At 37.8% G+C, this 72,089-nt stretch overlaps 1 pseudogene; it reads right to left on the reverse strand.

Moving 5' to 3' along the window:
- Window positions 1-44,897: 44,897 nt before the first annotated feature.
- Window positions 44,898-45,915, reverse strand: Phb1-ps15 (prohibitin 1, pseudogene 15; annotated as a pseudogene).
- Window positions 45,916-72,089: the final 26,174 nt, after the last annotated feature.

Consider the following 72,089-nt stretch of genomic DNA (forward strand, 5'->3'; position numbering starts at 1 on the left):
GATCATTTCATTAGATGCTGAGAAAGCATTTGACAAAATTCAACACCCCTTCATGATAAAAGTCCTCGAAAGAATAGGAATTCAAGGCCCATACTTAAACATAGTAAAAGCTGTATACAGCAAACCAGTTGCTAACATTAAACTAAATGGAGAGAAACTTGAAGCAATCCCACTAAAATCAGGGACTAGACAAGGCTGCCCACTCTCTCCCTACTTATTCAATATAGTTCTTGAAGTTCTAGCCAGAGCAATCAGACAACAAAAGGAGGTCAAGGGGATACAGATCGGAAAAGAAGAAGTCAAAATATCACTATTTGCAGATGACATGATAGTAATTTTAAGTGATCCCAAAAGTTCCACCAGAGAACTACTAAAGCTGATAAACAACTTCAGCAAAGTGGCTGGGTATAAAATTAACTCAAATAAATCAATTGCCTTCCTCTACACAAAAGAGAAACAAGCCGAGAAAGAAATTAGGGAAACGACACCCTTCATAATAGACCCAAATAATATAAAGTACCTCGGTGTGACTTTAACCAAGCAAGTAAAAGATCTGTACAATAAGAACTTCAAGACACTGAAGAAAGAAATTGAAGAAAACCTTAGAAGATGGAAAGATCTCCCATGCTCATGGATTGGCAGGATCAATATAGTAAAAATGGCCATTTTACCAAAAGCGATCTACAGATTCAATGCAATCCTCATCAAAATACCAATTCATTTCTTCAAAGAGTTAGACAGAACAATTTGCAAATTCATCTGGAATAACAAAAAAACCCAGGATAGCTAAAACTATCCTCAACAATAAAAGGACTTCCGGGGGAATCACTATCCCTGAACTCAAGCAGTATTACAGAGCAATAGTGATAAAAACTGCATGGTATTGGTACAGAGACAGACAGATAGACCAATGGAATAGAATTGAAGACCCAGAAATGAACCCACACACCTATGGTCATTTGATTTTTGACAAAGGAGCCAAAACCATCCAATGGAAAAAAGATAGCATTTTCAGCAAATAGTGCTGGTTCAACTGGAGGTCAATATGTAGAAGAATCCAGATCGATCCATGCTTATCACCCTGTACAAAGCTTAAGTCCAAGTGGATCAAGGACCTCCACATCAAACCAGACACACTCAAACTAATAGAAGAAAAACTAGGGAAGCATCTGGAACACATGGGCACTGGAAAAAAATTTCCTGAACAAAACCCAATGGCTTATGCTCTAAGATCAAGAATCAACAAATGGGATCTCATAAAACTGCAAAGCTTATGTAAGCCAAAGGACACTGTGGTTAGGACAAAACGGCAACCAACAGATTGGGAAAAGATCTTTACCAATCCTACAACAGATAGAGGCCTTATATCCAAAATATACAAAGAACTCAAGAAGTTAGACCGCAGGGAGACAAATAACCCTATTAAAAAATGGGGTTCAGAGCTAAACAAACAATTCACAGCTTAGGAATGCCGAATGGCTGAGAAACACCTAAAGAAATGTTCAACATCTTTAGTCATAAGGGAAATGCAAATCAAAACAACCCTGAGATTTCACCTCACACCAGTGAGAATGGCTAAGATCAAAAACTCAGGTGACAGCAGATGCTGGTGAGGATGCAGAGAAAGAGGAATACTCCTCCATTGTTGGTGGGATTGCAGACTGGTACAACCATTCTGGAAATCAGTCTGGAGGTTCCTCAGAAAATTGGACATTGAACTGCCTGAGGATCCAGCTATACCTCTTTTGGGCATATACCCAAAAGATACCCCAACATATAAAAAAGACACGTGCTCCACTATGTTCATCGCAGCCTTATTTATAATAGCCAGAACCTGGAAAGAACCCAGATGCCCTTCAACAGAGGAATGGATACAGAAAATGTGTTACATCTACACAATGTTATATTACTCAGCTATCAAAAACAACGGCTTTATGAAATTCGTAGGCAAATGGTTGGAACTTAAAAATATCATTCTGAGTGAGCTAACCCAATCACAGAGAAACACACATGGTATGCACTCATTGATAAGTGGCTATTAGCCCAAATGCTTGAATTACCCTAGATGCCTAGAACAAATGAAACTCAAGACGGATGATCAAAATGTGAATGTTTCACGCCTTCTTTAAAAGGGGAACAAGAATACCCTTGGCAGGGAAGAGAGAGGCAAAGATTAAAACAGAGACTGAAGTAACATCCATTCAGAGCCTGCCCCACATGTGACCCATACATATACAGCCACCCAATTAGACAAGATGGATGAAGCAAAGAAGTGCAGACCGACAGGAGCCGGATGTAGATCGCTCCTGAGAGACACAGCCAGAATACAGCAAATACAGAGGCGAATGCCAGCAGCAAACCACTGAACTGAGAATAGAACCCCCGTTGAAGGAATCAGAGAAAGAACTGGAAGATCTTGAAGGGGCTCGAGACCCCATATGTACAACAATGCCAAGCAACCAGAGCTTCCAGGGACTAAGCCACTACCTAAAGACTATACATGGACTGACCCTGGACTCTGACCACATAGGTAGCAATGAACATCTTAGTAAGAGCACCAGTGGAAGGGGAAGCCCTGGGTCCTGCTAAGACTGAACGTGATTGTTTGAACCCCCAGTGAACTAGACTGTTGGGGGGAGGGCGGCAATGGGGAGAGGGTTGGGAGGGGAATACCCATAAGGAAGGGGAGGGGGAGGGGGATGTTTGCCCGGAAACCGGGAAAGGGAATAACACTCGAAATGTATATTAGAAATACTCAAGTTAATAAAAAAAAAGAGTTGAGTAATATTTAATTGTATAAATGTAGCCCATTTTCTATATCTACTTATCCATTTATCAATATATGGGTCATTTCAAATTTCTGGCTATTTAGGAATAGTAAACATGATTGATCAAGTTTCTGTTTTGTAGAACAAAATGTCATTTTGGTATATGGCCACATGTAGTACAGTTCAATCTTGGGGTAAGTAGATTCCCATCGTTTTATTAACCTTGCCACTGATTTCTATAGTGCCTCTACAAGTTTGCACTCCCACAGCAATGAATATATGTTCTCCTTTCTCCATAGTCTTGTCAGCATGTGCTGTCATTTGTTTTATTGAACTAAGCCATTATAATTTGTTCAAGATGAAATCTCAAAGTACATTTGGTCTGCATGTCCCTGATGACTAAGGATGCTGAACATATCTTTAAGTAATTCTTGTCCATTATTGTTTCTCCTTTTAAGAATTGTCTATTTCGGTCTGTGCCTCCACCTTTTAATTTGTTTGTTTTCTGATATCCATTTTTTGTTTTCTGTTTTAAAAAATGTATTTTAGCTACTAGCAGGCAGAGATAGAGTTAATGTAAGACTAGCTCTGGCATGAGCTTTTTAAACCGCAAAGTCCACACTCAGTGACATACCTACTCCAAAATGTCCACACCCCTAATCCTTCCGGAATAGTCAACCAAGTGGTAAACATTCAAATATATTAGCCTTTAGGGGCTATAAATATTCAAGCACCTCAACAGTGATATAGTGACATCTGGTACCTGAGTTTTCAATTCATCAAAGAGCTTGATAAAAGAGTATCCCAACAGCCTACCACTGCCATGGCCAAGTACCTATACATCTGCTTAATACTAAGTGGCATAGCAGAGTATCTTGTGCTGCAATGTGGAGCTATTCTAAATCTGTCTCTTGTTTTGAATCTTACTCAAATCGACCAGAATTTGTATTAATTCTGGTAGATTTGCCAGCATTTAGTGAGTTTTATCATAGCCAATATGTAACAGCTTTGTACTCAAATTTCATATTCAGCGACTACTGCATGGCCCATAAAACTAAGGAAAGAACATTAGAGTAGCCTATTGAACTGAGATAATTTACACTATCTTTTCCACACCATTTTCCTAGAGGGGTATTATTTTTTCAGATGTTTTAAAATAGGCAATTTTATTTTATGTTAAGTTTTTATGTTAAGTTTTATTTTATTTTATTTGTACATAGGAGAGAAAGAAAATGCAACAAGTATAACTCAAGAAATAGAGGGTGTAGAGGAGAGGTATAGCACTTAGGCACATTTTGAAACTTTGATAGGATTTTATAACATTCTGACCGCAAATAACTTTCTGCTTTATGCGAAGAATAAATAAATATATATTATTCCAAATGTTTCAATCATAAAATGTAAAGCTCACTACTTAACTTAAACACAAGAAGAAAATGAAAAGCCTTTAATTTCTGTTGACTGGTTTCTACTTATTTTTTAACTATCAATTTATCTACCTACCTGTCTGTCTGTCTATCTATGTATTTCTATATATCTATATAGCTCATCTATAATCTTTCTACCATCTCTCTGTCTTTTTTGTGTAGATAATTAATTTGATTGGGGTAAAATTTCAGAAAACAAGTTTTTGAAATTATTTTATGGCAAATGAAACACCTAGTCAAGGGTTTCTGTTACTCTTCTCTAAGATCCTTGCTTGGAAGCAGGGAATAGGGCTGCAAAACACACAGTCTTAGCACACAGGAGGCAGAAGCATCACTTATCTGTATGATTTTGAATCCAACCTGAATTACATAGTAAGTTTTAGGCCAACCAGAGCTACATGAAGACCCTATCTTAACAACAAAAACAACAACCACAACAACAACAACAACAAACTCCTTGAAATAAAATAAAACACATGTACTGAGTTTTCAAATACCTTACATAGAATATTGCTTCGTAGTTGATCTCATATTTTATGTTCTCCTGAGACTTCTTTTGGCATATTATTACAAGTTTCAGGTTTAAAAAAATAGATTGTTTGTAGGGAAAATATATTTTTTTGCAAAATAAAAATATGAGCATATATTTAAAAGAATAAATAAGTATCAATGGATTCAAACATACTATATAATTTTAATTAATTAATTAATTATCTTTACATGTTCCTCTCCCATCTCTCTTCCCAATCTCTATCTCTTCTCATCCATCACCCAGCCACTCCTTTCTTTCTCCTCAGAGAAGAGGAGGCCTCCCATGTATAGCAACCCACCTTGGCTTATCAAGTTGTAGTAGGACTAGGTATATTTTCTTCTATTGAGGCTAGACAATGCAGTTCCTTTAGGCAGAGGAATCTAAAGGCAGAGACAGCTCCTGCTCCTGATATTAAGGGTCCCATATCAAGACCAAGTTGCACATCTGTTACATGTGTACAGAAGGCTTAGGTCCAGGTCCACCCCATGCAGACCCTCTCTGGTTGGTGGTCCTATCTCTTGGGCCTCTATGGGCACCAGTTAGTTGATTCTGTAGGATTTGTTATGGTGTCTTTGACCACTCTGACTCCTTTAATTTTTCCCCACCTCTTCCAAAGAATTCCTGAGCTCCACCTAATATTTTATTATAGGTCTTTGCATCTGTTTCCATTAGTTACTGGGCAAAGCCCTCTCAGATGACAGCTATGCTGGGTTCCTATTTGCAAGTGCAGCAGAATATTTATAGAGTCAACATTGACAGCATGCATGACTCCACACTATATAATTTTAAAGAGCTGCAGTTTGAAATAAAAGTTAGTAAACTAACTTGTTCTTTTTGTTTGTTTTTGCCTTTCAAATATTTTGAGACAAGTTCTTTCCACATAGTTCTGGATATCCTAGAACATACTATATGGTCTGGGCTGGCTTTGAACTTACTGAGCTCCACCTGCCTTTCCCTCTCAAGTGCTAAGATAAATGGCATGTATTGACAAGCCTGGCCATTTTTTTCTGGTTTTATTTTACTGTAAAAGGGCTACTACAGAAAAATCCAAAAGAATTCTGTTTGCAAGCTGAATTTTGGTTCACAATTTACTATAGTTGAGAATTATGTTGGTAGAATTTGGTGGCAGAACTAGGGAAATGTAGTTAGGTTATAAAGGGAGACATTGCATCAGCCTGATGTGTAGCATTCAACTAGTGCTGCCTTAAGTAAGGATTAAGGTTAGAAGTACTGTTAGCCTTGAGAATTTTTTTCAGATTGTATCCAGCATGTACACTGACAAGTATAGTTATTTTTCATATCATTCTAAAAGGAAGCTATATCTTTTAGACTTGTGACTCTTCAAAACAAATAGCTAAAAACAACAATGGAACATTGCAATTTCCTTGCTTTTAGTAACTGGCTAGCCTCTGGTATCCAGAAGAAACTTGGTTGGTCCAAGACTATCTAAAACTCTGTAAAACTCTTGTCAGAGAAGACTGAATAGAGCAAGGCAGTATGTGAGGAGAATGAGAGACGGTTCTCACACAACTTGCATATTAGACTGGAGGCTGAGAACCATTCCCAAAACAATATATTCATCCTTTCATATTCGAAGATTTGAAGCAAGTAATGTTTTCTTGCCTTCTTTCAGAATTTTTGACAGTATTTGTTTCTAATGTATTATGCATGTATGTCATCAATTGGGATGGTTTGTAAAAGTAAACATAATCGGAAACTTTGAACCTTACAATCTAAGACTCTGCAAATTATGTCATACTTGATACTGAAATCATGATCTATAAAAGGAAAGCTGTGGAAATTAGACTTCATACAAATAGTTCTTGTATTATGTGACACATCTCATGTAAAGGGAATGAAAGCACACACGTATAAGGAGAAGATGCTGCCAAACTGAATATCTGACTGAGAGCTAGCAGTTCCTGGAGTATGTTTTGAACAACTTCCCAAAGCCAATAATAAAGAGAAAAAAAGCAGAAAAGTAATCAATACATATATACAGAAATTTTGTTGAAAAAATATATTTGGATTGTGTATAACCATATGAAAAAATTTAACTTATAATGACATTTCTATTAGCATAGTCAAAATAACAAATATTAACAAAACTAAGTGGAAGATGAAAAGAAATTGTAAAAATCATAGAGTGAGGTATTACAAATATGTTTGGAAAGTAATTTGACAACATCACAGTGCCTTCTAAAATTAAATGTGTGTTCCATAAAACCTAGAAATTCTATTAACATGCAAAAAGTTAACCTAGAGAAGCAAAGTTAAAGTAATAACTCATATACATGGTAATAATTCCCATATATATTGGATTATTATAGAACTATCATTTGCAATAATCTGAAAATGACATTTAATGTGTGTGTATGTGTATGTGTGTGTGTGTGTGTGTGTGTATGTGTGTGTGTATGCATGTGTGTGTTTAGAAAGGTATTTAATAAGAAAGGAAACTGAAGGTATTTCAGGTAAGCAGACATTACAAGGTCCAGTTCATATATACATATCCATTCTTAAAACAAGCCAAATAATTTTACAAAAATACAAGCAATGATATGATAAGGCAATGATGAGGCAATAGTGACTGTAGAATTTTTTTAAAAGTTTGACATTATTGACCCTTCTTTGCTTTACATCCTCCTCTTGTAAATCTATGCATTACTCACAGCTGTTGTTGAAGAGGTGACCCTGGTCTTTATCGGCCTGTATCTTTTAATATATACAAGAAATTGTAACATGTCCATATCAGAATAGTATTCATCAACAAAGAAGCAAGTAATATGTACAACTGTGATGTGTATAAAATGATCTGAAGTAGAAAGAAAACCAGTGCCATAAGATACATTATTTGAAATTCCACTTAAAAACTATTTTCATCCTTAAAAATATGGAACCAAGAAAAAAACTTGGTAGTCACTATTCATTTGAGGGAAGTAAGGAAGATATCTAAGACTGTGAAAGTGTTAAGACACGACTGTGATAAAATTGTTAAATATCTCTAATTTTTAGGTGTTTTATAGATCATAAGTATATGTTAGACTATACAACTCAATAGTTTTAGCACATTAACAAGAAAACAGCATAGCAAGAAAACATTCTATCATGTGCTTCAGGGTTTTGTTTTTTTAATTTTAATAGTGTAAAATTGGAAGGTGGATGTATATCTCAGTGTTAAAGTGCACTGACTGATTCTGGAGAGAGCCTGTGTTTGGTTCCTAGCACCCACATGGTGGCTCACATCTACCTGGCTTCACAGACTGTCTGATACCCTCTCTTGGCTTCACCAAGCACCTGAATAGACATGGTGTACAAAAACTCACACAGGCAGTACACATACACACAAATAAAAAGAATCCTTTTAACAATTGGGGAAAAGTTAAAAGAAAATCAGCAAGTCATAAGAGAACTGCATTAAACAAAGGAATGCAGCTCTTAGGGGCCGGGTAAATGAAAAGCATGCCCACTCTGACTTGTCCTCTTCTTTCTCTGTCTTTTGTCTGCCCCTAATAAATGGCTTTGCTCTATATTTTCTCAAATGCACATAAAACATCGGATATGAATGGAATAAGGAATCTTTTATATTGATTTTTATTTCTGCCGGTATTTTTCAATGAAAACATTATTTTACTGGCTTCTGTGTCCCTAGTCAGCATAGTATTCAAACACACAAACAGATGTTAATAACTTTGACCAAAATGTTGCTCCCAACATTACGGTGATGTGATTTATAAGCTTGCTTTCAACACATTGCTAACAGTGAATGATTACAAAGCACACACACACACACACACACACACACACACACACACACACACACACACACACAGAGTATAGAAGGGTTCATGGTTTTACACTAAAACTATTTGTTTAATTTCCATCCTTAGAGCTGATTACAATGCAAATCCAAGGTATAGAGATATTGGGTACATTTTATTTTCTTCAAAGTAGATTAAATTTAGATAAGCCGAGAATACAGTAAGAAAGTAAATTGAGTACACAGTTTTAAATGTTCTCAAGGCATTTAATTAACTTGATGCATGGCTAGGCAAAAGTTCAAGAGGTATTCTATTTGTACATATTAAATAGAGTTTTATGGACATAAAATATTTTAGTGTTGTCTCTTAGTCAATATTTTATTGCTATGAAAAGATGTCATGACCACAGCAACTCTTATAAAGGAAAACATCTAACTTGAGCTATCTTACAGTTCAGAGGGTTTTTTTTTAAGCCCATTATCAGCATGGCCAAAAGAATGACACCATTCAATCAGACATGGTGCTAGATATGTATCTGAGAGTTCTATTTATCTAAATGTACAAGCAGCAAGAAGGGAGAGACACTGGGACAGGTTCGAGCATTTGAAACTCAAAGCCAATACCCCAGTGACACACTTCCTCCAACAAGGTCACACCTATTCCAAGACCATGTCTTTTCATCCCTGTCAAGTATCACAACTCCCTAATGACCAAACATTCAACTATATGAGGTAAGAGGATCATTCCTTTCTAAGCCACCACATTCCATTTACCCACTGGCCCCCACAGACTTGTAGCTATATCATAATGGAGAAGTACATTCATTACAAGTTCTAAAGTCGACGTAGTCTACAACAGTCTATAATGATCTTGAGTCTACAATCCAAAGTCTCTTCTGAGAATCACGGCAATCTCTCAGTTGTAATCCCCTATAAAATCAAAATAATAAAGAAGATCACATACTTCCAACATACAATGGCACAGGATATACATTGTCCTTTCAAAGGGAGGAAAGGGAGATGAGTGAGGAAATGCCAGACTAAAGCAACACCTAAAGCATCTGGGTAAACTCGGTTTCTCCATGTCTAACATCACAGAATACTTCAGAGCTCCAGATTCTTTCAATGTTGTTGACTGCAGCACACTTCTCTCCCTTGTGATGTTTCCATTACCTGTTAGTAGCTTTCCTTGTCAAGTAATCCACAAATCTGGCATTTCCAACATCTTGCATTCTCCAAAGCAGTCTATGCTTTACTTTCACAGCTTGATGCAATGGCCTTTCTGGGCCTCCAAGCAGAGAAACCCTTGACAGATATCTGGTCTCATCAGCTTTTCTGAGTAAGAGAGGGTGATTCCATAACTCTCAACTGAAAGCCAGAATCATGTGGAAAACATTGCCTTTCAAATTCTTCTGCCTGCTGGAACTGGAACTGGAACATGGCCTTCTTGGTCAAACACGTTTTTCTCAGCCCTCTCATTTTGTTTTCCTTCACTGTCTAAGCTTGACTCTCCTGAACTAGGATATCTGTCTACCTGTTTCCTAAGTGGTAGATTAAAGTCATATGACACCATGTCTGACCCTAAAGTCTTCTTTAACTCATTTTCACAAATTGGAAGATAACTGGGTAAGTCCTTGCCCTGAAGTCAGCACTCTTCTTTTTCCCAATTAGGATTAGATTTTTTTTGTTTAAATTTTTTATCTCCTCAGCCTTGAATTTAGCTCTGTTTCACTTCCTGGTGGCCCGTTTTTGTCTAAACTCTGCATTTTGTATTTTCTTCTACTCAACTTACTCTTTTTCATTATAGATCTGCATGGTACTGGTCACTAATATAGTCCATACAAGACTATTTCAAAACCCCTCTATCAAGACCATTAATACAAATACTTCAACGTACCCTGAGGCAGATAAATATCACCAGAATTGTCTCTAGGCTACTTACTAATAGTCTTCTCAGTGAAAACCTCTGGAACGAGGACTTTAGAATTCACATTCTCTATATACCACTGTATTTTCTGCTTCTACTTCTATGACCCATTAAGCTCCCATTTAAAGCATTCAACTACTTTCTTGGTTCAAAGTCCAAAAATCCACAATCCACTGATAAGAAGCATGGTCAGGTCTGTCAGAGCAATACCTCACTCTCGTTATCAGCTTCCCTCTTATTCAGTGTACTATTGGTGTGAAGAGAAACCACGAGCACAGGAACTTTCTTTGTGTGTGTGTGTGTGTGTGTGTGTGTGTGTGTGTCTGTGTGTGTGTGTGTGTGTGTGTCACTCCTTTATTAATTTCAGATAAAACAAATTCATATGGAATTTATTCACTTCATAAAAAATACTGAAGCATGCAAGATACAGAACAAAGAATGAAGTGACTGTGGTCGGGTAGACTGACAAATATTTTTCTTTTTTTTATACAATTTATTTTATTTTATTTTTTTTAACTTGAGTATTTCTTAGTTACATTTCGAGTGTTATTCCCTTTACCAGTTTACGGGCCAACATCCCCCTAATCCCTCCCCCTCCCCTTCTCTATGGCTGTTCCCCTCCCCATCCTCCTCCCATTACCGCCCTCCCCCAAACAATCACGTTCAGTCTTAGCAGGACCCAGGGCTTCCCCTTACACTGATGATCTTACTAGGATATTCAATGCTACCTATGAGGTCAGAGTCCAGGGTCAGTCCATGTATAGTCTTTGGGTAGTGGCTTAGTACCTGGAAGCTCTGGTTGCTTGGCACTGTTGTTCATATGGGGTCTCAAGCCCCTTCAAGTTCTTCCAGTCCTTTCTCTGATTCCTTCAATGGGGGTCCTGTTCTCAGTTCAGTGGTTTGCTGCTGGCATTCGCCTCTGTATTTGCTGTATTCTGGCTGAGTCTCTCAGGAGAGATATACATCCGGCTCCTGTCGGCATGCACTTCTTTGCTTCATCCATCTTGTCTAATTGGATGGCTGTATATGCATGGGACACATGTGGGGCAGGCTTGTGAATGGATGTTCTTTCTGCCTCTGTTCTAAACTTTGCCTCCCTATTCCCTGCCAAGGGTATTCTTGTTCCCCTTTTAAAGAAGGAGTGAAGCATTCACATTTTGATCATCCGTCTTGAGTTTCATGTGTTCCGTGCATCTAGGGTAATTCGAGCATTTGGGCTAATAGCCACTTATCAATGAGTGCATACCATGTGTGTTTCTCTGTGATTGGGTTACCTCACTCAGGATGATATTTTCCAGTTCCAACCATTTGCCTACGAATTTCATAAAGTCATTGTTTTTGATAGCTGAGTAATATTCCTTTGTGTAGATGTACCACATTTTCTGTATCCATTCCTCTGTTGAAGGGCATCTGGGTTCTTTCCAGTTTCTGGCTATTATAAATAAGGCTGCTATGAACATAGTGGAGCACGTGTCTTTTTTATATGTTGGGGCATCTTTTGGGTATATGCCCAAGAGAGGTATAGCTGGATCCTCAGGCAGTTCAATGTCCAATTTTCTGAGGTACCTCCAGACTGATTTCCAGAATGGTTGTACCAGTCTGCAATTCCACCAACAATGGAGGAGTGTTCCTCTTTCTCTACATCCTCACCAGCATTTGCTGTCACCTGAGTTTTTGATCTTAGCCATTCTCAATGGTGTGAGGTGAAATCTCAGGGTTGTTTTGATTGGCATTTCCCTTATGACTAAAGATGTTGAACATTTCTTTAGGTGTTTCTCAGCCATTCTGTATTCCTCAGCTGTGCATTCTTTGTTTAGCTCTGAACCACATTTTTTAATAGGGTTATTTGTCTCCCTGCGGTATAACTTCTTGAGTTCTTCGTATATTTTGGATATAAGGCCTCTATCCGTTGTAGGATTGGTAAAGATCTTGTCCCAATCTGTTGGTTGCCGTTTTGTCCTAACCACAGTGACCTTAGCCTTACAGAAGCTTTGCAGTTTTATGAGATCCCATTTGTTGATTCTTGATCTAAGAGCATAAGCCAATGGTGTTTTGTTCAGGAAATTTTTTCCAGTGCCCATGTGTTTGAGATGCTGCCCTAGTTTTTCTTCTATTAGTTTGAGTGTGTCTGGTTTGATGTGGAGGTCCTTGATCCACTTGGACTTAAGCTTTGTACAGGGTGATAAGCATGGATCAATCTGCATTCTTCTACATGTTGCCCTCCAGTTGAACCAGCACAATTTGCTGAAAATGCTATCTTTTTTCCATTGGATGGTTTTGGCTCCTTTGTCAAATCAAGTGACCATAGGTGTGTGGGTTCATTTCTGGGTCTTCAATTCTGTTCCATTTTTCTATCTGTCTGTCTCTGTACCAATACCATGCAGTTTTTATCACTATTGCTCTGTAATACTGCTTGAGTTCAGGGATAGTGATTCCCCCTAAAGCCCTTTTATTGTTGAGGATAGTTTTAGAAATCCGCGGTTTTTTGTTATTCCAGATGAATTTGCAAATTGTTCTGTCTAACTCTTTGAAGAAATGGATTGGTATTTTGATGGGGATTGCATTGAATCTGTAGATCGCTTTTGGTAAAATGGCCATTTTTACTATATTAATCCTGCCAATCCATGAGCATGGGAGATCTTTCCATCTTCTGAGGTCTTCTTCAATTTCTTTCTTCAGAGTCTTGAAGTTCTTATTGTACAGATCTTTTACTTGCTTGGTTGAAGTCACACCGAGGTACTTTATATTATTTGGGTCTATTATGAAGGGTGTTGTTTCCCTAATTTCTTTCTCGTCTTGTTTCTCTTTTGTGTAGAGGAAGGCTACTGATTTATTTGAGTTAATTTTATACCCATCCCCTTTGCTGAAGTTGTCTATCAGCTTTAGTAGTTCTCTGGTGGAACTTTTGGGATCACTTAAATATACTATCATATCATCTGCAAATAGTGATATTGTGACTTCTTCTTTTCCGATCTGTGTCCCCTTGACCTCCTTTTGTTGTCTGATTGCTCTGGCTAGAACTTCAAGAACTATAATGAATAAGTAGGGAGAAAGTGCGTATCCGTGTCTAGTCCCTGATTTTAGTGGGATTGCTTCAAGTTTCTCTCTATTTAGTTTAATGTTAGCAACTGGTTTGCTGTATATGATTTTTATTATGTTTAGGTATGGGCCTTGAACTCCTATTCTTTCCAGGACTTTTATCATGAAGGGGTGTTGAATTTTGTCATATGCTTTCTCAGCATCTAATGAAATGATCATGTGGTTTTGTTCTTTCAGTTTGTTTATATAATGGATTATGTCGACTGTTTTCCCTATATTAAACCATCCCTGCATGCCTGGGATGAAGCCTTCTTGATCATGGTGGATGATTGTTTTGTTGTGCTCTTGGATTCAGTTTGCCAGAATTTTATTGAGTATTTTTGCATCGATATTCATAAGGGAAATTGGTCTGAAGTTCTCTTACTTTGTTGGGTTTTTGTGTGGTTTAGGTATAAGCGTAATTGTGGCTTCATAGAGGGAATTCGGTAGTGCTCCATCCGTTGCAATTTTGTGGAATAGTTTGGATAATATTGGTATGAGGTCTTCTATGAAGGTCTGATAGAATTCTGCACTAAACATGTCTGAACCTGGGCTCTTTTTGGTTGGGAGACCTTTAATGACTGCTTCTACTTCCTTAGGAGTTATGGGGTTGTTTAACTGGTTTATCTGTTCCTGATTTAACTTCGGTACCTGATATCTGTCTAGGAAATTGTCCATTTCCTGCAGATTTTCAAGTTTTGTTGAATATAGACTTTTATAGTAAGATCTGATGATTTTTTGAATTTCCTCTGAATCTGTAGTTATGTCTCCCTTTTCATTTCTGATTTTGTTAATTTGGACGCACTCTCTGTGTCCTCTCGTTAGTCTGGCTAAGGGTTTATCTATCTTGTTGATTTTCTCAAAGAACCAACTTTTGGTTCTGTTGATTCTTCCTATGGTCCTTTTTGTTTCTACTTGGTTGATTTCAGCTCTGAGTTTGATTATTTCCTGCCTTCTACTCCTCCTGGGTGTATTTGCTTCTTTTTGTTCTAGAGCTTTTAGGTGTGCTGTCAAGCTGCTGACATATGCTCTTTCCTGTTTCTTTCTGCAGGCACTCAGCGCTATGAGTTTTCCTCTTAGCACAGCTTTCATTGTGTCCCATAAGTTTGGGTATGTTGTACCTTCATTTTCATTAAATTCTAAAAAGTCTTTAATTTCTTTCTTTATTTCTTCCTTGACCAGGTTATCATTGAGTAGAGCATTGTTCAATTTCCACGTATATGTGGGCATTCTTCCCTTATTATTATTGAAGACCAGTTTTAGGCCATGGTGGTCCGATAGCACGCATGGGATTATTTCTATCTTTCTGTACCTGTTGAGGCCCGTTTTTTGACCAATTATATGGTCAATTTTGGAGAAAGTACCATGAGGAGCTGAGAAGAAGGTATATCCTTTTCCTTTAGGATAGAATGTTCTATAAATATCCGTTAAGTCCATTTGGCTCATGACTTCTCTTAGTCTGTCTACGTCTCTGTTTAATTTCTGATTCCATGATCTGTCCATTGATGGGAGTGGGGTGTTGAAATCTCGCACTATTATTGTATGAGGTGCAATGTGTGTTTTGAGCTTTAGTAAGGTTTCTTTTACGTATGTAGGTGCCCTTGTATTTGGGGCATAGATATTTAGGATTGAGAGTTCATCTTGGTGGATTTTTCCTTTGATGAATATGAAGTGTCCTTCCTTATCTTTTTTGATGACTTTTAGTTGAAAATTGATTTTATCTGATATTAGAATGGCAACTCCAGCTTGCTTCTTCCCACCATTTGCTTGGAAAGTCTTTTTCCAGCCTTTCACTCTGAGGTAGTGTCTGTCTTTGTCTCTGAGGTGTGTTTCCTGTAGGCAGCAGAATGCAGGGTCCTCGTTGCATGTCCAGTTTGTTAATCTATGTCTCTTTATTGGGGAGTTGAGGCCATTGATGTTGAGAGATATTAAGGAATAGTGATTATTGCTTCCTGTTGTATTCGTATTTGGATATGAGGTTATGTTTGTGTGCTTTTCTTCTCTTTGTTTTGTTGCGAAAAAGATTAGTTTCTTGCTTCTTCTAGGGTGTAGCTTGCCTCCTTATGTTGGGCTTTACCATTTATTATCCTTTGAAGTGCTGGATTTGTAGAAAGATATTGTGTAAATTTGGTTTTGTCATGGAATATCTTGGTTTCTCCATCTATGTTAATTGAGAGTTTTGCAGGATACAGTAACCTGGGCTGGCATTTGTGTTCTCTTAGGGTCTGTATGACATCTGTCCAGGATCTTTTGGCTTTCATAGTGTCTGGCGAAAAGTCTGGTGTGATTCTGATAGGTGTGCCTGTATATGTTACTTGACCTTTTTCCCTTACTGCTTTTAATATTCTTTCTTTATTTTGTGCATTTGGTATTTTGACTATTATGTGACGGGAGGAGTTTCTTTTCTGGTCCAATCGATTTGGAGTTCTGTAGGCATCTTGTCTGCTTATGCGTATCTCTTTCTTCAGGGAAGGTTTTTCTATGATTTTGTTGAAGATATTTACTAGTCCTTTGAGCTGGGAGTCCTCACTCTCTTCTATACCTATTATCCTTAGGTTTGATCTCCTCATTGAGTCCTGGATTTCCTGTATGTTTTGGACCAGTAGCTTTTTCCGCTTTACATTATCTTTGACAGTTGAGTCGATGATTTCTATGGAATCTTCTGCTCCAGCGATTCTCTCTTCTATCTCTTGAATTCTGTTCGTGAAGCTTGTATCTATGGCTCCTTGTCTCTTCTTTTGGTTTTCTATATCCAGGGTTGTTTCCATGTGTTTTTTCTTGATTGCTTCTATTTCCATTTTTAATTCCTTCAACTGTTTGCTTGTGTTTTCCTGGAATTCTTTCAGGGATTTTTGTGACTCCTCTCTGTAGGCTTCTACTTGTTTATTTCTTTTTTCCTGTGTTTCTCTAAGGGGGTTTTTCAAGTCTTTCTTGAAGTCCTCCAGCATCATGATCAAATATGATTTTGAAACTAGATCTTGCTTTTCTGGTATGTTTGGATATTCAGTGTTTGCTTTGGTGGAAGAATTGGGCTCTGATGATGCCATGTAGTCTTGGTTTCTTTTGCTTGGATTCCTGTGTTTGCCTCTCACCATCAGATTATCTCTAGTGTTACTTCGTTCTTCTATTTCTGACAGAGGCTAGACTGTCCTATAAGCCTGTGTGTCAGGGGTGCTGTAGACCTGTTTTCCTGTTTTCTTTCAGCCAGTTATGGGAACAGAGTATTCTGCTTTCAGGCGTGTAGTTTTCCCTCTCTACAGGTCTTCAGCTGTTCCTGTGAGCCTGTGTACTGAGTTCACTAGGCAGGTCGCTTGGAGTAGGAAGGTTTGTCTTACCTATGGTCCCGAGGCTCAAGTTTGCTCGTGGGTTGTTGCTTACAAGCTCTCCGTGGGGGCAGTAACCAGGAAGATCTGCGCAGCCCTTTCTGGCAGCTTCCATGTACCAGGTTTCCAGATGGCGTTTGGTGTTTTCCTCTGGAATCAGTAATGTGTGCAGAGTGCAGTCTCTTCTGGTTTCCCAGGTGTGTCTGCCTCTCTGAAGGTTTAGCTCTCCCTCCCACGGGATTTGGGTGCAGAGAACTGTTTATCCGGTCGGTCCCTTCAGGTGCCCGAGGTATCTCAGATGCAGCAGGTCCGTGGACCTGCTGCTCCTGGGCCCTCCTCTGTGGGAACCCAGAGGCCGTATACAGTTTCCTCTTGGGCCAGGGATGTGGGCAGGGGTGGGCAGTGTTGGTGGTCTCTTCTGCTCTACAGTCTCGGGAGTGCCCACCTGTCCAGGCGGTGAGGTCTCTCTCCCACAGTGTTTGGGAACAGCGAGTTGCTGCGGGCAGGGATCCGAGGGTTTGGGACTCCGGCTACAAACCTCGCACAGGAACTTTCTTATAGAGGAAAGTATTTAATTGGGGCTTCCTTACAGTTCAGAAGTTTAGTCCATTATCATCATATCAGGAAGCACGACTGCACGCAGGCAGACATGGTGCTAGAGAATTATCTAAGAATTATACATATAAATATATAGGCAGCAGAAATAATGAGAGCCACTGGCCCTGGCTTGAGCTTCTAAAAGCTCAAAGCCCACTCCTAGTGGTATATTTTCTACAAGTCCACATCTGCTACTGTAGGCTACATTTCCTTATCTCTGTCATGTAGCATCATTCTCTAATTACCACGTTTTCAATATATGATCCTATTGTACCATTCTATTCAAAGTACCACATCCTTCAAAATCCAGTCTCCATGAGTTGTCTTTCTCACTGCAATGTGGAATTTGCAGTAACTTATGTTTACGTTTCAGGGCCATGGTCACTCATATTTGACTCCAATATTGACTAGCTCATATCACTTTACAAGGGAGAGGTTTTCTTTTGTTAAATAAAAACATGTACAGCTATACATGTTTCTAGTCATAGATGAATAAGGCAGTAAGTATACTAAAATCAATTTAAAATAGTTGCTTACAAAGTGGTCATTTAAAAGACTTCAACACAAAGTAAATCTTGAATGCACTTTGACTTGTTTAATACAGCTTCTCAAGCACCCAAAAGTCTGAAACATAAACACCAGAAAACCTAAAACATTTTGAAACACAACTTAAAAACTACTCTTAATTTTGTTTTGCTTCTTGAGATAAACTAATCTTAAATCTCTCTAAAAGTATGCTATTTTAGATATAGAAGCAGGTTATTATTTTGCATTGTTAACCTTGTAAAAGAACATTAATAACTTTGAAGTAAATGAATCTTACTTGTTGTTAAACTGTGGATTTTTATTATTGTGATAATGTATAAATTTTTCTCTTATATATTTCTTAACCTTGGTTAAGACAGATTTGTGATAAAGACAGACTAGTTTTTAAAAACAAAAATAAAGAAAAATCCAATCATATAAATTAAATAATTTGTTTTAAGTTTGAAATAGCCAAGGGATGACAGGGAGCCATTTATTGGGTGTCCATATATATTTATATTCATTTCCAACAGATATATGCTCTGGAAAGCACACAGACCATTTTTAAACAAACACCCAGATCCATACACTATACATTTCAAAAATTAAGCAAGTATGTTAAAAAGTAATGGATGAATGCTCTTCTTTCCTCACATCCTCATCAGCATGTACTTTTATTTTGTGTTAGTATTCTGGTTCATTATGGTGAATCTCAAGGTAGTTTTATTTTCATTACATAATGACTAAGGATGTTGAACCTTTCTCTAAATGTCTATCAACCATTTTTATCTAATCTTTAGAGCACACTTTGATTAATGCTGTACTCCAGTTTTAATTGGGCTATTTTTCTTGAGATTGAGTTTTCTTAAGTTTACATAGTCTAATATTAATCGTTTATCAGATATACAGTTGGTAGGGATTTTATACCATTCTTTATACTGTCTCTTTGTTCAAAAATTGTGTTCTTTGACCAACAAAAAAATTCATGAAGTCCCATTTGGTTTTTGGTCATAATACCTGTGCCTTTGGAGTCTTGTACAAAAAGCACTTTTCTGTGCCAATTAATTTGCACTTGAACAAAATTCAACTCTAAATTAATTTAAGATATAAACATAAAATCAAGTACACTAAGTTTGATGGAAAAGAAATTAGTAATAACTTTGAACTTGAAAGGAAAAGACAGTCTAAATAGAACACTGTTAGAACAGGTACTAAGGTAAGCAATTAAGAAATATAACCTTAGGACACACAAACCTAGGAGCAGTCTAGGACAGGACACTACTGGTTTCTGCCTATTCCTAGAGCAGAACCACAGCTCTCTGTACCCAAATACCATGGCTTAGAGAGCTGGACTATCAGAAGTGCTGACATTCCTGAGAACTCAGGGGAGACTGAGTTCTGGCCCAATATTACTGGCCCAAGAGGAACCTGTCTACTGCCCTCTGGACACAGAAAGCTAGGAACAGTCAGGGGCAGGACCGTTCCTGTATGTGTCTGTGCCCATAGCTGAAAGCCAGTCACCAGGAGCTCTGACACACCTAAGAGCAGAGGTAAGACCAATTCTTCTGCTCCGAATGACCCCCTGCAGGCCTCAGGACAGACAAACCCAGGAGTAGTCTGGGACAGGACCCTTTCAGTTTCTGCCTGCACTGATAGCTGAACTGGTCCCACAGATCTCTGTTTCCAGATCCAGCTGAAAGAAAACAGGTCTATAGGAGGGCTGACACACAGGCTTACATGAAGGTCAAGACACTGTCAGAGACAGCAAGATAAGATAACACCAGAGACAACCTGATGGACAAAGGCAAGCACAGTAACCTGAGCATCAGAAACCAAGACAACTTGGCATCATCAGAGTCCAGTTCTACTATCAAAGAAAATACTGTATATCCAAACACAGTGGAAAAGCAAAATTTGGATTTAAAATCACATCTCATGATGATGATAGAGGACGTTAAGAAGGACATAAATAAGTCCCTTAAAGAAATACGGCATAAAACAGGTAAACAAGAAGAAGCCCTTAAAGAGGAAACACAAAAATCCCTTAAAGCATGACAGGAAAACACAACCAAACATGTGAAGAATTTGAAAAAAATCCAGTATTGAAAAACGGAATTAGAAACAATAAAGAAACTACAAAGGGAGACAATCCTGGAGATAGAAAACCTAGTAAAGAGATCAGGAGTCATAGACACAGACATCACCAACAGAATACAAGAGGTAGACTTGAGAATCTCAGAAGATATCATGGAAAACACTGACACAATAGTAAAAGAAAACGCAAAATGCAAAAAGCTTCTAACTCATAACTTCTAGGAAATATAGGATACAACGAAAAGATCGAACCTAAGGAAAATAGGTATGGAAGAGTGTGAAGATTTTCAACTTAAAGGGCCAGTAAATATCTTCAACGAAATTATAGAAGAAAACTTCCCTAGCTTAGAGAAAGAGATGCCCATAAACTTACAAGAAGCCTAAAGAACTCCAAATAGATTGGACCAGAAAAGAAATTCCTCCCATCACATAATAGTCAAAACACCAAATGCACAAAACAAAGAAAGAATACTAAAAGCACTAAGGGAAAGAGGTCAAGTAACATATAAAGGCAGATCTATTGGAATTATATCAGACTTCTCAACATAGAATCTCCAAAAGATCATGGAGAGATGTCATAAAGACCCTAAGAGAAAAAAAATGCCAGTCCAGGCTAATACACCCAGCAAAACTCACAATTACCATAGATGAAGAAACTAAGGTATTCCAAGACAAAATCACATTTAAAAAGTATATTTCCACAAATCCAGCCCTGCAGAGGATAATCTAACACAAGGAGGGAAACTACACCCAAGAAAAAGTAAGACATTAATCTTTTCACAAACTCAAAAGAAGAGAACCGCACAAACATAATTACAAAAATAACAGGAAGTAGCAATCCTTGGTCCCTAATATCTCTCAATATCAATGGACTCAATTCCCTAATAAAAAAGGCATAGGCTAACATACTGGATATGTAAACAGAACCCAGAATTTTGCTGCACACAGGAAACACACCTCAGTGAAAAAGACAGACATTACCTCAAAGTAAAAGGATAGGAAAAAATTTTTCAAGCAAATGGTCACAACAAACAAGCTGGAGTAGCAATACTAATACCCAAAAAATAAACTTTCAACCATAGATTGGGAAGGACACTACATACTCATCAAAGGAAAAAATCCGCCAAGATGAGCTCTCAATTATGCCCCTAATGAAAGAACACACCCAATGGTAAAAGAAACATAAAACCCAAAGCACACATGGCATCTAGATCTGGAGTAGATATGAAAGAGGAACAGAGGGTCAGGAAATTGAACAAAAATATGTAGCAGGGAGGATGAAGAACTGGGGTTAGCTACCAGAGGGTCCCAGATGCCAGGGAAAGGTGAGGCTTCCAGGACCCTATGGGGATGAATTTAGCTGAAATGTGCAGAGAAAGGTGGTGATAGATCCTGTAGAGACCTCCTCCAGCAGATAGGCACTTCCCCCCAGTTGAGGATGGGGCACACACCCATCTCGAAGTTTTCAACCCAGAAATGATCCTGTCCAAAGGAAGAACAGGGACAAAAAGTGGAACAAAGACTGAAGGAAGGGCCAACCAGGGACTGCCCCACCTGAGGATCCATCATGTCTGCAGACAGCAAACCCAACACTTGTGGTTAAGAGATACTGGCTGACAGGAACCTAGTGTGGTGGTTCCTGAGGAGGCCCAGACAGCAACTGATCAATGCAGATGTGGATGCTTGGAGCTGACTCTCAGACTGAGCCTAGGAAACCTGGTGGGGGAGCTTGTGGAAGGACAGGTGGAGGGGAGGATTTCAACCCTATTGGAAGAGCAACATAGGCTGGCCTGACTACTCAGTTCTCCCAAAGTTTAGACCACCAACCAAGGAGTGTACCTGGAGGGATTCATGGCTCCAGATACATACATACCAGAGGATGGCCTTGCCTGACAGCAATGGGAGGGGAGGCCCTTGGTCCTGGGGAGGTTCTATGCCCCAGTGCTGGAACAGTGTGAGTGGGTGAGGGAGTACTCTCATGCAGTCAAAATGGAGAGATGAAGGCAGATGTGGAATTGGGCTCTGGTGGAGAGATAGCCAGGAAGTGGGATATCATATAAGATGTAAACAAATGGAATGACTAGTAAAAAATATATAATAAAATTCAAATAAAATATGAAAAGCAGAAAAGCCAAGAAGCTAAAACTGCAGCTACATTGTGGATAACAGAGATCCAGCAAACACTATAAGTACCTCTTTCTAAATACACGAATGCATGCATACAGACAGATAACATGCACACATAATTATATCTATATATCTATCTATATCTATATATATACATATATATATAGAGAGAGAATATATTTATAAACAATATGTTTTATGTGTATCATAGGGTATATGAATCACTGCAGTATAGGCACCTGCAAAATATAAAACTCAATCTTAGTGACTGCTCAAAAACTAAAAATTTTAAGACATAACACTTACAGATGGTAAATTGTAATACTCTGTAAATGTCCCCAGAGTTAAAGTTGCTTTAAGAGAAAAATGAAAGTCTAGAAGATATGAGTGTGTCATTGTAATTGGATCAACAAACTCTAAAAGCTTCGGGCTACTTTCCCTTCATTTCTTCTCTTCTAGATTTCCTTTGAAATTCTTCAAACCCAACATACAAAGTTTGATTACAATATGTGAAGCATTTGACCATCAGATCTTTGACAGGCAGTGTGCTGCAGGGGAGACTTGAGAACTTGTCAAATTTCAAGCAGCTATCCTAATAAAAAAACCAGTACAAAAGCATACAAGTGCTTGAATAGGCCTATAGATCTTACAAAAAGAAAAGAGAATCACTGTCAAAATAATGTGTAACATACATTAGCATATTCAAAATAATATGGATCCTGTTGGATCCCATTGAACTGGAGTTACAGGCTGCTATGAACAGCCTGACATTGGTGCTAGAAATAAAACTCAGATCTCCTGACAGAATAGTACATGGTTTTAACTTCTGAGCCATCTTTCCAGCCCCTGTTACTGCCATTTTATATTCATTGTTATGTCACTGGGTTCAGATAGGGATGAATATTATTGGAGGAATATTTCAATAATTTATTTTAGCCAGTATCCATCATTCTGTATATTTGTTCTTGGGCATTTAGCATGTAATCAAGGTATGTTACATAATAGTGTTTCCTTTCCTTTCCTGGCTCCTTATTAAAAATCAACCAAAAAGAATAAGCAAAAGTCTAAATGCTCTCATTTATGAAGTGAGGATAACTCCAGCTTATTGCCTTTCAGAGTTTCTTGTAAAAAAACATTTACAAAAAACCAGTAAAAATCTAAAGTATCACACGAAAGACAAGAACAAAAAATAATGGTAAGCAATTATACGAATTTATCTAAATATGAAACTGTTACTATAGTTAAGGACTATTACTATGATTATTAGACGGACTAGAAAAGGAAAACAATGTTGTCATTAGTAATTGAGTCTTTCTTTGAATCTCCCATCTCTCGTTTTCATGCCCAGACTTTACCTAGAACCCTTGGATCCATCATCAAATTCCAAATTTACAATTTACTCAAACACAGCTTTCACTACTGTCCTAGCCACTGTCATTTCTAATAACCCTGGAGTCCTATAGATAGTCAATGGGAACACATACCAATTAGCTAGTACTACAGGAATCTTCCATTACTCTGTTAGTCTGTAAGTTGAAGAAGTCACCTAGAAGGTATGGGCAAAAAATGGTGTCTAGTGAATCTTTGAAACTGAAAGTCTAATTGCATTTTCCCATAAGAGGCAGAGAATTCATTAAAAATATTTTAATTGAAGAAACAATTTATCTAATGTTTTTCTAACCACATGTCTCAAAATTTTGAGTTCTTTTGCTGCTATGAGAAGTTTTAGATTTACAAAAATCCAGTTGTATATTTTTATTTTTAGTCATGTTTCCTATTCCTACACAAAATATCATGACAAAGAAGCAAGTTGGGGAGGAAAGGGTTCATTCAGTTTACATTTCCACACTGTTGTTCATCACCAAAGGAAGTCAGGACAGGAGCTCACACTGGGTAGAAACCTGGAGGCAGCAGTGGATGTAGAAGCCATGGAAGAATCATGCTCCCTGGCTTACTTCTGGCTGCTCCTCTTGCTTTCTTATAGAAGCCAAAACTACCAGTCCAGGGATGCCACCACTCACAATGGGCTATAATCTCCCCAATTGGTAACTAATTGCTGGATCTGATGTAGGCATTTCTTCAAGGGAGGCTCCTTTTTGACACACAAAACCAGCCAGTACAACTGAACCCTTGTCAATTTGACAAAAACATCACCATTAAGCCTCAGCCCCTACTTTCTTATTCATCCCCAAGATCGAAATAACTTTAAAAATCCCATAGTCTTTATACATTCTTACACATTAACATTTCAATCTCTTTAAAAATCCAATCTCTTTTAAAATTCAAAATATTTTATAGTTCAAAGTCTCTTAACTGTGGGACCCACTAAAATACTTTCTTCCTTCAAGAGGGAAACATATCAGGGCACAGTCACAATCAAAAGCAGTTATGTGAGGAGAGACTGTGGTATTTGGATAGGGGTTGCGCTGAATCTGCAGATCATTTGAATAGCATATGTATTTCAAGAATAGTGATTCTTGTAATCATGAATATTTGAAATATTTCACTTTTGCTGTGCCCTCTTCATATTTTGTATTTTATTATTTCACTCTATAGTTATTGCATTAATTATACTTGATCATAGGAGGGTTTTTTTTGCAATCAGGATTAGGCTGCTTTATTGATTTCTGTTTCAGGAAATTTCCTTTAGATTTATAGAACAAGGCTCACTTATATTTTCTTAGGCTTTTAATATACTTTTTTGGTGGAGCCATTAAATTTTTTGTATGTATTATGTGCATGTGTGTGTTCATCTGTGCATGTGATTGTGTAAGGCAGATGTTGGCACCCAATATCTTTCTGTATTATTCTCCACCTAATATTCTGATACATTCACTAAACCTAAATAAAGCATATTTTGACTAAGTTGGTTAGTAAAGCAAACTCCTGAGTTTTACTTGTTTCTTTCCCCTTTCCTAGGTATCATGGTTTCAGATTCATGATTCTGCCTATATATATATATATTTTTTAGATGTGTTGGGTGTATAAATTCAGGACCTTATGGCTGTTAGAATTTTCTACATATAAGATCATGCCATCACCCCACATAAACTATCAAGATCATTTATTTGAATTTCTTATTTCTAATTTGAATGACCTCCTTTTTCTCATGTTTGGTTGTTCTAGGTAACTCCTCCAGTACTAAAGTGAATAAGCACAATGAGAGTGAGTATCTTTGTCTTATAACAGATCATAGAAAATTTTCAACTTTTTCTTTTTTTTTTATCTTTATTAACTTGAGTATTTCTTATTTACATTTCGATTGTTATTCCCCTTCCCAGTTTCCAGGCCAACATCCCCCTAACCCCTCCCCCTCCTCTTCTACATGGGCTTCCCCTCCCCATCTTCCCCCCATTACCGCCCTCCCCTCAACAATCACGTTCACTGGGGGTTCAGTCTTGGCAGGGCCAAGGGCTTCCCCTTCCACTGGTGATCTTACTAGGCTATTCATTGCTACCTATGAGGTCAGAGTCCAGGGTCAGTCCATGTATAGTCTTTAGGTAGTGGCTTAGTCCCAGGAAGCTCTGGTTGGTTGGCTCAACTTTTTCTTTTTAAACGTTATTTTTAACCATTTTCTTACTGTGTATTATATTTATTATGTGAAAATACATTGTTTCAAATCAAAACTTTTTGGTATTTTCATCATGACACAATGTCAAATTTAATGCAATGCTTTTACTGAACCTGCTGAGAAATGAGCATATGATTTTTGTTCTTCATTTTGTTGATGTGGAACATTATACTTATTGAAGAATATATTAAACAATTCTTCTGGCTCTAGTACTGAATAAATTTTATAATGTGCAAACCGAAATTTGGGCTTTTTAGTATTTGTGTTGAGAAATTTTGCACTTGTTATTTGAGAATATTTGCTTTCACTTTCATTTTTTTTTTTATTAACTTGAGTATTTCTTATATACATTTCAAGTGTTATTCCCTTTCCCGGTTTCCGGGCAAACATCCCCCTCCCCCCTCCCCTTCCTTATGGGTGTTCCCCTCCCAACCCTCCCCCCATTGCCGCCCTCCCCCCATAGTCTAGTTCACTGGGGGTTCAGTCTTAGCAGGACCCAGGGCTTCCCCTTCCACTGGTGCTCTTACTAGGATATTCATTGCTACCTATGGGGTCGCTTTCATTTTTAGCCCTTTATTGTCTTTTCCTTTATCAGTATAATATTGGCATTGTACAATAAAATGAATTGTTAGAATTTAGTACTATTCAATTTTTATAAGAATTTGAAGAGATTATTGTTAATTCTTCATATCTTTGAAGAAAATTCAGTGATAAAGTCAACTTCTATTGGATCTCTCTGTTTTATTGGTTTTCTGAGGCAGAGTCTCTACATAATTCTAGCTGTCCTCGAACTCTCTGTGTTTATGAGGCTGGCATTGAACATACAGAGATCTTCCTGCTGCTGTCATATGAGTGCTGGGATTAAAGGTATGCATCCCTGTCCTGGACCTGTCCTTGCTATCCTTTAATGATACATTTTTAATACTGGCATAATCTGGTCTTGTGATTGGTGTGTTAAGTTTTTCCACTTCTTTAGCATTATTTTTGCATAAGGTAAGTATATCCAAAGCAAATCATCAGGGCTTGTTATATTGTCATACAATAGTCTCTAAGGACACTTTACGTGCTGTGTTATCTGTGGCGGAAAGCCTCCACTTTTATTTCTGCTCTGTACATTTGAATATTCTTTTCATAGTTTAATGTGGCTATGAATCTATTTATTTTGTTTATATTTTTGAAATAAAGCTCACCTTTTCCTTTCAGGATTTTCCTATTTCGTATAACCTTTTCCCTAAAATTTTCATTTCCCATTCTGTTTTGTATATTTGGCTTATCCTTATTTTCTACTTTTGTTAAGTGCAAAAATAGGTTGCTCATTTTAGACCTTTCTGCTTTTGTGACACAGTCATTTCTGGCTATCAAAGTCTCTTTTATTAGAGCTTTTGCTGTGCCTTGCAAGTTTTAGACTGTTCTTTTACTATTTTCATTTGTGTTATTTAAAATATTTTCAATATCATTATATAAATTTAATAATATAATAACACAATAATATCCGCAATTTAAACAGTAATTTTAAAATTTTTTTCAATAGTATTTGCTCTTATTTCATGACTATGGAAGATTTCCAGTAAAGTTACCAATTTTTTTAAGATACAATGACTGGCTTTTCGATGTACCAAAGTTTCTATGCTGAAGAATGGATCATGTGCTATTTTGAAGAATACATATTCTGAAGATATTATACATTTATTTTGCCCTGTACTATTTGAGAAGACTTCAAGAATGCCTATGGTCTCCTATCTTCATTGAGCAGAATTTCCACAGTTCTTAAATATCAGCACTATCTCTGAATATCCTATCATATTTAGAGGTTTAACATCTTATAGAACACGCAGACATTTTAGCCTGTGGTCTAGAATCAATAGCTCTTCCACACTGATTGCTGCATCTGACTATGGCAACCAACTAGACAAATTGTTAGCAGTCTGGATATATTTTGTTCTCAAATAGATAGACCACAGTCCCTCTGAGATTTTGAAAAACAAAATAACATACTGGGCCATAAAAATGCCTTTCTTTGGGTCTTGTAGGACTCAGATGAAATATTCCCAATTAATAGTCTATAGATTTGCTTCTGCATTGAATTGAAGGTCTATATGTTAATTGACATGTGAAAAATCTTTGGCCAAAGAAAGTAAATAACATTTTGAAATATAGCATTATTCTGTTAAAAGTATATAAAACCTTTACAATTTACTCTCTGAAAACAGTAACTACTTCATCATTATAAACATCTCATTACAAGCAAACTGCAGAATGACTGGCTAAAATGTAATGATTACCTTGACAGTCAGATTAATACGTGTTTAATAAAGGAATGGACTTGTCCTAGCAGTGAAAACTGTCTTTCAGTGATAGCCTAAAGCACTAGGTAGAATTAAAGCCATTATGTGGATAATTCAGATAGCAGTAATTGAGTTTTGAGGCTAGAGGATGAAGATAATTGCCTCAGTTCTCCACTTGGCTTTGGTCATGAAATGACTACTAAATACCGTCCCACAGAATAAAGGGCCACTTAATTAATGTCCATCATTTGTCTTCTAGGGAAAATAATTGTATCATGTATCTATAAAGCAAAGTAGCATTACTTTTTCTAATAATGTAATAGAAAAAGCATGAAGCAGAAACATCATACTACCTCCCATTTTAAATAAAAACCAAAATAAAACCACAGCAATTAAAATAAACCCTATTCTTACCACAAAGAACGAACAAATAAAAAGAAAAATAGTTATGCTTTTAGTATGGTTAATTTTTATTAGAAAGTTATTTACTGAAACTCTATTTCTCTTATTAAAAAGATTAAAATAACAGTACTTTTGCACCATATCTAGCCCAAATAGAAATACAAGGAAAAGGACAGGTAAGTCTATTCTTATGAAAGACATAATCGTGGGTCCCTTTTAAATAAAATTAAATAATCTGCTGTAGCATTCTTGGAGTGATATAGTCAGATGTGATTTTAGTTTGGAGTTTAAGTTGAATGTTTGCACTATGATGTGATTTGGTAACTAATGGCCTACCATAAGTGAGTTATGCACCATAAACATATCTTCATTTAAAATGGAAAATATATGATAGATTCTATGAAGAAGACATTGTACTCAAAATGCATGAGAATTAATACTGTATATTTACTTTAAAACAGAGAAGTATGTGAAACATTAAAAAAGATGTGTACCTGTGATTACTTTAATTCAACCTGAAAGTGTATGTGAGGAAGGAATGCTGAGACTGGAAGTTATTAGATTAGGTTTGCCTCTTACACAATTTGTCAAATCACTTGCCGCTGCCTCTTCCTTCCTTCCTTTCCTTCCTTCCTTCCTTCCTTCCTTCCTTCCTTCCTTCCTTCCTTTCTTTCTTTCTTTCTCTCCTCCTCCTCTTCCTCCTTCTTCTTATTCTTCGACATACCAACTATTTCTTACCACTTTTGAGTTAGTGTCACAATAAATCATAAAGTCTCTTAAAAGTCTAACAGAATTGCTGCGTGTTTCTGTTTCAGTTTGTACTAGTATGTAAACTCTCACCTGCCTATCATTTTGTCACTTACAGATTTTCAAAAGGAAAGCATCATAAGCAAGTCTGTTTTTTATCCAGAGGGTTATGCAAGAGCTAAAAATACATGAAGAGTTTAAAACAGTACAACAGAAACTATGACACCTGCCTCTGTCAGTCAGGAAGACAGTTGCAAAAGGGACTAGAAGTGCTTATTCAAGTGGGGATAGTTCAAACAGAGCATGTATCTAACTGGGGACTGACTCATGAATAAATTAGGAGGAATTCAAATTAATGTTAATGTGCCCAAGTTCTGTAATTGTTGTCTGCGATGGTTGAGAATATTTGTCTCTCCTATTCAGAATCTTCTTCCAAGTCATTGCACTGCTTGCTGCCAGATTCAAGGATGCAGACCTTCTGAGATATTGTGGGTGTTTTGGTTGATTGTTTTTTAACTTACACAATGTTTTCAATAGATTTAATAAAATAACAACATATACTGGCTATTTTTATGTCAAGTTGATACAAGCTAGAGTCATTTGGAAGATGGAACCTCAATTGAGGGAATATCCTCACCAGATGGGCCTTTGGTGCATTTTCCTGATTGATGATTGGTGTGAGAAGGCCCAGTTCCCTGAGAGGTCCTACTCCTGAGATGGTATTCCTGGGTACTACAAGAAAGCAGGTGAGCAAGTTATGATGTGCAAACATTTTAGAAACTCTGCTTCATGGGTGCTGTGTCAGTTCCTTCTTCCAGGTTCCCGCTCTGACTTCCTGGATGGTAGACTATATATACTATAAGATGAAATAAACACTTTGCTCCCCAATTTGCTTTTAGCTGTTTTACTTATTACAGTAATAAAATGTACTAAAATAACATTAATAAACTCTCAAAAATAATTTATGACATGACAATACAATCCTTGAATGTTTTCAAAATGGGGAATTCAGAGAATGTTTCATAGACCACAATGATTATTATTTAACTAAATCTACTTTATCTACATTTTTTTACGCCTTTGTGGCTGTGAATGAAAAAGAAACATACCAAAAGATTCTTTGTGTGGGGTTCCCAATGGAAGAGTTAGTGAAAGGATTAAAGAAGCTGAAGGGGTTTGCAACCCCATAAGAACAACAATACCAACCAACCAGAGCTCCCAGGAACTAAACCACCATCCAAAGAGCCATGGCTCTAGCTGCATATGTAGCAGAGGATGGCCTTGTTGGACATGAATGGGAGAAGAAGCCTTTGGTCCTAGCAACACTCAATGCACCAGTGTAGGGGAATGTCAGGGCAGTGAGGCGGATATGGGTAGGTGGGTGGGTGAACGCCCTCATAGAAGCCGAGGGAGGGGAGAAGGGATGGGGGCTTATGGACAGGAAACCAGAAAAAGGAATAACATTTGAAATGTAAATAAAATATTCAATAAAAAAGATTCTTTGTGTAATTTTAACTCAAGAAAATGTGAATTTTTTTTAGGAAAGCTTATTGGTTCAAAAATTGTTTCTTCCTGAACTCCAAGTAAAATATAATTGTAGAAGACCAGTTTACTTTAGATTTATTACCTTATAATAGTTAAATTCTGAGGATGTGTTAGACTATACTGAAAGCAATACTTAAAATCCTGACAAATTCAGTTTATTTTGGTTTGTTTATATATATCCAGGGAGTTTGTCATTAACAGAGCATTTTCTGGTCTTATTAAGATAGTCATTAAGAAAGTATGTTTTGGTCTTATTAATCACAGCTGTGTAATCAACATTTAAAATGCATTTAATTCACCCTAATTTTCCAGCTTGTGTCCATGCTCTTGATATAATAACTGTTTCTCACTTTACTGATGTTGCAGTCTGGATGTCTTGATCAGGTTTGCTAAAGAATTCAAAGACAGGAATTATCTAGAGCATACTAGGTAGAAACAGAGAAATCTTAAACACTGCAGACAAAACTAGCAAATGAAAAAAGACATTTATTGGGGGTGAGGAAACACACACATGCAGCAGTTTCCCAGAGAAAAAGACCCTCTGCAAAGCTGTGGTATCCAGCCTTTTCCTAGGCCCAAGGATTTTAAAACCTTTGAAGACTTTTCCTCCCCTAACTTATGATTGGTCAGTTTGAAGATAGAGTGATTGATTGTTCCCTGACTGTTGTGAAACTGGTCCTGATGAAGCATTGAATTTGATGAGCCAGGCTATCAGCAGGGGATCTACTGGTGGGGGCCTTTGTTTTTCTCCTTTTTCCTCCATTAATTTATTTACTTATTCATTCATTCATTCATTCATTCATTCATTCACTCACTCACTCACTTTACATCCAGATTGCAACTGCCTTTCTTCCAGTCCCCTCTTCACATAGCCATGCCTTCTCCCCCCTCCATTTAGTTCTGAGAAAGGGAGGTCCTTCTTGGGTAAACTTTGTTTTAAGCTTCCAGAATGGTGAGAAAAAAGTTGACTATCTTAGAAAGTTATCATTTTTATTACCTAGTCTTGTGGCCCCTCTCCAGGTCTATCTACCAGCGTGCCTGTCTAAATCCTCGTCCCTCACTAATAAGCCAAACTAATAAATGAAGTCTGTCTTATGTCCATTGTTTCTCAATTTGTGCTTGTCTTTATTTTCATTCCTTGACAAAACTTATAGACACTGGTAATTTTCTACCAAGCAAATATCATATTAAAATCTGTAAATATGTGTATCATGGTAGATTTCTTGCTTTGATTCCTCAAAATTGGTGCATTTGGAAATAAAACTTGCAAAAGGATACATCACCTTTAGATTTTAATTTCTTTAAATGAATGGAATTAATTAAAATAATAAATGTTGATCAAAATGTGAAAAATCAATCAATAAAGAGGTAGGATTGGCATATTAACTTATTTTGCAACTGTTAAAAACATGGTCATTACATTTAATCTTGCTATCATGTAGAAAACTCACAAAAATGACGTTGTTACAATTATATTTTTGTAAGTGGCTTCCATCTTTACCAGTCAGGTGTAATTCAGCATTTGTTAACCAGCTTTTAAATACTGTTTTAAATATGCAGGGAAAACAATTTAAGGGGGAGTTATTTGGCCTAACATTTTTAGCCATTTTCCTTCATAATTGGTTTGCACCATTGCTATGTGTCCATGTTGCTGCACAGCATCATGTGTATCCAAAGGAAGAAAATGACAGAATTGAGAAGGCTAGGATGCTATATTCTTCAAGGGCGTACCCTAATGACCTGGTCTCTCACCTCAGGTTCCAGTGTCTCACAAAATAGCAACACCTGCTGGTGTGCAGTCCTTTAGCAGAAAATTTTATATTTAAACCACCAAGAATCACTCTGGAGATTTTACTATGATTTTTCTCTTTGATTATGTAAGTTAGTCTACATGTCCTTAGTTTCTTATAATACTACTCAACTTTAAGGATCTAATCTCCCACCTTGAATATTTCTCTGCTGGGTGACGTGCACCATTCTTTATTAGTGAGATATCCTTTCATTGTTCATTTTTCTAATTATGGTCATTCAAGAGAAACCTATGATCACAATGTAATAAGTACTAACAATCTGACCTTCTTTTTCTAGCAGGTATGTCTGTTCTTAAGACACTATTTCCAAGATTTTTTGAATAAATGACTTTTTAAGATCAGAAATTAGTTATATATAAGTAAAAATAAGTGGACTGAACTATTTATATAACAAAGAAATGACATTATGGACTCAAGAAGAGCAAAGGAAGAGAGATGGGAGAGGTTGGAAGAAGTGAAGGGAAGGTTTGAGAGTAATGTTCATATTTAAAGCATTAGAAATAACCTTTGAGTACCCAAAATATGCTAGTGTTGCTTAAAATAATGAGGAAAAAGAGGGGGGAGGAGGAGGAAAAAGAAAGAAGGAGAAAGAAGGAGAAGGAGGAGAAGAAACACTTCCCCTTGGACTAGTACTGATGACTACAACTACGACTATGACAACACTCCAAGACAAAGAAGACCAGGAGGAGGAGGAGGAGGAAAAAGAAGAAGGAGGAGAAGGAGAAGGAGAAAGAGGAAAAGGAGAAGGAGAAGGGGAAGGAGAAAAACTTCCCCTTTGGAGTAATTTTTCCAAGACTGAGCCTAGACTTGAAGTCTTTACTTTTCAATCTTTGTGTCTTCCATTATCTTCTTTCTGCATTTGACTGTTGTATGAATCCAAATTTGTGCCTACTTGCAAGGTGTCAAATGGATTTATCTGTCCCTGTCCCTGTGTCCCTAATAAGAAGCCTTCGTTCTGTATTTATTGAAAGTCATAGAAAATATCCCAGGGTGAAGGAAAACTTTATAGAAATCTTTAACAAGGTTTTAAAAGAATGAAACTTTATTGACTCCAACTGACCCTAACTGACAAGTAACATTATGGTGCTTCTAATATTTCTGTTAATATTTGTTTTGTAAATTTGTTTTTAAACCTTATTTTTACTTTTAATAAATGACCACAATACATGTATCCAAACACACATACATTGGTATCTGGATCAGGAGCATGAAAAAGTTCATAATTTAATATTAAATCTGTGGATTAACTTAGGTGTAAAAGCTGATTACATAATATGTTAAAAGCAAGTAAGGTTGTCTGTTAAACTATTTTCTCTTAAAAATAAAATAACAGTCTGAGTATATATTAATTCTTAGTTATTAAGCGATATCATGTTGTAATATTTACTTTAGATGTAAGATCCAATAAGAGTTCAAGTCTCTTTGAGTGTAAAAGGCATTTTTCATGATGATATATAGCACAGGGAAAATGTAATATTTATATTATTGTTCATTAATATTTTGTAGTCATTTCATGTTGAAAAATATATTGAAGATATTTAATTAACATAAAAGTTAATTGACTGCTTCTTTAATTTTTTAATGTAGAAAGTTAATTTAGTTTACATTTCTCTTTGACAGATCTAAGCTGGACACTGCCATTTGCCACAAACTCTACCGTGCTCACAGCTTGATTCCAAGTGTCTCACTTTTTTTGGCAAACTAATGGCATCTAAATGTGCACTCTGCTGCACTTAATCAATGAGTACACTTTTACAACTAGTGTGTATATTAATTCTACTAAACTGTAATTGTTTAAAACTCCGCTCATAATCGTCTTCACTCCTTAGAAAATGAATTTCATTATTTTTTGTTGTTGTTTGTTTATTTAAAAGTTAACTTTAACCTCTTCCTTGCTTTTATCTTACTATGAAATCCTTGAAAACCTCTTATACCTAAACATATTGGTATGGCTGAAATAATTACATACTGAATATGTTCCTTGTAATCTATGCTTACAACATTCTTTTATATTTCAGCTTAGAGTTTACATAAGGTCTAGGTTACTGATCCTTTAATGCTCACATTTGATCATCTCTTTAGTTTATCTCTGAAATTTTCAATAATAAACTGTGTATGCTCACTCTAATTCAATATTTTAGCTCTTACTTTTTTAATAAATTTACGTAGTCAGAAGAAACGCTTCACAAATTATATATACATAACATACATATAATAATACATATAAAATAATATATGTAACTTTCTGTACTCAAACATAAATCTTTCCTTTATTCTTTCAAATTATGTTTTACATTCAGTTTCTTGCAATTTACATTATGACATAAGTTTACAAAGTGTTACTTTTCTTTCTACAGTATCACATATGTCTTAGGAAATTCCCACTGAGCCTGTAGAGATATTTGCTACGATGAAATATGGGGCATCGTTGAAGGTTTGAAAGAAAATAATTCATAAAGAAGAACAATATACATTTAGGCCTTTAGCAAAATATTACAGTACATGTAAAACATTAAGCACATATGAAAAATCAACATAATGTCTACACACTAGAGGCATGCCGCATTTATAAATGATTGTAGGTGATAGATTGCAATCATTTGAGGGCTGTGCTGCCTCATATGAGTATATATCTGAAGTATAATCTGAAAGTTACAAAACAGCTGAAATCCAGAAACACTGATATTTAGAATAATACAAAATAGGTATATTTTATGTTGGAGCATCTTTTGGATATATGCCCAGGAATGGTATAGCTGGGTCCTCAGGGGAATGCCAGGGGGTGGAGGCGGGAGTGTGTGGTAGAGTGGGGGGATCACCTTTATAGAAGCAAGGGGAGGGGGAATGGAATAAGGGGTTTCCGGAGGGGAAACAGGAAAGAGGAAAACATTTGGAAGGTAAATAAAGGGAATGTCCAATAAAAAAAGAAATAGATCTGTTGATATTATTTAGTGATTGAAGACGCTTAACACCAAGCCTGACAATTTGTGTTATATCCTTGGGACCAACACTGGAAGAACAGAAATGACTCCTGCAAGTTATGCCCTAATGCTAACATATGCTATGTGACTCATTTAAGAAGCACTCTTATACACATAATACACATACATACATACATACATACATACATACATACATACATTCATACACACATACACACACACACACTCAAAAGTAACTGTAATTGAATAAATGAATTGAAAGTGTTAGAATAATAGGAAATATTGAAAGCATGCACTAGCACCCACTATGCAGTACTTTAGTGGGGAAAGGGAAGCCCTTACCCAGAGGGCAGATAGAATTCCAGCATATTCTATCAAGGTTGACAGAATCTGCTAGCCAAGAAAAATCCATTCTGAGTAGATAGTAGAGACGCCTTATTTGTATACTACATTATAAAAGTTTTGAACACATTCAATTAAAAGAAAAAGTCTTGATGTGGAGATACCTTGACAAGTAGTTAGTTCTCTGGGTGAGCTACTGAAGATACCAGAAGTATCTGGATATCTTTGTTTCTTCATGGTGAAATTGCCTCTTATCCACGGTGCTTTAGAGGCCACTCATGATGAACTTCCTACATTCCATCTAATGACAAAATGTATATACTTCTCGGTAGATGATGAAACTTTTTAAAAATAGAACGCATTTTAGTTTGTAATAAGTGTGAAAATCTTAAGTGGTTTCTTGGATCTTATCAACTCAGAATAGAATAAAGCTAGAAATTAACAGCAAGAGGAACTACAGGTCCCACACCCACGGATCCCGGCCCACAGCAGCTCTCTGCTCCCAGATCCCGTGGGAGAGAGACCTCACCGCCTGGTCAGGTGGGCACTCCTGAGGCTGCAGAGCAGAAGAGGCCACCAACACTGCCCACCCCTACCCACATCCCTGGCACAAGAGGAAACTGTATACCGCCTCTGGGTTCCCGTGGGGGAGGGCCCAGGAGTGGCAGGACCCCTGCGCCTGAGACACCGACAGAACATGAAGGGACAGACCGGATAAATAGTCCTCTGCACCCAAATCCCATGGGAGGGGGAGCTAAACCTACAGAGAGGAAGACACGCCTGGGAAACCAGAAGAGACTGCACTCTGCACACATTTCTGACACCAGAGGAAAACACCAAACACCATCTGGAACCCTGGTGCACAGAAGCTCCCGGAAACGGCGGCACAGATCTTCCTGGTTGCAGCCGCTGCGCAGAGCTTGTAGGCAGCCCCCCACGAGCAAACTTGGGCCTCAGGACAACAGGTAAGACCAATTTTCTGCTGCAAGTAACCTGCCTGGTGAACACCAGACACAGGCCCACAGGAATAGCTGAAGACCTGTAGAGAGGAAAAACTACACGCCCAAAAGCAGAACACTCTGTCCACATAACTGGCTGAAAGAAAACAGGAAAACAGGTCTACAGCACTCCTGACACACAGGCTTATAGGACAGTCTAGCCACTGTCAGAAATAGCAGAACAAAGTAACACTAGAGATAATCTGATGGCGAGAGGCAAGCCCAGGAACCCAAGCAACAGAAACCAAGACTACATGGCATCATCGGAGCCCAATTCTCCCACCAAAACAAACATGGAATATCCAAACACACCAGAAAAGCAAGATCTAGTTTCAAAATCATATTTGATCATGATGCTGGAGGACTTCAAGAAAGACGTGAAGAACTCCCTTAGAGAACAAGTAGAAGCCTACAGAGAGGAATCGCAAAAATCCCTGAAAGAATTCCAGGAAATCATAAATAAACAAGTAGAAGCCCATAGAGAGGAGTCACAAAAATCCCTGAAAGAATTCCAGGAAAACACAATCAAACAGTTGAAGGAATTAAAAATGGAAATAGAAGCAATCAAGAAAGAACACATGGAAACAACCTTGGATATAGAAAACTAAAAGAAGAGACAAGGAGCTGTAGATACAAGTTTCACCAACAGAATACAAGAGATGGGAGAGAGAATCTCAGGAGCAGAAGATCCCATAGAAATCATTGACTCAACTGTCAAAGATAATGTAAAGCGGAAAAAGCTACTGGTCCAAAACATACAGGAAATCCAGGACACAATGAGAAGATCAAACCTAAGGATAATAGGTATAAAAGAAAGTGAAGACTCCCAGCTCAAAGGACCAGTAAATATCTTCAACAAAATCATAGAAGAAAACTTCCCTAACCTAAAAAAAGAGATACCTATAGGCATAAAAGAAGCCTACAGAACTCCAAATATATTGGACCAGAAAAAAAACACCTCCTGTCACATAATAGTCAAAACACCAAACACACAAAATAAAGAAAGAATATTAAAAGCAGTAAGGGAAAAAGGTCAAGTAACATATAAAGGCACACCTATCAGAATCACACCAGACTTTTCGCCAGACACTATGAAAGCCAGAAGATCCTGGACAGATGTCATACAGACCCTAAGAGAACACAAATGCCAGCCCAGGTTACTGTATCCTGCAAAACTCTCAATTAACATAGATGGAGAAACCAAGATATTCCATGACAAAACCAAATTTACACAATATCTTTCTACAAATCCAGCACTAAAAGGGTAATAAATGGTAAAGCCCAACAGAAGGATGCAAGCTATACCCTAGAAGAAGCAAGAAACTAATCTTCTTGGCAACAAAACAAAGAGAAGAAAAGCACACAAACATAACCTCACATCCAAATATGAATATAACAGGAAGCAATAATCACTATTCCTTAATATTTCTCAACATCAAGAGCCTCAACTCCCCAATAAAAAGACATAGATTAACAAACTGGATACTCAACGAGGACCCTGCACTCTGCAGCTTACAAGAGACACACCTCAGAGACAAAGACAGACACTATCTCAGACGGAAAGGCTGGAAAACAACTTTCCAAGCAAATGGTCAGAAGAAGCAAGCTGGAGTGGCCATTCTAATATCAAATAAAATCAATTTTCAACTAAAATTCATCAGAAAAGATAAGGAAGGACACTTCATGTTCATCAAAGGAAAAATCCACCAAGATGAACTCTCAATCCTAAATATCTATGCCCCAAATACAAGGGCACCTACATACGTAAAAGAAACCTTACTAAAGCTCAAAACACACATTGCACCTCACACAATAATAATAGGAGACTTCAACATCCCACTCTCATCAATGGACAGATCATGGAAACAGAAATTAAACAGAGACATAGACAGAACAGACTAAGAGAAGTCATGAGCCAAATGGACTTAACAGATATTTATAGAACATTCTACCCTAAAGGAAAAGGATATACCTTCTTCTCAGCTCCTCATGATACTTTCTCCAAAATTGACCATATAATTGGTCAAAAAAACGGGCCTCAACAGGTATAGAAATATAGAAATAATCCCATGTGTGCTATCGGACCACCACGGCCTAAAACTGGTCTTCAATAACAATAAGGGAAGAATGCCCACATATACGTGGAAATTGAACAATGCTCTACTCAATGATAACCTGGTCAAGGAAGAAATAAAGAAAGAAATTAAAGACTTTTTAGAATTTAATAAAAATGCAGGTACAACATACCCAAACTTATGGGACACAATGAAAGCTGTGCTAAGAGGAAAACTCATAGCTCTGAGTGCCTACAGAAAGAAACAGGAAAGAGCATAAGTCAGCAGCTTGACAGCACACCTAAAAGCTCTAGAACAAAAAGAAGCAAACATACCCAGGAGGAGTAGAAGGCAGGAAATAATCAAACTCAGAGCTAAAATCAACCAAGTAGAAACAAAAAGGACCATAGAAAGAATCAACAGAACCAAAAGTTGGTTCCTTGAGAAAATCAACAAGATAGATAAACCCTTAGCCAGACTAATGAGAGGACACAGAGAGTGCGTCCAAATTAACAAAATCAGAAATGAAAAGGGAGACATAACTACAGATTCAGAGGAAATTCAAAAAATCATCAGATCTTACTATAAAAACCTATATTCAACAAAACTTGAAAATCTGCAGGAAATGGACAATTTCCTAGAGAGATACCAGGTACCGAAGTTAAATCAGGAACAGATAAACCAGTTAAACAACCCCATAACTCCTAAGGAAATAGAAGCAGTCATTAAAGGTCTCCCAACCAAAAAGAGCCCAGGTCCAGAAGGGTTTAGTGCAGAATTCTATCAGACCTTCATAGAAGACCTCATACCAATATTATCCAAACTATTCCACAAAATTGAAACAGATGGAGCACTACCGAATTCCTTCTATGAAGCCACAATTACACTTATACCAAAACCACACAGAGACCCAACAAAGAAAGAGAACTTCAGACCAATTTCCCTTATGAATATCGACGCAAAAATACTCAATAAAATTCTGGCAAACCGAATCCAAGAGCACATCAAAACAATCATCCACCATGATCAAGTAGGCTTCATCCCAGGCATGCAGGGATGGTTTAATATACAGAAAACCATCAACATGATCCATTATATAAACAAACTGAAAGAACAAAACCACATGATCATGTCATTAGGTGCTGAGAAAGCATTTGACAAAATTCAACACCCCTTCATGTTAAAAGTCCTGGAAACAATAGGAATACAAGGCCCATACCTAAACATAGTAAAAGCCATATACAGCAAACCAGTTGCTAACATTAAACTAAATGGAGAGAAACTTGAAGCAATCCCACTAAAATCAGGGACTAGACAAGGCTGCCCACTCTCTCCCTACCTATTCAATATCGTTCTTGAAGTTCTAGCCAGAGCAATCAGACAACAAAAAGAGGTCAAGTGGATAAAGATTGGAAAAGAAGAAGTCAAAATATCACTATTTGCAGATGATATGATAGTATATTTAAGTGATCCCAAAAGTTCCACAAGAGAACTACTAAAGCTGATAAACAACTTCAGCAAAGTGGCTGGGTATAAAATTACCTCAAATAAATCAGTAGCCTTCCTCTACACAAAAGAGAAACAAGCCGAGAAAGAAATTAGGGATATGACACCCTTCATAATAGACCCAAATAATATAAAGTACCTCGGTGTGACTTTAACCAAGCAAGTAAAAAATTTGTGCAATAAGAACTTCAAGACTCTGAAGAAAGAAATTGAAGAAGTCCTCATTAGATGGAAAGATCTCCCATGGTCATGGATTGGCAGGATTAATGTAGTAAAAATGGCCATTGGACCAAAAGCAATCTACAGATTCAATCCAATCCCCATCAAAATACCAATCCAATTCTTCAAAGAGTTAGACAGAACAATTTGCAAACTCATCTGGAATAACAAAAAACGCAGGATAGCTAAAACTATCCTCAACAATAATAGGACTTCAGGGGGAATCACTATCCCTGAACTCAAGCAGTATTACAGAGCAATAGTGATAAAAACTGCATGGTATTGGTACAGAGACAGACAGATAGATGAATGGAACAGAATTGAAAACCCAGAAATGAACCCACACACCTATGGGCACTTGATTTTTGACAAAGGAGCCAAAACCATCCAATGGAAAAAAGATAGCATTTTCAGCAAATGGTGCTGGTTCAACTGGAGGGCAACATGTAGAAGAATGCAGATCGATCCATCCTTATCACCCTGTACAAAGCTTAAGTCCAAGTGGATCAAGGACCTCCACATCAAACCAGATACACTCAAACTAATAGAAGAAAAATTAGGGCAGCATCTGAAACACATGGGCACTGGAAAAAATTTCCTGAACAAAACACCAATGGCTTACGCTCTAAGATCAAGAATCGACAAATGGGATCTCATAAAACTGCAAAGCTTCCGTAAGGCAAAGGACACTGTGGTTAGGACAAAATGGCAACCAAGAGATTGGGAAAAGATCTTTACCAATCCTACAACAGATAGAGGGCTTATATCCAAAATATACAAAGAACTCAAGAAGTTATACCGCAGGGAGACAAATAACCCTATTAAAAAATGGGGTTCAGAGCTAAACAGAGAATTCACAGCTGAGGAATGCCGAATGGCTGAGAAACACCTAAAGAAATGTTCAACATCTTTAGTCATAAGGGAAATGCAAATCAAAACAACCCTGAGATTTCACCTCACACCAGTGAGAATGGCTAAGATCCAATACTCAGGTGACAGCAGATGCTGGCGAGAATGTGGAGAAAGAGGAACACTCCTCCATTGTTGGTGGGATTGCAGACTGGTACAACCATTCTGGAAATCAGTCTGGAGGTTCCTCAGAAAATTGGACACTGAACTGCTTGAGGATCCAGCTATACCTCTCTTGGGCATATACCCAAAAGATACCCCAACATATAAAAAAGACACGTGCTCCACTATGTTCATTGCAGCCTTATTTATAATAGCCAGAAGCTGGAAAGAACCCAGATGCCCTTCAACAGAGGAATGGATACAGAAAATGTGGTACATCTACACAATGGAATATTACTCAGCTATCAAAAACAATGACTTTATGAAATTCGTAGGCAAATTGTTGGAACTGGAAAATATCATCCTGAGTGAGGTAACACAATCACAGAAAAACACACATGGTATGCACTCACTGATAAGTGGCTATTAGCCCAAATGCTTGAATTACCCTAGATGCCTAGAACAAATGAAACTCAAGACGGATGATCAAAATGTGAATGCTTCACTCCTTCTTTAAAAGGGGAACAAGAATACCCTTGGCAGGGAATAGAGGCAAAGATTAAAACAGACACAGAAGGAACACCCATTCAGAGCCTGCCTCACATGTGGCCCATGCATATACAGTCATCCAATTAGACAAGATGGATGAAGCAAAGTAGTGTAGGCCGACAGGAGCCGGATGTAGATCTCTCCCGAGAGACACAACCAGAATACAGCAAACACAGAGGCATATGCCAGCAGCAAACCACTGAATTGAGAACAGGACCCCCATTGAAGGAATCAGAGAAAGAACTGGAAGATCTTGAAGGGACTCCAGACCCCATAGGTACAACAATGCCAAGCAACCAGAGCTTCCAGGGACTAAGCCACTACCTAAAGACTAAACATGGACTGACCCTGGACTCTGACCTCATAGGTAGCAATAAATATCCTAGTAAGAGCACCAGTGGAAGGGGAAGCCATAGGTCTTGCTAAGACTGAACCCCCAGTGAACTAGATTGTTGGGGGGAGGGCGGCAAGAGGGGGAGGAGGGAAGGGGAACGCCCATAAAGAAGGGGAGGGGGGAGCGGGATGTTTGTCCGGAAACCGGTAACAGAAATACACTCGAAATGTATATAAGAAATACTGAAGTTAATAAAAAAAAAAAAGGAGGAACTACAGAAAAGTACATGACACATGGGTATTAAGAGACACTCAAGTTTTTTGAGTTTTGAACATGTCAATGAAGAATCCAATGGAAATTTGAGAATATTCTGAAACGTAATGAAAATGAAAACACAACATAACAGCAAAGGAAGTATTTAAATACAAAGTTAAAGCAACAGTGAAATCTCAAATAAAAAAAAACCTTTATGATGCAGTCCAAGGTCTTAGGAAAATAACAAAAACAAACTCCAAATTATGAGATGGAAATAAGTAATAATGAACAACAAGGTGAAGTATAATGGAAGAAAGCTTAAGGAACAATAAAGAATCTCATTGCAATGTGATGATTCTTTACAAAGACAAGGAGGATTGACAGCCCCTTAGCCAAATAAACTAGACAAAAGGAAAGCAAAAACTAATAAAAATCAACAGGAGAGTGGAGATACTGAAACATATACTTATTAAATTCTCTGGATAACCAGGGAGCATTTTGAAATACATTGAAATAAATACATGGGAAATCTAGAAGAAATGGATATTTCATGACTCATAATGCCACATTATCATAATAGCAATTGAAATTGAGCAAAGAATGTATGTGTGTGTGTGTGTGTGTGTGTGTGTGTGTGTGTGTGTGTGTGTGTGTACCATATGAAAGCAGACACAAACAGAATAGAATGTTCTTAGGTTTTAGTAGAGAAGCGTCCTTGTGTAGTGGGCAGTAGTTGATGCAGAGACCCACAATTAATCAATGTTGAGAAAATATGTGAATGTATTGATCTTCCCTAAACCAGACCACTGTCATATCCACCTCTCGAGAGCTCAGGAAACATTACAGAAAACAAACAACAAAAACCAAAGAAATCTAATAGCCAGAAGTTGGTAAGGAGTGCTATGAAACTCTGTATTCTGGACAGGACATTTTTTTTCTCCATCTTTATTCATTGGGTATTTCTTATTTACATTTCTTTTTTATCTTTATTAACTTGAGTATTTCTTATTTACATTTCGATTGTTATTCCCCTTCCCGGTTTCCATGCCAACATCCCCTAACCCCTCCCCCTCCCCTTCTCTTTGGGTGTTCCCCTCCCCACCCTCCCCCCATTACCGCCCTCCTCCCAACAATCACGTTCACTGGGGGTTCAGTCTTGGCAGGACCAAGGGCTTCCCCTTCCACTGGTGCTCTTACTAGGCTATTCATTGCTACCTATGAGGTCAGAGTCCAGGGTCAGTCCATGTATAGTCTTTGGGTAGTGGCTTAGTCCCTGGAAGCTGTGGTTGATTGGCATTGTTGTTCATATGGGGTCTCAAGCCCCTTCAAGCTCTTTCAGTCCTTTCTCTGATTCCTTCAACAGGGGTCCCGTTCTCAGTTCAGTAGTTTGCTGCTGGCATTCGCCTATATATTTGCCATATTCTGGCTGTATCTCTCAGGAGAGATCTATATCCGGTTCCTGTCAGCCTGTACTTCTTTGCTTCATCCATCTCATCTAGTTTGGTGGCTGTATATGTATGGGTCACATGTGGGGCAGGGTCTGAATGGGCGTTCCTTCTGCCTCTGTTCTAAACTTTGTGTCCTTGGCAGGTGTGCTCAGCCCCGGAAGGCAGGATGCAATTCTTCAAGCTGGAATCCCATTGGGTATTTGAGAGGACCGATGTGGGGGGCGGGGGGGCGGACAGGAAGTCTTCCACAGAACTCACATCTCAGTCCAGGCCTCTTGTCCTATCCAAGTCTATCCAAGGTTTAGGTCTCTGGTGGGGGCAGCAAAATTAGGCCCACCCACCTTGATGGGCAGATTCTTCACTCCATGCCCTAGTTGCACACACACACCTGCTTCCGCTGGTCACGGTTAAGAGGGAATGGCCTTACAGTTAAGGCAGACCACTTTCTCCGGCCCTCCTTAGCTGCCTCTGTCCGGGTTCGTATGGCTGGGAAAATTGAGGGCTTGCCTTTTGGTTCACGTGTGTGTGCCACTGTCTGTAAATCTTCAATATATGACAGAATGGAGGCTCTAGGTCTACTCAGGCTGCCAGGTGGCTCCCGGTCCACCACACACACTGCCCTGCCTTTCTTCTGCCAACTGCCAGCACCCAGGGTGGAAGGCCAGTCTGCATAGGCACTTGGCAATTTTGTTTATGAAAGAGGGTAAAAAATTGTAACAATAAAAGCTTCATTTGATAATTAGAGATCTGAAGTGATTTTACCTTTATTTCCTTCATGTTAAGCCAATCATTAAATTTCACAGTGATTTCTGGGGTGGGGCACAAGGAAGGCGTCATTCAGAGCGATGGAGGGCGTGGCCTGGTTGGCCTTACTGGGGGAGCTGGAGGAGCACGGACTGCCCTGCTGGCAGGTAGGTGATGTTCCGAGATGGGAGAGCTGGTAAGCAATGTCCTCAGCAGCTTCCAGCTTTCACAGCCCAATCAGGCCATCCCCGGCGGTGGCCAGCGAGTTGGCGATCAGCTCGGCTGCCTTGAAGTTCCCCTCAGCAGAGATGATGGCCGCCTTCTTCTGCTGCTCAGCCTTTTCCACTACAAATCTGGCTCTCTCAGCTTCCTGCTGAGCCACCTGTTTGGCTTCCACCGCCTCTGTGAACTCCTTCCTGAAGGTCAGATGTGTCAGGGACACTTCATCCAGGATGAGCCCGAACGTTGTTGCTCGCTCTGTGAGGTCATCGCTCACCTGCCTGGAGAGCAGCTCTGGCTGGGCAATCAATTCTCCAGCATCGAATCGAGCCATCACCGACTTGAGGATCTCTGTGGTGCTAGATGGCAGCACCTGCTCATCATAGTCCTCGCCAATGCTGGTGTAGATACAAGGAAGCTGGCTGGCCACCGGCCGGAAGAGGATACATAGTGTGATGTTGACATTCTGCAAGTCTTTGCTGCCCGTGATGACCGGCACATTCCGAGGTCGAGAGTGGCAGTCAAAGCTTCTGTACCCAGGGGATGAGGAAGTGAGTCCCTTCCCCTACCACGATGTACGCCATGGAATCGGTCGAAGATGACAGCTCTGTTTCTGGCATCCACGTTATATAAAGCAGAGTTCACCATGCCTCCTGCAACTGCTAACCCCAGGCCAAACTTTCCAATGGACTCAAACACTTTGGCAGCCATGACTCCTTCTGTTGCTTCAACTCACACCTGTTTCCACTCTGACCTTCACATGAATTCCCCTAATCATTTCTTTAATAAACATTGAGATTGAAAGAGTAATACTATCTCAACAAGGGTAACATTAGATCAGTGGATGAATATTTAACCATACATATCATTAAACTAACAAGTATCCTCAAACTGTTTCATGAAATAGAAAAGGAAGGAAAACTTACCCTTCAAAAACAAATGGGAGTGACCTTATTTGCCAGCATTCTAAAATAATGTAAAATAACAAACTGGATTTTCCTAATATTTAAAACTTTTCCTTATATAATAAATGGAAGACATTAATGCATTTCAAAAGATGCTACAACTTAGCTAAGATTGTGGTACGTGACTGTAATGTTAGCACTTGAGAGGTTGAGGGAGGAGGATCATGAGTTCAAGGTCATCTTGGATTACTGTTATTAGTGTTTCCTAGAGGTTGGATGTATCAGCAGTCCTAATCTGATAGTAAAGGATTGAGGATATCTGGAGAGCTGTTGGGAATTCAAAGCAATTGATTTTCACTGCAGCAATAGGGAAGATGAATTTACCAGCATAACTCCAAGCAAGCAATCAAAAAATAAAGTTTTTTTTCCAATGTTCTTTTATATGGGATGCACCAGAAGGTTCACATTTTGGGTACATCTTCCTGCTTCAAATAATCTAATTAAGAAAAATCTCTCACAAGAATTTCCAATGGTTTGCATTTTAGTTGATTCTGTATTTAGTCAAAGTGACAACCAAGATTAGCCATCGCAATTACTTTGTGCAAACCTGCTTCAAGGAAACAAAACAACAAAACAAAGAAAAATAATGGTATTATAAAAAGAAATGCATGTAATGAAAACCACTTTGTAAACAAATTAATTGTAGTTAACAAAAATTAACTATTGAACATTTTTCATTTAAGTAGTAGATTTTCAGTGTGTGATTATCCACATAAAAATGATATTTTAGTAACTATGGAATCCTTTGTAATAATAGACTATTTTTCATCTACTCTCCTTTATGATTTAAAAAACATTTACCACATAATTTGTTCAGGTTTAGATATGAATTATCTGCTTCTCACAGAGAGTCTTCTCTTAAAAGCATAGTGCTCAGTGTAGTAGACTTAAAGTTGAAGTTAAAGTTGGAGATATGATCAGAACATAAAGACTTTACCATTGGGTTAATGTATTGATGAGTTCATAGCTTACTAGACAATTATGTGGTTGGTAATATTAATACTATTTGACAATCTGATACAATCTGAAGTCATAGGAGAGAAGCTGCTGAGCATGTTTGTGAGGGATTATCTTGATTAGATTAGCTTAATAACAAGTCTGTTGGAGGCTTTTCTGATTGGATTAATTGAGGTAGGAAGACCCACTCTAATTGTCAGTAGCACTATTCCATGAGCTGGGATCTTTAAATGAATAAAAAGCCAAAAGCAAACTTCTTCAGTTCTCTCTGCTTTGGAGTGGCTGGGATGTGACCAACCGAAGGTGCTGCTATGATGATCTTCCACAAACTCATGATACTGATAAACTGCAAACTAAAATAACTCCTTTATACCTTAAGTCACTTTTCTCAGGGTATTCTATCACAGCAGTATAAAAGTTAATATTAAAATTATCACGGTGGTTACAGAATGTAAGCATTGATGGTACGCCTTTACAGTGTTTATCTTGTCTCTTGTTCCTCATGTTTAACCCACAGTTTGCTTCTTGGCTGCTACAAAATGAATAACTACCATTGCCAGAAGTTCCCACTCCCATACTACTCTGTCTCATTTTAGGGAATGGCAGCATATCTACTTACCCTTGCACTAAAAGTTCTGAAATACTGAGCCAAAATAAAACTTTACTCCTTTTAATTGTCTCTCAGACATTTTTGCATGCTGCAAGAAGACTAACATCTTACCTCATTTGATAGTTATGATAAGCTACAACATTGCTTAATAAAGTTTATGTCATAAACATGTTGTGGTCATCAAATTAACTTGTAGGAAATCCTTTAAATTGAGGATATATAAGAATATGGAGGCAGAGTTTGGAGCAGTGACTGAAGGAATGGCCATTCAGAGCCTTCCCCACATGTCTCATATATATATATATATATATATATATATATATATATATATATATATATATATATATATATATATATACACACACACACACACACATACATCCTCACCAAGACTAGATAAGATTGATCAAGTTAAGAAGGGCATACCAGATGTAGATGTCTACTGAGAGGCATAGCCAGAGCATGTCAAATACAGAGCAGAATGCTAGCAGCAAACTACTGAACTAAGAACCGGACCACTGTTGGAGGAATTAGAGAAAGGACTGAAAGAGCTGAAGGGGCTTGTAACCCCATAAGAACAACAATGCCAACCAGGCAGAGCTCCCAGGGACTAAACCACTACCCAAACACTATAGATAGACCGACCCATGGTTCCAACTGCATATGTAGAAGTGGAAGGCCTTGTTGGTCACCAGTGGAAGGAGAAGCCCTTGGTTGGACCCCCAGTGTAAGGGAATGTTGGGGGGTGGATGGGGAGGGGAAGACCCTTATAGAAGAAGGGGAGGAGGACGGGATAGGGGACTTATGTCCAGGAAACTGGGAAAGGGAATAACATTTGAAATGTAAATTTTAAAAAATCCAATAAAAAATAAAATTAAAAAGTAAAAAAGCATATAGTTATCAAATTTATGTATTTCATTTTAATCGCAATCTGTTATTACTATTAATAGCACCATCACTTTTCCTTTTATCTATATCATTTACATTATTAAGAAGATATAGAGATAATTCTTATGGGCTAAGTGATTGGAATGATATATCACAACAAATTATTTAAAATCAACATAATATATTTAATTTCCAAATGAGATATTAGAAGATACAGTCGATCAATTAAAAAACATTAGTAATAACTTTGAAAGATTTTAGTTTTATATATTAAATTTAATTTTGGTTTAACTTTCAGCATTATTCACTATATTCACGCAAGCATGGATGATTCATTATATATATATATATTATATGTGTGTTTATATATAGATATATACAACGAATTTTGTGTTCAAAAAATTAATATCATTTTCTTCCCACTTGACAAATAATTGCAAGAAAATATGATAATAATATTTTGTATTTTCTCTGTCAGTGATTTCATTGTAGTTAAAACACCTATTTTCCAACTATACATACTAATCCATATTGAACTAAATTAAAGCATTTTGCTTTCATATGTGGGCATTTATATCTAAAAATGTCTCACACTGTGCACATTCTATTTTTATGCATTCACTCAATAGTATTCTGTTGTTACTCGAAGCTTTTGTTTAATATTCCTTAGTTCATCTAAGTAATCTACAATGTTGATTGGTTCTGGAAAGTAGCATGTGTTAAAAGCTCATTTTTCAAGTTGGTATTCTTTAAGGATATGTTAAGTTGTTGAACATGGAGCATAATTGGAGTTCTCTGGTCTTTGTGATTATGTCCTTTCACAAGTAAAGAGAGTCCTTTCCTGTCTGGTTTTTGTTTGTTTGTTTGTTTGTTTGTTTGTTTCCCCTACACCAAGAGGATGAGAACTTCACTCCATAACATACTTACAATATGATATTATGCTTCATCCCAACCTCAGAAATAATGACCGAAAATCAATAGTAGGCCAGATCCTCTAAAACTGTGATTTAAAATATAATTCTTTTTTCTTTAGCATTTCTTATCTACAACATCTGTTGTATTGATGGAAAGTTGAGTAAGCCAGAAAATTGGCACTAAAAGGTGGCAGTCCTGCCTCTTAGTATCCATCTAATAAGATGGAAAGACCCCCTGCAATGTTGACTTTCAGGAGATGTTCCAAAGATTATTTAGAAGAGGAACTTAGAGAAAGGGTAGAAAATTGTCAGCAAATCATACTGGGTCATCTTTGTTTCACTATGGCAAATAGTTGGATGCGTTTTGCCCATATCTTAAAACTTGTCACAGGTTGAACTTAAAGGTAAAGACTAGACTACCCAATAGAACACTAGACTACACAACAGAGTGGTAACATAGGACTCAGGTAGCGTTATGCTTATTTCTGGTTGCTCTCAGCTAAGTTTACATTGAGATTGGGAAGCAGACAAAGTTAGTGAACAGTTTTGAAATTTTTCTTTTGTTTGGAAAGAAAAGAGCAAGTGTTAAACTATAGCTTAAGAAGGCTTGCAGCTGCTAAAATGATGATGATTGTTGAAAAGGTTCCGTGATTCAGCAGAATAGAAACTTATGAAGAAATCATAATTTCCAAATTTCAAATAAAGTCAAGATAGAGAAGAAGTGGTTAGCTTGCTCAAATGATTCCTACATTTCTCAGTGGGTATTGCATGGAGCTGTAACAGTAAATCTTCATTAGGTGCACTTGTAAAGAAGCTGGGGGTGTGAGTGATGAGAACAAGTGGTAAAAAATGATTAGTACACTTAGGGTAAAATAATTCCAAAGAAAAGTGATTAATTTCCTTCTTAGCTAAAAGTCAGGAGTATTTTTGGAAATGTCCATTTCTTAACCTTTCCCAGAAGCCAGAGATGCTAGAATTGCCTAAGCCAAGACTATCTCTGGTTTTGCACTAGGTTTTTGCAGACTTGAAATGCCATGAAGTGGTTCTGCTTTCCTTTTATCTCTTTTTCCTAAAGTCATACCCTTTCCTAGCAAGCATACTGAGGGTATTGGAAAAAACCATAGGAACCATGGCTTGTGGAATCAAAAATGATCAGAACATCTCATTCTCCTCTTGTCCACCACCCAGTAAAGCCTTACTAAGTCCACAACGGTGATATTTAATGGCGTTCTACTACTGTGGAGTCCACATGATATACAATAGTTCTGCCTTCTTTCTCTCCCTTAAGCCTCCTATAATAAAAAATGTTTTCAGAAATGTACCATTTTCTATTTTTATTTTCCTATTTCATGAGACAAGAACTGGAATGCATTTGGCTTGGAATGGCTTTAGTGCCCATCGAGTTTCTGGGACCTTAGCGTCTTAGATCAAAACAAAACAAAACAAAGCAAGCAAGCAAACAAACAAAAAAAAAACAGGTCTAAGAAACTGTCAATATTCCAGGATTATAATATTCCCAATGAAGTAAGCTGTAGCCAGCTGCAAAACCAGGCTGAAAGAACAAGATACAACCAGAAAAAAAATAGGGTAGGAACTGGTCATGTCTTTGGGGATTTTCTTCTACAATATTTCTCACCTGCCAAGTGTGAAGCTGTTTGATAAATTAGAATTTACCCACAAAAGTTTGTGTATCTCCTTGGTGCAATCCCTTATTGCCATTTTTCTGCTCTTCTCATTTAGAAGAGGCATGTTTACCCCATGGAACTTTTACCACTATATAGTTAAAAGACAGCAAGAAAGGGTTAAAGGGAAGGATTTGCAGGAGAAAAATGAGAAGTGATCTAAATATATTATAATCAAATAAAAAATAAAAGAATAAAACTAAAAATAATAGAATATATCTAAAATATAAATTATATATAAATAAAAGAAGACAATATATGTATGTATGTATGTATGTATGTATGTATGTATGTATAGACTCCCTTCCATATTCTACTTCTTGTGCTCTTTTAAATTCATGGCCTCTTTTTTCAATGAATTATTGTTACATACAGATATGAGCGTGTATATACATATTTATTCATAAATAAAATCTGCTCAGTCTGTTTAATATTACTTGTGGGCGTGTTTTCAGGGCTGACCATTTGTCAATGTACAACCAATTTAGGTTCTCTTCCACCAAGAAGACTATTTCTTGCCTATCAGCATTCCTTATTTCTTTTCTTTTTTTAATTAACTTGAGTATTTCTTATATACATTTCAAGTGTTATTCCCTTTCCCGGTTTCCGGGCAAACATCCCCCTCCCCGATCCCCTTCCTTATGGGTGTTCCCCTTCCAACCCTCCCCCCATTGCCGCCCTCCCCCCATAGTCTAGTTCGCTGGGGGTTCAGTCTTAGCAGGACCCAGGGCTTCCCCTTCCACTGGTGCTCTTACTAGGATATTCATTGCTACCTATGGGGTCAGAGTCCAGGGTCAGTCCATGTATAGTCTTTAGGTAGTGGCTTAGTCCCTGGAAGCTCTGGTTGCTTGGCATTGTTGTACATATGGGGTCTCGAGCCCCTTCAAGCTCTTCCAGTTCTTTCTCTGATTCCTTCAACGGGAGTCCTATTCTCAGTTCAGTGGTTTGCTGCTGGCATTCGCCTCTGTATTTGCTGTATTCTGGCTGTGTCTCTCAGGAGCAATGTACATCCGGCTCCTGTCGGTCTGCACTTCTTTGCTTCATCCATCTTGTCTAATTGGGTGGCTGTATTTGTATGGGCCACATGTGGGGCAGGCTCTGAATGGGTGTTCCTTCAGTCTCTGTTTTAATCTTTGCCTCTCCCTTCCCTGCCAAGGGTATTCTTTTTCCTCATTTAAAGAAGGAGTGAAGCACTCACATTTTGATCATCCGTCTTGAGTTTCGTTTGTCCTAGGGATCTAGGGTAATTCAAGCATTTGGGCTAATAGCCAATTATCAATGAGTGCATACCATGAATGTCTTTCTGTGATTGGGTTAGCTCACTCAGGATGATATTTTCCAGTTCCAACCATTTGCCTACGAATTTCATAAACTCGTTGTTTTTGATAGCTGAGTAATATTCCATTGTGTAGATGTACCACATTTTCTGTATCCATTCCTCTGTTGAAGGGCATCTGGGTTCTTTCCAGTTTCTGGCTATTATAAATAAGGCTGCGATGAACATAGTGGAGCACGTGTCTCTTTTATATGTTGAGGCATCTTTTGGGTATATGCCCAAGAGAGGTATAGCTGGATCCTCAGGCAGTTCAATGTCCAATTTTCTGAGGGACCTCCAGACTGATTTCCAGAATGGTTTTACCAGTCTGCAATCCCACCAACAATGGAGGAGTGTTCCTATTTCTCCACATCCTCGCTAGCATCTGCTGTCACCTGAGTTTTTGATCTTAGCCATTCCCACTGGTGTGAGGTGAAATCTCAGGGTTGTTTTGATTTGCATTTCCCTTATGACTAAAGATGTTGAACATTTCTTTAGGTGTTTCTCAGCCATTCGGCATTCCTCAGCTGTGAATTCTTTGTTTAGCTCTGAACCCCATTTTTTAATAGGGTTATTTGTTTCCCTGCGGTCTACCTTCTTGAGTTCTTTGTATATTTTGGAAATAAGGCCTCTATCTGTTGTAGGATTGGTAAAGATCTTTTCCCAATCTGTTGGTTGCCGTTTTGTCCTAACCACAGTGTCCTATGCCTTACAGAAGCTTTGCAGTTTTATGAGATCCCATTTGTCGATTCTTGATCTTAGAGCATAAGCCATTGGTGTTTTGTTCAGGAAATTTTTTCCAGTGCCCATGTGTTCCAGATGCTTCCCTAGTTTTTCTTCTATTAGTTTGAGTGTGTCTGGTTTGATGTGGAGGTCCTTGATCCACTTGGACTTAAGCTTTGTACAGGGTGATAAGCATGGATCGATCTGCATTCATCTACATGTTGTCCTCCAGTTGAACCAGCACCATTTGCTGAAAATGCTATCTTTTTTCCATTGGTGGTTTTGGCTCCTTTGTCAAAAATCAAGTGACCATAGGTTTGTGGGTTCATTTCTGGGTCTTCAATTCTATTCCATTGGTCTATCTGTCTGTCTCTGTACCAATACCATGCAGTTTTTATCACTATTGCTCTGTAATACTGCTTGAGTTCAGGGATAGTGATTCCCCCTGAAGTCCTTTTATTGTTGAGGATAGCTTTAGCTATCCTGGGTTTTTTTGTTATTCCAGATGAATTTGCAAATTGTTCTGTCTAACTCTTTGAAGAATTGGATTGGTATTTTGATGGGGATTGCATTGAATCTGTAGATTGCTTTTGGTAAAATGGCCATTTTTACTATATTAATCCTGCCAATCCATGAGCATGGGAGATCTTTCCATCTTCTGAGGTCTTCTTCAATTTCTTTCCTCAGTGTCTTGAAGTTCTTATTGTACAGATCTTTTACTTGTTTGGTTAAAGTCACACCGAGGTACTTTATATTTTTTGAGTCTATTATGAAGGGTGTCGTTTCCCTAATTTCTTTCTCGGCTTGTTTCTCTTTTGTATAGAGGAAGGCAACTGATTTATTTGAGTTAATTTTATACCCAGCCACTTTGCTGAAGTTGTTTATCAGCTTTAGTAGTTCTCTGGTGGAACTTTTGGGATCACTTAAATATACTATCATGTCATCTGCAAATAGTGATATTTTGACCTCTTCTTTTCCGATCTGTATCCCCTTGATCTCCTTTTGTAGTCTGATTGCTCTGGCTCGAACTTCAAGAACAATATTGAATAAGTAGGGAGAGAGTGGGCAGCCTTGTCTAGTCCCTGATTTTAGTGGGATTGCTTCAAGTTTCTCTCCATTTAGTTTAATGTTAGCAACTGGTTTGCTGTATATGGCTTTTACTATGTTTAGGTATGGGCCTTGAATTCCTATTCTTTCCAGGACTTTTATCATGAAGGGGTGTTGAATTTTGTCAAATGCTTTCTCAGCATCTAATGAAATGATCATGTGGTTCTGTTCTTTCAGTTTGTTTATATAATGGATCACGTTGATGGTTTTCCATATATTAAACCATCCCTGCATGCCTGGGATGAAGCCTACTTGATCATGGTGGATGATTGTTTTGATGTGCTCTTGAATTCGGTTTGCCAGAATTTTATTGAGTATTTTTGCGTCGATATTCATAAGGGAAATTGGTCTGAAGTTCTCTTTCTTTGTTGTGTCTTTGTGTGGTTTAGGTATAAGAGTAATTGTGGCTTCGTAGAAGGAATTCGGTAGTGCTCCATCTGTTTCAATTTTGTGGAATAGTTTGGATAATATTGGTATGAGGTCTTCTATGAAGGTTTGATAGAATTCTGCAGTAAACCCGTGTGGACCTGGGCTCTTTTTGGTTGGGAGACCTTTAATGACTGCTTCTATTTCCTTAGGAGTTATGGGGTTGTTTAACTGATTTATCTGTTCCTGATTTAACTTCGATACCTGGTATCTCTTTAGGAAATTGTCCATTACCTGCAGATTTTCAAGTTTTGTTGAATATAGGTTTTTATAGTAAGATCTGATGATTTTTTGAATTTCCTCTGAATCTGTAGTTATGTCTCCCTTTTCATTTCTGATTTTGTTAATTTGGACGCACTCTCTGTGTCCTCTCGTTAGTCTGGCTAAGGTTTTATCTATCCTGTTGATTTTCTCAAAGAACCAACTTTTGGTTCTGTTGATTCTTTCTATGGTCCTTTTTGTTTCTACTTGGTTGATTTCAGCTCTGAGTTTGATTATTTCCTGCCTTCTACTCCTCCTGGGTGTATTTGTTTCTTTTTGTTCTAGAGCTTTTAGGTGTGCTGTCAAGCTGCTGACTTATGCTCTTTCCTGTTTCTTTCTGTAGGCACTCAGAGCTATGAGTTTTCCTCTTAGCACAGCTTTCATTGTGTCCCATAATTTTGGGTATGTTGTACCTTCATTTCCATTAGATTCTAAAAAGTTTTTAATTTCTTTCTTTATTTCTTCCTTGACCAGGTTATCATTGAGTAGAGCATTGTTCAATTTCCACGTATATGTGGGCATTCTTCCCTTATTGTTATTGAAGACCAGTTTTAGGTCATGGTGGTCCGATAGCACGCATGGGATTATTTCTATCTTTCTGTACCTGTTGAGGCCCGTTTTTTTGACCAATTATATGGTCAATTTTGGAGAAAGTACCATGAGGAGCTGAGAAGAAGGTTTATCCTTTTGCTTTAGGATACAATGTTCTATAAATATCCGTTAAGTCCATTTGGCTCATGATTTCTCTTAGTCTGTCGACATCACTGTTTAATTTCTGTTTCCATGATCTGTCCATTGGTGAGAGTGGGGTGTTGAAATCTCCCACTATTATTGTGTGAGGTGCAATGTGTGTTTTGAGCTTTAGTAAGGTTTCTTTTACGTATGTAGGTGCCCTTGTATTTGGGGCATAGATATTTAGGATTGAGAGTTCATCTTGGTGGATTTTTCCTTTGATGAATATGAAGTGACCTTCCTTATCTTTTTTGATTACTTTTAGTTGGAAATTGATTTTATTTGATATTAGAATGGCTACTCCAGCTTTCTTCTTCTGACCATTTGCTTGGAAAGTTGTTTTCCAGCCTTTCACTCTGAGGTAGTGTCTGTCTTTGTCTCTGAGGTGTGTTTCCTGTAGGCAGCAGAATGCAGGGTCCTCGTTGCGTATCCAGTTTGTTAATCTATGTCTTTTTATTGGGGAGTTGAGGCCATTGATATTGAGAGATATTAAGGAATAGTGATTATTGCTTCCCGTTATATTCATATTTGGATGTGAGGTTATGTTTGTGTGCTTTCATTCTCTTTGTTTTGTTGCCAAGACGATTAGTTTCTTGCTTCTTCTAGGGTATAGCTTGCCTCCTTATGTTGGGCTTTACCATTTATTATCCTTTGTAGTGCTGGATTTGTAGAAAGATATTGTGTAAATTTGGTTTTGTCATGGAATATCTTGGTTTCTCCATCAATGTTAATTGAGAGTTTTGCTGGATACAGTAACCTGGGCTGGCATTTGTGTTCTCTTAGGGTCTGTATGACTTCAGTCCAGGATCTTCTGGCCTTCATAGTTTCTGGCGAGAAGTCTGGTGTGATTCTGATAGGTCTGCCTTTATATGTTACTTGACCTTTTTCCCTTACTGCTTTTAATATTCTTTCTTTATTTTGTGCGTTTGGTGTTTTGACAATTATGTGACGGGAGGTGTTTCTTTTCTGGTCCAATCTATTTGGAGTTCTGTAGGCTTCTTGTATGTCTATGGGTATCTCTTTTTTTTAGGTTAGGGAAGTTTTCTTCTATGATTTTGTTGAAGATATTTACTGGTCCTTTGAGCTGGGAGTCTTCACTCTCTTCTATACCTATTATCCTTAGGTTTGATCTTCTCATGGAGTCCTGGATTTCCTGTATGTTTTGGACCAGTAGCTTTTTCCGCTTTACATTATCTTTGACAGTTGAGTCAATGATTTCTATGGAATCTTCTGCTCCTGAGATTCTCTCTTCCATCTCTTGTATTCTGTTGGTGAAGCTTGTATCTACAGCTCCTTGTCTCTTCTTTTGGTTTTCTATATCCAGGGTTGTTTCCCTGTGTTCTTTCTTGATTGCTTCTATTTCCATTTTTAATTCCTTCAACTGTTTGATTGTGTTTTCCTGGAATTCTTTCAGGGATTTTTGTGTCTCCTCTCTATGGGCTTCTGCTTGTTTATTTATGTTTTCCTGGAATTCTTTCAGGCATTTTTGGGATTCCTCTCCGTAGGCTTCTACTTGTTCTCTAAGGGAGTTCTTCACGTCTTTCTTGAAGTCCTCCAGCATCATGATCAAATAAGATTTTGAAACTAGATCTTGCTTTTCTGGTGTGTTTGGATATTCCATGTTTGTTTTGATGGGAGAATTGGGCTCCGATGGTGCCATGTAGTCTTGGTTTCTTTTGCTTGGGTTCCTGTGCTTGCCTCTCGCCATCAGATTATCTCTAGTGTTACTTTGTTCTGCTATTTCTGACAGTGGCTAGACTGTCCTATAAGCCTGTGTGTTAGGAGTGCTGTAGACCTGTTTTCCTCTCTTTCAGTCAGTTATGGGGACAGAGTGTTCTGCTTTCGGGAGTGTAGTTTTTCCTCTCTACAGGTCTTCAGCTGTTCCTGTGGGCCTGTGTCTTGAGTTCACCAGGCAGCTTTCTTGCAGCAGAAAATTTGGTCTTACCTGTGGTCCCGAGGCTCAAGTTCGCTCGTGGGGTGCTGCCCACGGGCTCTCTGCAGCGGCAGCAACCAGGAAGACCTGTGCTGCCCCTTCCGGGAGCTTCAGTGCACCAGGGTTGCAGATGGTCTTTGGCTTTTTCCTCTGGCGTCCGAGATGTGTGTGCAGGGAGCAGTCTCTTCTGGTTTCCCAGGCTTGTCTGCCTCTCTGAAGGTTTAGCTCTCCCTCCCACGGGATTTGGGTGCAGAGAACTGTTTATCCGGTCTGTTTCCTTCAGGTTCCGGCGGTGTCCCAGGCAGGGGTCCTGCCGCTCCTGGGCCCTCCCCCACGGGAGCCCAGAGGCCTTATACAGTTTCCTCTTGGGCCAGGGCTGTGGGCAGGGGTGAGCAGTGTTGGTGGTCTCTTCTGCCCTGCAGCCTCAGGAGTGCCCACCTGACCAGGCGCTGAGGTCTCTCTCTCTCATGGGGTCTGGGAGCAGAGAGCTGCTGTGGGCCGGGATCAGCATTCCTTATTTCTTAGTAGTTCTTTGTCTTGGGTTGAGGCCTGTGGGCTTTCTCACTTTCACTTTAGTATGTCTATTGTTGCTCTTCAGCTCATGTTTAGGATGCCATGTAGGAGAAACTTTCTGAGTGAAGCTTCTAACAATATTAGGATACATAATCTCACAGCCAAGTCCCTGATATTCTGGCTCTCACAATCCCTCCTTCCACTATTCTGTATTCTATCTTGAACTATAGATTGAAGAGATGTTTCCCATAGATGTATGCACTGGGACTGTGCTCCAGAATCATTGCAATTTGTTTAGTTGTGTGTTTTTTAATGATTTCCATCTGTTGCAAAAGGAAGTTTCCTTGATAAGGAGTAAAGACTTCATTTATTATTGGATATAAGAACAGATATTTGCAACATAGGGATTCTGATGGTTTAGTCAAGTAGTTAGTTATGGTTACATGTCTCATCCATGATAAACAATTTCACTAGCTCTGGGTTGTTGGCGGTTTCTAGTACTAGGCATGATTTCCCTCCTCTTCACCTCCTCTTAAATCCAATGTGTGAGCTGTTGGCTCCAGCCAAGGTGTGAATGGAAGTACTGTATCCTAAGGGTTATTGTGCTTTGCTGGTTATTTCTGGGATTCATAGGCATCATAGCTTGGTAGCACTCTTGGTTGTCTTTCTTTTCTTGAAGCTTACATGGCACATTCTGATACTATCAAAGCTAATCGTCAGAAAAGGGACATTTGGGACATTTCCAGCTCAAGTGTCTCTGGGCCCTGTGTCTGAAGTATGATACCTTTAAGCAACAGGAATTTACATTCCATCTCTCACTGGAACCTAGGGAATAACAACAGGCTGAATGTTTAGTGAGTTTTTTGGACAACTCTGGCCAGTAGCTTGAAAAGGGACTTCTCATAATTGGTGTTGGGTTGTTTTGAAGGGGGTCTGTGGCTTTTGGAAGCATTGTCAGCCCAGATGAGAAAATCTCGTTTAAACTATGTTTATTTTTACAGGCTGTATTATGTTATACAAGATATTATAAAACTTTACATATATTATCAGCTGTTAGTTTTAGCTAAATAGTTAATAGTATGATTCTTCATGAAATTTCCAGATATTCTTTTTTAATTTTTAAAAAATTGGTTATTTTATTTACTTACATTTCATATGTTGTCCCCCTTCTCAGTTTTCCCTCTGCAAACCCACCATCCCATCCCCCATCCCCTTTGCCTCATGAGGGAGTTTCCCACCCCTCACCCCACCCCCTGCATTTCCACTTCACCTCTCCTGCACCCCCTTATGCTGGGGTATCTCCTGCTCTGACGCTAGAGAGTACCATCCTCTGTTACATATGTAGCTGGAGCCATGGGTCCCTCCATGTGTACTCTTTTGTTTATGGTTTAAACTGGGTCGTCAGATTTAGTTGATATTGTTGTTCTTATGTGGTGGCAATCCAATTTAGCTCCTTCAGTCCTTCTGTTTATTCTTCCACTGGGGTCCCTGGGCTCAGTCCAGTGGTTGGCTATGAGTATCTGCATCTGCATTGGTCAGATGCTGTCAGAGCCTTTCAGTGGACAGCTATACTAGACTCCTATCAGCAAGCATTTCTTGGCTTTAGCAATAGTGACTGGGTTTGGTGTCTGCAAGTGGTAGGTGGGGTGGTCTCTGGATGGCCTTTCCTTCAGTCTCTGCTCCATTTTTTGTCTCTGCATTTCCTTTAGATAGTAACAATTCTGGTTTAAATTTTTGAGATGGGTGGGTGGCTCATCCCTTAACTAGAGGCATGTCTATCTACTGGAGCTGGTCTATATAGATGTTATCTCCCTTTTGTTTTGTGTTTTGGCTAATGTAATTTGGCTACCCTTTGGGTTCTGGTAGCCTCTTGCTTCCCTGACATCTGGGACTTTCTACTGGCTATCTTCAGTTCCCCATTCTCCACTGCTACATATTTCTGTTCAATTTCCTGACTGTCTATACTTCTCTCCTGTTTCTTCTCATACCTGATCCTACTCCCTTCTCCCTCCCTTTTCTCTCCCTCCCAGGCTCCTCCCTAGCTCTACATCCTGTGATTATTTTGTTGCCCCTTCTACGTAGGATTGAAGCACCCACACTCTGGTCTTCCTTCTTATTATCTTCATGTTGTTTGTGAGTTGTATTGTTGGTATTCTGAACTTTTGGGCTAATAACCACTTATCAGTGAGCACATATAACATGTGCTCTTTTGTGTCTGGGTCCCCTTACTCAGGATGATATATTCTAGTTCCATCCATTGGCCTGTGAATTTCCTGATGTCATTGTTTTTTTAATAATACATAGTGTAAATGTACCACATTTACTTTATCCATTTTTTAGTTGACAGACATCTGGGTTGTTTCCAGCTTCTAGCTTTTATAAATAAGGCTGCTATGAACATATTGGAGCATTCATCCTTGTTATATATCAGAACGCTTTTGGGTATATAACAAGGAGTGGTTTAGCTGGGTCTTCAGATAGACTTATTTCCAATTTTCTGAGAAACTTCCAGATTGATTTCTCAGTGCTTTTGCCAGCTTGCAATCTCGGCAGCAATACAGGAGTGTTCCTCTTTCTCCACACCTTTACCAGCATCTGCTATCACCTGAGATTTTGATCTTAGCCATTCTGACTGGTATGAAGTGGAATTTCACAGTTGTTTGATTTGCATTTCCATGGTATTTTACTCCACCTTCACTGTATTTATTCCTTCCAGTGACAATATCCTTTCTCCAATTTCCCAGATCAGATCACATTGGACCCTACTATTACCCTCTTTAGAACACCTCAACCCCCTTTCCCAGCAACAGTCCCTTTTTAATTTCCTGGCATGTGTTGTTACTCCAGGATATATACTTACATCTGAAGATTTGGAGCGAGAATCGTCTAGTAAAAGAGAACATGTAAATTTTTACCTTCCTGGTCTTCGGTACTCCATATGATCTTTTCAATTCCCACCCACTTGCCTGCAAAGTTCATGATTTCATATTTCTTTACAGCTAAATACCATTCCACTGTGTGTGTGTGTAATATATATATATATGTATATATATATATCTGCAATATACATTATATATCTGATACATATAATATATATATATATATATATATATATATATACTACATTTTCATTCTTCATTCATTGGGCACTTAGGATATTTTCATTTTCTTGTTATTCTCACTATAGCATCAATGAACATGCTTGAACAAGTATCTATAGAGTATAATATCATGTTCTTTGGGCATACTCCAAGAAGTGGTACAGCCGAGTCATATGGTAGATAGATGTTTAGCTTTCAGAGAATTCTAATAGTGAGTTCCCAGCCCCATAAAGTTTTTTTAACAACTCTCAGAGAATATTATGGAAGTAAGAGAAGAAAGTATGTAAGAGCTAGACACTGAGATGATTGTTATTAAATGCTGTCTTCTGAATGTGGCATGACTGTTAAATTCACAAACTAACATCATCTGCAGTTGCCTAGACAAGAAGCCAGTCAAAATGCAGTATGGATGGGGTAGGAGGTCATGAGTCCCACACCCATTTGAGGAGTTATTAGCAATTAATGGTTGTTTGGGAAAAATAACCAATATCTGGCCATAAGTAGATTGCCCATGTTGCAGTGCCTGATCCAATACCTATGCACACATGAGCAACACTAATTGGATTCAGTAGCTTCTTAAAAAGTGAGAACGTGAAGCTGAGAATTGGAGTTCCTTATTAAAAGAATGTCTATGAGGAATGGGAGGAAGGAATGGGGTAGATATGATCAAAGTATATTATATGTGTGTGAATTTCTCAAAGAATAAATACATTAATTTTAAAAACAACTTGTATTTCCCCCACCTGCTACCAGTCTACCCACAAAATCTATTCTATTTTCCCCTCACACTTATCATCAGAGAGGTTTCACCAAGCAACTGATGGGAGCAGATGGCAAGTTAGAGGAACCAAACAGAAGAGAGGGGTTGAGCATACCATGAGATTATGGCCAATAGATTGAACTAAACAGGGCTGCTAGGGACTCACAGAAACTGAAGAGACAAACCTGGACCCTGTATGGGTCTGAGCATAGAGGTTATAGTTAATATTCTTATGGAACTCCCAAAAGTGGGAGTGGGGTTCTCTCGGGATCTTTTGCCTATGCTTGTGACCCATTTCCTCCTTCTGGGTTGCTTCATCTATCTGTGAGTCTACCTATAAATATGACGATGTGTCTAATCTTACTGTAACATGCTAACCTGTACTTAATGGATATCCCTGGGAGGCCTATTTTTTGTTGTTTGTTTTTTATTGAAGGGAATCAAAAGAGGAACTGATCTTGGGAGAGGAACAGTGGTGGGATGCACAGGGAGATGAGGAGGGAGGGAGACCTGCAGTCAGAATATGAGAGAAGAATAAAAGTTAAAGTGATAAAAAATGAAAAAAATAAAAACAACTGGTTTTAGAGGTGCACATTTACAATCCCAGTGCTGGAGAGATGAAGACAGAACAATCACTGGGACATATTGTCAGAAAAGCATAATTAGTGAGCACCATGCCAATGAAAGACCTCTGACTCACAGGAGGTGGTGGATGGAATTTCTGAGATTGACATGCATATTTTTTTCCTGGCCTATACATACATATGCACACATATACACTTCCACTTATATACACAGAAAACTATATGCACACACCTGTACACACACACACACACACACACACACACACACACACACACACACCCATATAAGCACACATAAACAAGACCAGTACAGCAAAAACAGAGCTGCCTCATGACATAGACACATACTCACAGTACTCTTAGTCAATATACACAGAGATTGTACCTATATATTTGTTGTAGCACCCTTCACAGTAGCCAACTTATAAAATCAGCATGGTATCTACGAAGTCATAAAAAAAACAATGTGATATATGACCAATGAGATAAACCAGCAGGTAGAGTTGCTTGCTGTCAGTTTGATGACCAGAATTAAATTCTCTGGACCTATATTATGGAAAGATCTCAGTGCCACAAGTTGTCATCACATTGCTATAGTTGCACAGTCGATTGTGTTTTCTGCATAGACTAAAATATAATAAAAATTAGAAATCTAAAATATATTTATAATTATATATAAATACTAGATTTCCACTTAGTCACAAAGAGGAATAATTCTTTGTTATTTGCAGGAAAATTATTTTTAGCTGAATATAATCATACAGGGAAAAAGACAGACTCAGAAGGACAGTGTCAAACTATTTTTTGTTTGTGTATCCTAGATTATGTATCCATATATATATATATATATGTAGATAGATAGATAGATAGATAGATAGATAGGTAGATAGATAGATAGATAGATAGATAGATAGATAGATAGACAGATAGATAGATAGATAGATAGATACAAGGGGGATTTTGGAGGACAGGAGTGGGGAGAAAGACCATATTATAGGAAGGAAATTGACTCAAATTATATCTTATACTTGCATGAAAATGTCTTTAAATAATACATCACTATGTGAAATGAATATATGCCAAATAAGCATTGAGATGTATCTAGAAAGTAATAAAATGTGTTTGTGCCTCCTATTATTATAATTCCTAGAGGAAAATTTTCAAATGGCTCAAGGATATAAATGCATCTTCTCAAAAGAATTCTTTTGAAAAGGATAGAATTGTTTTCACTGTGCATGCGTCAATGTGTGTTCTTTTGTGTGCTTGTATTGACATTGAACAAATGTACACTTTTCTTGTAGGATTCTCCATTGCAGCAAAGCATTGTATGTATTTACACAAGAAATGTGTCAGCTTGTTGAAAGAAAGAAAGCTGTTATGAAAAACTACTTTTAACCAGATTTCCACATTTTAATGTATCCATACTCATGAACTCTTTTACCATAGGCACATAGGAAATGACATGAACCCTTTTATATACACGTCATTATTTAATAACTTATGCTTGGCCAACTTTGGTGTACTGGAGCTTACTTATGAAAGCATAGAAAATCTTTCCAGTATTTCCAGTCACTGAAATACTGTTATTCATGTAAACTCATTAGAAAACATGGTCTATATTCTATATTTCCTAACATTGGTCCTATAGATGCTACTTTTTGGAAAGTGTCAAAGTGTTTAACATCATACTTGAGTGATAGCAGATAGTAGCTAGATAGCATAGAGTTGTCTCTCCTTTTGCCAGAAGAGGGCACTAGTGGTTCTTGAGTTGGGAGCCCTATAGTAGAATGCTAAGGGAATTTAGAGGTGGTTTTTTTTCCCCCTTTTAACTTTTAAAAAATTCTAGCACTCTAGCTACTTTTTGCCCTCTCAGAATTTACATTTGTTATACACATGAATAGCTTAGCAGGAAAAATTGGCAGGAGTTAGAATCCATTAACAAATAGTTCTGTGTGTCAATTATAAGGAAGACCTTTGTCTTGACTCATTAAGAGCTCAGCCATCTACACATTTGCTAGAGGTGAAATCACATTAGATCTCAAAGGTTCCTTGATGTGGTGACTCGTTTGGGAGGTATTGAGAAAAGCCTGAGAAACCTGTCTCAGCTGGACTAAATGGTGAGATACATCAGAGTGCTTTAGCCAAACAAATAAATTATGAATGTCTTAAGTGTTGTTATACAGAGCCTGGGTATTTAACTGGTGATTTAAGGAAAAAAGGTCTGTGGTCATCTGGAGTAACTTCGCAGAGTTCACTCAATCACTTTTCAGACTTAGCAAGACATTTCTTGGCAAAGTAAGAGCTAAGCTTTTGTTTTAAATAGCAACCTTTGTTTGTTTGTTTGCTTCCGATGATCTGTTTATTGTTTGACACCGTGTTTCTAAATAGATGCCAAAATCAAATGGTGCTTTATTTGACTTCTGTTATTAACCCAGTGGAAAGACACTTCAATCTCAGTCAATGGAGACTTATGAGGGTCAACAACAGCTTACGTGAAGTAGGCAAGTAGACAGATGGTAGGATTCATGGGGCAAAAAGCTCTCAAATCTAAATTTCTTCTTATTAGAATAATCTCCTTAGGGAATTCACTTCAAAATTATTTCACGAAAATGTAAACATTTGAACCAGAGAAACACATAAGCACTCTATTAAACTACATGATCTGGCAAGACCCAAACCACAGTACCAATGACACATGTAATTTTCATGGGAAGAGAAGTATGAATGTGATAACTTGGGACCACAAAACACTGCATCTGAGTTGGAAGGCCATGACTCAGTCCCCATAGGGAACAGTAACATATTTAATGCTTAATAACATGTCTGATACAATGTTCAAAATGAAGTTACAGATTATTTTGCTTAGACCTGTCTCTTCACCTAAATGCAGCACTCCATTTATGTGATGCCATTTTCCTTTATTTTCACTGTTATTTTTGTCACTTGGGATTAGATTTGTATTTTGATACTTCACTGTGTATAGTTTATATATTTTATAATTCATTTCTAATTATTATTTTAACTACTTTTTCCCTTTCCCATCTTCCACCAACTTCTTCTGAAACCTTATTTTTCTCAACATGTCCTGCTGTTACACTTTCATATTTCTTTGTGTTGTCCACTGATTTTAATTAGTTTCTTGCCTGAGTGTGGGTGATGGGTTATTTATTGGAAGAAGAGAATATTATTAGTGGCTACAATACTGAAGAAAATGACACTTCACCCTCCAATCACTATTAAATGCTAACAGTCCCTAAAACAGTCTTAATGACAGGAATCACACGAGTATATCAATATGTACAGAAAAGTCCTTTGACAAAACTCAAAATCCTTTCATAACAGCAGCTAGAAATACTAGGAATGGAAAGAGTATATCTCAACTTAAGACGATAAATGACATTAGTTTTGACAGCACAAGCTGTATTTAAAACGTTGTTTGACAGTGTCTCAAATATAACTTTTGAGCTTAATTTGATATGTGCAATAGAAAATATTTCTTATATTTATTCTTCTTATTCTAACACCATTTAAATTTACTGCAATAGTTGCACTTTAACATTTATCATATAAACCCCTTATCATATGTGTGTGAGGTTAAGATACTAAAATGACTGCTTAATTAACTTTAAAAATATGCCAAATCTTTTTTATTGGTTATTTTTATTTAAATTTCAAATAGTATCCCCTTCCCTGGTTCCCCTCCACAAGCCCCTATTCCCTCCTCCATGCCCCTTCCTCTATGAGGATGCTTTCCCCACCTGCTCACCGACTCCTGCCTCAGTGGCCCTACCCTGGGTCATCAAGTCTCCACAGGACCAAGGGATTCCCCTTCCAGAGATGCCAAATAAGGCAATCCTCTGCTATATATCCAGCTGAAGCCATTGGTATCCCCTGTGTACTCTTTGGTTTGTGGTTTAGTTCCTAGGAACTTTGTGGGATTTGGTTGGCTGTTATTGTTGTTCTTCCTATGAGATTGCAAACTCCTTCAGCTCCTACAGTCCTTGTCCTAACCTCCGTATTGGGATTCTCGTGCTCAGTCCAATGTTTGGCTGTGTATATCTACATCTGTATTGATCCAGCTCTGGCAGAGCCTCTCAGGGGACAGCTATACCTGTCAGTAAGCACTTGTTGGCCTTAGCAATAGTAAGCCAAACCTTTAGTAAAAACATTTCCAGCGTCCCAAATTATTTATTTATTTATTTACATGTTTCTTGAGCCTATACCTATACATATATTTCATGGAAATTAACTGATACTAATTACAATTATGATTCATTTCTAAAAATGGATTTGAATTTAACCAGTAATTTAAATTTTAGCAAGACTTTTAAATACTAGTAATGTATAACCATATTTTATAGCCGTATTCTACAGTGAATGGGTATATTAATGAGAATCCCAAGATGATACAACTGTTATATAGTTATTATTTTTGTGTATTGCCATGTTTTCCCTAGCTAACTTACTGTGGTGTAATAAAATCTTAAGAAAAAATGTATACCAATGCTTTGAAAAGTTAGTAGGAGTATGCCACATAAAATGGTGTTCTTTCTGTGGAAGCTGCAAGTGGTGTGCCAAGGATTACAAAATGTTCTTTTGTTTTTCTCTAGAAGAAAACATATACACAGGAAAATACTTATATGTGTGTCCAAAATTGCATGATAGTTGTTTTTAAGTTGAATTAGTAAGAAACCCAAGGTAAGTATGAGTTATACAATGACATTCTCATGTGCTTTGGTGTTATAACATTGAATAGTATTGCTATAGCAACAAAATACTTTATGGGGACATAAAAGACCATAAAAATTTGAATTGAAGGGTCTATATATGCTTAAATTAGACCTATGCTTCTATTCATCGGACCTAACAAGCAGAAATAAGAAATATTTCATTTGTAAGACTTTGCTTCCAAATTAGCATCCTCTCTGGTCTTTGGTATTTTTCAGTCATTGAGAAATATTATACACATTTTGGTGCCAGAGAAGAGGGCTGTAATTAACCAACTCCAGTGCACACTCTCTTGATTGATAAGCTGAGGTTGTATGAGTTTGTGTTGACAATTTACAAATAGCTCTGTTAAGACCTGTGTGCAATAGTTGTAGAAGCACAGCCATTAATCACAGCCATCAGCTGGCTTCCTAGAGTGGTTTACAGCAGCTTTTAATGTATGTTTTGCTAATTGGAAGTTACATTGGTGCTGCAAATTCTCAGATGAATAACTGCTTTGGTGCTGCCTGCCTGTGGATGAAAAGCCCTCTAAATATTCCTCTGGAAGCATGACTTAAAATTGAAAGAAAATTTCTCTTACTGACTTCTAAAGCCTTAGAAGTTAGCTATAAAAACATAGCACTATGATCAAGAATGGTTTAAAAAATATTCATGTATTTCTAGATTCATGTTTAAAATGGTGTCCTTAGCTCTATTTAGGGCAGTGTTTACATTTCTGTGTGTAATTCTTTGACAGAGACAATTTTTCTTGCCTCTCAGGTGGCTCATATAGAGATATTTATGCCTATTATGCAAAAATTCATTGTTGTATCACAGAGGCATAATCAGCAGAATGAATGTCTCATAACGCAAACATCATACTCTAAGAATCAAATCTTTTATTGGCCATTTTCTTGGTTATAGTTTCTATTGCTGTGATAAAACATGACCAGAAGAACTAGGGGAGGAAAGGATTTACTTCATTTTAAAGCTGGTAAGTCCGTACGTAGCCAGGTGAAGCAAAAACAGAAACCTGGAAGTGGGACCTGAAGGAGAAACCACTGAGGAGTGATGCTTACTGGCTTGTGTCCCATTAAAACTAGGTTTACTCTGTTTTCTAATACATCCAAGGACCACTTTCCCAGTGGGCTATGAATCCCTATATGAATCAAGAAAACCCCCCATAGAAGAGAGTAAATTCTTATTTTTTAACTTACATTTTAAATTGACTTAGAAAACAGTCGTTTTCATATAGATTTTTATACACTATTTATTTTAATTCATCCACCCTCCCTCCCCCCTTATTTCTGCCCCCACTCCCCACATGTGTCCTTTCTTACAGGATTTAATTACTTTCCGCAATACTGACATAGTGTTAAAAATTTCTTCACTTTATGTTTTCCTTGATGAGATTTTACTTTTTTATTTGAAATATTACTTTTGTAGATATATGTACTTCTACATAATCTAAGTTGGTAGGTATTTTATAACAACAAAGATTTCTGCCATGTCTTTCCTTCCTGGCTTACCAAGTATTTTCTGTTATTCTGGAGTGTTTTCTTTCATAAATGGTTTGACACTTTTCTCTTAGAGTTTTCAGGATCATTTCTTTTAAAATATTATTTTCAAAAGATAATTACAATAGGAATTCTGATCATGCTGCTTTGGGGAGAGGGTGAATTTCCTATATGGAAGACTGTATTTAATCCAATATTTAGGAAATTTTCTTCTATTTGTTCACTGAATATGTTTTCTATGTTATACCATTTAATTTATTTATTCCTTTTATATCCTGATCACAGCCCTTCCCTCGAAGTACCCCCTTCATATAGCCTCTCCTCCCATTAGTCCCCCTTTTCTCCTTAGAGAAGGGTAGCACCTCCTGTAAAGCAAGCTACATATGTGCAGGGGCCATGTCCAATCCATGTATGTTCTTTGGTTTGCTGTTCTGTCTCTGAAGGCACCCAAGGGTCCAGGTTAGTTGACTTGGTTTTTGTGTGGAATTCCTACCTCTCTGGGTCCTTTAATACTTACCCCAATTATTCCACAAGACATCCTGAGGTAGTTCTAGTATTTGGATCTCAATTTGGGCCAGTCATTGATTGGCCATTCCCTCAGTCTGTTCAGTTCCTGCTCCATCTTTGTCTGTGCACTTCTTGCAGGCAGGACAAATTTTGTGTTAAACGTTCTGTGGGTGGGTTACTGTCCTTAGTCCACCACTGAGAGTCCTGTCTGGCGACAGGAGGTGGCCTCTGCAGTCTCTGTCTCCCACTTCTAGGAGACTCAGCTAGAGTCACCCTCATAGACTCCGGGAACCTTCCCCATCCCAGGCCTTAGGTGCATCCTAGAGATGCATCCTATTGTTCTCTTCTGACTTACTTCTAGCCTTCTTTCCCAGGTGCTTCCTATACCCAGTGCTCCACCCTGTTCCCATCCCCATCACCTCTCAGATCCTGTTCCCCCCTCCATCCCCTCACAGAGCCAGTTCCCTCTTTCCATCCAACTCTGATGTTTATTTTATTTCCTTTTCTGGGTGAGATTCAAGCATCCTCTCTTGGATCCTCTTTGTTATTTGGCTTCTTTGGGTCTGTGGATTATAGAATGGATATCCTGAACTTTCGGGCTAATATCCACTTATAACTGAGTACATACCATACACATTCTTTGGGGTCTGGATTACCTCAATCAAGATATTTTCTAGTTCCATCTATTTGCCTGAAATTTTCATGAGGTCCTTGTTTTTAATAGCTGAGTAGAATTCCATTGTGTAAATGAACCTCATTTTCTTGATCTTTTTTCAGTTGTGGTACATCTATTTGGGTTGATTCCAGTTTCAAGTTATTACAAAGAATGCTGCTCTGAAAATAATGCAGCAAGTGTCCTTTTTACCACAAGGTGGGGCCTCTGTTGGGTATAAGCCCAGGAGTGGTATAACTGAGTCTTGCCGTAGAACTATTCACAATTTTCTTAGAAATTACCAAATTGTTTTCTAGAGTGATTGCATGAGTTTGCACTCCTATTGCAATGGAGGAGGATTCCCTTTGCTTCACATCCTCCCAGGCATGTACTGTCACATGGGTGTTTGAACTTAGCCATTTATTTTGATGGGTGTAAGGTCGTTTTGATTTGCATTTCCCTGATGACTAAGAATATTGTACGTTTCTTTAAGTTCTTCTCATACATTAGAGATTCTTCTGGTGACAAATGTCAGTTTATCTCTGTACCCCATTTTTAATGGGGTTATTTGGTTTGTTGGTGTTTACCTTCTTGAGTTCTTTATGTATTTTGAATATTAGCCCTCTGTAGGATGCAGGGTTGGTGAAGATCTTTTCCCAACCTGTAGACTGATATTTTATTTTATTGACTATGTCCTTTGCCTTACCAAAGCTTTTAGGTCTCCCACGGTCCCATTTACCAATTGGTGAGCTTAGAGCCTGGGCCATTGAAAATTGTCTCCTATAGCAATGTATTTAACGCTACTTACCTCTTTCTTTACTAGATTTAGTATATCTGGTGTTATGCTGAGGTCTTTGATCCACTTGGCCTTGACTTTTGTGCAGGGTGATTAACCTAGATCTATTTATATTCTTCTACATGCAGACATCCAATTAGACCAGCATCATGTGTTAAAGATGCTTTCTTTTTCCACTGTGTGATTTTGGCATCTTTCTAAAAAAATGTCCATAAATGTGTGGGTTGGTTTCTGGGCCTTTAACTTATATCCTATACCAATACAATGCTCTTTTTATAACTATTGATCTATAGTACAGCTTGAAATCAGAGATGCTGATACCTACAGAAGTTTTTTTTTTTTTAATTTTACAGGACTGTTTTAGATATCCTAGGGTATTTTTTGTTGTTGTTTTGTTTTGTTTTGTTGTTTTTGTTTTTGCCCCATATAAGATTGAGAATTGTTCTGTCAAGGTCTGTAAAGAATTGTGTTGGAATCTTGATTGTAATTTCATTGAGTCTGTAGATTGGTTTTAGTAAGATGGACATTTTTTCTATGCTAATTCTATGGTTCTATGATTGTGGGAGATCTTTCCATCTTCTCTTACCTTCTTTAATTTCTTTCTACAGAGACTTGAATTTCTTGTCATAGAGATCTTTCACTTGCTTGGTCAGAGTTTCACCAATGTATTTTGTATTATTAGTGGCTATTGTAAAGGGTGTCATTTCCCTAATTTCTTTCTCAGTCAATGCCACATTTGTATAAAGGGGGTTATTGATATTTTTGAGTTAATTTTGTATCCAGCCGCTTTGCTTACAGTTTGTCAGCTACAGGAGTTCTCCTCCAGTACAGTTTTGAGGATTTCTTATATGTCCTATCATATCATATTGGAATAGTAATATTTGACTGCTTCCTTTATAATTTGCATCTCTTTGATTTTTTTAGTTGTGTTAATTCTTTAGTTAGGACTTCAAGTATATATTGAAGACATAGGGAGTGAGTGGGCAGCCTTACATTATATCTTATTTTAGTGGAATTCCTTTAAGCTTCTCTCCATTTAATTTGATGTTGGGCATTGGCTTGCTGTATTGGCTTTATTGTATTTAGATGTTTGCCTTGTATCTCTAATTTCTACAAGACATTCATAATAAAGAAGTGTTAATTTTGTCATAGGCTTTTTCAGCATCTAATGAGATGATCATGTGATTTTTCTTCTTTAACTTTATTTATATGGTGAACTATATTGATGGCTTTTTGTATATTGAAGCACCCCTGAATTTGTGGAGTGAAGTCTACTTTATAATGGTGGAAGATGTTTTT

This window comes from Rattus norvegicus, chromosome X (genome assembly GCF_021556685.1).
Source record: "Rattus norvegicus strain SHRSP/BbbUtx chromosome X, alternate assembly SHRSP_T2T, whole genome shotgun sequence".
Classification (NCBI taxonomy): domain Eukaryota; kingdom Metazoa; phylum Chordata; class Mammalia; order Rodentia; family Muridae; genus Rattus; species Rattus norvegicus.